The following is a 72,089-nucleotide window of genomic DNA, read 5'->3' as shown; positions in this document are numbered from 1 at the left end:
TAAGGAAAATAACAAACGCTAACTAAACGCGAACACCGCACTCATTCGCAACAGTGCACGCGTTTATGCGCGGTCTCCGCGTGATAAGCACAACAGAGACAAGCACGCCTAACTAACCACCGACAGACAAACATGAAACAGAGGACGCGAGCGCTTGCTTAACGGTTACCTCACCGAGCCTCCAGCAAGCGGTCGTAGCAGACAAGACAGATACACGAAAACAGGAATAAGCGAGAGACAGGATCCACAGCACTAGCGCAAGAGGCTAGTGCGATCCAGGAAGACAGAACAAAAGGATCCACAGCACTAGCGCAAGGCGAGTGCGATCCAAGTACAGCAAGAGAGTAGCAGACCAGAAGGATCCACAGCACTAGCGCAAGGCGAGTGCGATCCTGGCAAGACAGATCAGATGAGATAGCTGCTCCAGCTATACTCCAAGAACAAAGATCAGAACGACTTCCTGTCGACCACCGCTGGGACAGAACAATCGCAACAGACAAACAAAACAGATATGCAATCCTAACTGTAATAGGGAACCTGCCTAGTGCAGTCCCAGGAATTACTCTAGACTAATCTTCAAACAATGAGCAAGGCTGACACTCAGGAGTGTAACACAGGACTAACTCTTATGACCAGCCCAGATCTGTGATATCACATGGTATATATAGAGCAAGCCTACAAAGGATGTGGCTTGTGGCCAGGCAATCTGCATGACAAACGTATGCAAATTCCTCAGCAGCAAGCTGCAAAACTGACAAAAGGTCTCTCTTCCAGAGACCTGCAGAATGCAGACCTGAACAGTGGTCAAAAGGCTGCCTGCCTGCGCAGGCAGCCGATCGGATCCTCACACACACATATAACTATGCTGTGTTCCTTTTTTTCTTTCTCTGGCTGAAAGAGTTAAATATCAGGTGTGTACGTGGCTGACTCAGTCCTGACAGGAAGTGACTACAGTGTGACCCTCACTGATAAGAAATTCCAACTATAAAACACTTTCCTAGCAGAAAATGGCTTCTGAGAGCAGGAAAGAGATAAAAAGGGGAATTTCTTATCAGTGAGGGTCACACTGTAGTCACTTCCTGTCTCAGTCAGGACTGGGACAGCCACTTACATACCTGACATTTAACTCTTTCAGGCAGAGAGGAAAAAACGGAACACAGCCTAGTTATTTGTGTGCTAGGCACTGTACATACACATTTCTATCTCATCATGTCACATCGGGTATTGTTGAATGTTTCTCTTATGTATATCAGTGAACGTTCCCCATGTTAATATGCATTCAGATGCACATTTCCCAAGTACATGTCCGCCCCTCAGACATCAGACACAGGCATGAATGTCAGTGAATTGATATCCACACATCGGTTCATGTGTTCAATGCACAATGCTAGTTTGGCTGGCTGCACTTCAGAGGCGTTAAATGAGCCCACAAAATGCAATAAAATCTATGAGAGCTCTTGTACAGCATCTGGTGCTTCCTCTCGCGATCAATTCCTGCAGAGTGCTGATGTCTGGGCCAAGCAAGAAACTCCTAATGATCTGTCTACTGTATAGAGGGGTGGATGCTGGATTCAGTGCAACAGTCCGCCTTGATGTGCTTGCAAGCTCATTGTTGGAAAAGCCTCGCTGCCATCATTAAAGGATACCCGAAGTGACATGTGACATGATGAGATAGACATGTGTATGTACAGTGCCTAGCACACTAATAACTCCTTTTTTTCTTACTCTGCCTGAAAGAGTTAAACATCAGGTATGTAAGTGGCTGACTCAGTCCTGACTCAGACAGGAAGTGACTACAGTGTGACCCTCACTGATAGGAAATTCCCCCTTTTTACCTCTTTCTTGCTCTCAGAAGCCATTTTCTGCTAGGAAAGTGTTTTATAGTTGGAATTTCTTATCAGTGAGGGCCACACTGTAGTCACTTCCTGTCTGAGTCAGGACTGAGTCAGCCACTTACATACCTGATGTTTAACTCTTTCAGGCAGAGAAAGAAAAAAAGGAGTTATCTGTGTGCTAGGCACTGTACATACCCATGTCTATCTCATCATGGCACATGTCACTTCGGGTATCCTTTAAATGCAAAGAAATGTGCCAACAGAATGCCATCAAATGCCCAGTGCTGTAGATTATTATTATTTTTTTTTTTAATTTGCAATAATACAGTTTATGTAGAAATACAACTAAAGGTGGACATACATCAGGTGACTTGGCAGCCAATCGACCATCCAATTTGATTATGATAAGCAAATCAGGTGAAAATCGATGCCGCCAAATGCATGCCCGATCGACGACGCAACCAATTTAGGCCGCAATTGGTTGCATTAATCGGTTGGACGTGCTGCAAGATGTCAGGCTGTCGTGGTCGGTCGGGTGAGTGGTGGGAATGGCGAGCGCTATCGGGACAAGTGACAAATGTGAGGAAACCCTCAACGCTGTCCTCTTAATGCTCATTGTGCTCCCTGGTGCCCAGTACACTGTACATTACCTGTCCGTGGCCACCGTTATCTCTGGGTGCTGTCGGACTGCGCAGCCGTCGGCCATTTTACCTGTGGATTGAGAGCCCTACCTGGGCGGTGGGGTCGGGAGCCAACCGGGGGTCTGGCACAGAGCGGGGGACCCGGCAGAAGCAAACGAAGGGCACGGATAGCGTCCTCCCTGGATACAGAATAAACGCAGGTACTGAACTTTTTCTACAAATTTCACCTCGTAAGTCCTTTAAGCTTGTGCTTACACAGCGCAGCGAGCTGCTATGGCACAGCTCACAGCTCTGATTCACAGCTGCTGATAAGACACTCAGATCTAGCTAAACAAGCACTGCTATGGCACAGCTCATGCACAGCTCACAGCTCTGATTCACAGCTGCTGATAAGACAGATCTAACTAAACAAGCAGAGCACAGCCCAGTTAATTTATTCAGCAACCATATGTGAAATAATGACTTTTCTTTATGTGATGTGCAAGAGTTTGGTTACACTTTAATCACAAAATGACGCTGTAAGTAACACTGATATACTTTATGTCATATCAGTTTTCATTAAGTGAAAAGTTAATTAAAAAACTATATTTTTTTTTACCAAACACAGTAAATAATTATAATTTACCTATAAATTTTAGTTTAGCATTGTCTCATGGTTTTCATAGACAATATTAACCATTTATGCCGCGGTGACGTGAGCCTCACGTTCGCAGCGGCAGCTGCTAGAGCCGCAGGGACGCGCTAGTCATGTCCCTGCAGCTTGGGGGGCTGTGCGGGCGATCGTGCGGGCAAGTGCCCGCGATTGCGCTGCTACCGGGAGCAGGGCGAGATTGGCTGTTGGGGACAATCCGTACGTTACCGCCGAGAATAAAAACTGTTTTTGTTCAAAAACCCACCGCAATTTCCGTCGCTTTCCGCCGCTCGATCCTTAAATTGATGAATGGGAACAATGTTCCCATTCATAATCTCCCCGCTGCCACTGTGATCGCAGGCTTCCTATGGAAGCCTTACGTCACTTCCCTAGTTACAATGTAGCAATACATTGTATCCTATGTACCGTACTTGTAGTCCAAATAGTAAAATACACCTACTGACTTTAGGGGGGGGGGGGGGGGAAATAATATCTATGTAAAGAGGGCGTATAATTAAATAATGGGCTAAAAATTAGTGATGGATGTAAAACTGAAAAAATGCACCTTTATTTCCAAATAAAATATTGTCACCATACATTATACTAGGGATATAATTTTAATGTTGCAATAACCGGGACAAATGGCCAAATAAAATGTGTGGATTTTAATTATGCCAGCATTAATTATTTTAAAACTATAATGGCTGAAAACTGAGAAATAATGCATTTTTTCATTTGTTTTTCTTATTATTCCCATTATAATGCATTTAGAACAGGGGTCTCAAACTCGCGGCCCGCGGGCCATTTGCGGCCCTCGATACAATATTTTGTGGCCCTCGCCGGCAAAAGCTTCCTTATAGTTCACTTCAGTGCTCCCAAGTAATCCGCCGCATCCCCGCCGCTAAACGAGGGCTGCAGAGCCCCCAAATCACCCAGGGGGCAATCCGCCGGCATTTCCTGGAAGGGGCAGAGCTTTCAGCTTCAGCTCTGCCCCACCTGACGTCAATTGCTGCACGGAACGCCACCTCTCCCCGCCCCTCTCTGTGAAGGAAGAGTGAGAGGGGCAGGCAGAGGCAGCGATGCGCCACGATTGATGTCAGGAGGGGCAGAGCTGAAGCTGAAAGCTCTGCCCCTTCCAGGAAATGCCAGCGGATTGCCCCTTGGGTGATTTGGGGGCTCTGCAGCCTTCGTTTTGCAGCGGGGACACAGCGGATTACTTGTAATGGGAGCACTGAAGCGAACTATAAGGTAAATAGGCAAAATAGTTTGCTTCAGTGTGAATTTGATTTTGAAATAAAACTCAATGCAAGGGACCGTTGGGGGGGGGGGAGAGCTGCTGATTGTGAAATCCCTTATGCGGCCCAGCCTCATCCTGACTTTGCCTCCTGCGGCCCCCAGGTAAATTGAGTTTGAGACCCCTGATTTAGAATAAAATAATTCTTAGCATAATGTACCACCCAAAGAAAGACTAACTGGTGATGGAAAAACAAGGTATAGATCATTTAGTTGTGATAAGCAGTGATAAAGTTATTGGGGAAGGAATGGGAGGAGCGTTGAAATGAGAAAATTCCTCTCGTCCATTAGGTGAAAAATACCCGCAGGATGAAATAGTTAAATCTTACTTTCCATAGATCCGCTGCAATGTGTCCCTAAAAATGGCATAATAACGCTCTTGGTGACTATAGCTAAATATGCTGTAAAAGTAAGAAGGAGTGGGAATGTTTATGTGATTAAGTCTGTGTTTAACAAGTGCACTTGGCGAATGCACAGGGGAGCAAGCTCTTCTATCACGCAGATTGTGTCACCTTCTGGGGCTGCGAGGGGATTGGAAAAAAGAGCATCTAAGCACACTGCTAAAAGACACATCACGGTGTGCATTACAGAGAAACTACAGCAAAGTCCCTGATATCCAGAACTCAGGCAAGTCTCAACTAACCGGCATGCCTGATGGATAACAGGGACTTTGTTTTCGGCAGGTATTGAGGCTTTTAAAATACTTACCGAGCCTCCAGTGAAGTCTAGCAGTCTTCCTGCAGCACCTAGCCGGTTCTTAGTGGCTTCCGGCATCCGTGCACGCAAGTCACAGGCGTGTCACCTGATTCAATGCAGGTCAGGTGACATGCCGGCTTGCATGCACGGGAGAACCCAGAGAGCTACTAAAAGCATGCTAGGTGCTGCAGGAAGCCTGCTAGACGTCGGAGGAGGCTCGGGAAGTATTTAGCAAGGAGCACATTTATCAGGCGATCCCTGCTGCTGCCGGATAACGGGAACTCTGCTGTATACTGTCTTTAATATTCTCTATTATTATTTAAACTGTCCCATGTTAAAAATAGAGGCTTTATCAAGTAAATCTGGAATATCACCTGTAATTATTTCAAATGCATCACTTGTGTCCAGCAGGTGGTGGTCTAATTAATCTGGCGTCATACAGGAAAGCTAATTCACATCAATACCCAGAGGCGTATCTAGAGGGGTGCAGGTATGGCTCATGCCATGGGCGCTGCAGAACCATGGGCGTTATGGCTGTCCCCCCTCTCTCGTGCACCACTACTATACTGAGGGATTCCGCTTCAGTGTCCTCCCCAGGCATTTTTAGCCGGTTCTCCACCCGGCTAGTTTTTGTGAGCACCCGGCTGTCATCGAGTCACCTCCTCCTATGCTGTAAGCATAGTTGCTCACAGAAACACTGTCCCTGCATTCTCTTATCTTGGCCCACCAGGCTTCTATTTAGTGCCATCCGGCTTTAATTTAATGCCACCCGGCTACAATTTCATGCCACCCAGCTGGGAAAAAAATTCTGGGGAAAACACTGCGCTTCTTACTTATAGTTGGGGTTATAGTGAGTTAAAAATCTATACTGGGGGAGCTACTTATATGGAGGGGGGGCTCGTCTAAATACCTATGCTAGGACAGGGGCACCTCTGGCTGGAAACAGTAAATTCGGGCGCCTGAGGCTAGTGGACAAATCGGGCGCCGCCATTCACTTCTATAATAAATATCGTTTAATGGGCGCCCGGTAGGAAAAAAGGGCGCCGGAGAAAACTAACGTTTTAAAAGCGGCGCCCGGAGACTTAATGTTTTATTACTGTTTCTCATGATTACACATTATTTAATGATTTATACATGTTTAAATATTATTTTTAAACGAAAACCAGTACAATATTTTTCCCAAACATTATTTTTAAACGAAAAACATTACTTTTTTTTTTTTACATTATTTTTAAACGAAAAAAATTACAGGGGGGGTCTTAGGTTTAGGCACCAACAGGGGGGTCTTAGGTTTAGGCACCAACAGGGGGGTCTTAGGTTTAGGCACCAACAGGGGGGTCTTAGGTTTAGGCACCAACAGGGGGGTCTTAGGTTTAGGCACCAACAGGGGGGTCTTAGGTTTAGGCACCAACAGGGGGTCTTAGGTTTAGGCACCAACAGGGGGGTCTTAGGTTTAGGCACCAACAGGGGGGTCTTAGGTTTAGGCACCAACAGGGGGGTCTTAGGTTTAGGCACCAACAGGGGGGTCTTAGGTTTAGGCACCAACAGGGGGGGTCTTAGGTTTAGGCATCAACAGGGGGGTCTAGGGGTTAGGGGTAGGTACAGGGAGGGTTACTTAGTAATTTTTTTTTAAACGTTATTATGCGTTTCATTATTTAAACGAAAGATTAACGTTTTTACAATTGCCGATTTAATACACATTATTTAATGATTTATAACGTTTAAAAACATTACTTTTAAACGAAATACATTTTTAAACGTAATCCATGTTTATCGTTAAAAACCCGGCGCCCTTTTTTCCCATCGCCCCTTTTTAACGTACGCCCTCTGGCTACCTATACGGGGGTGGACACAACTCTGGATATCCATACTGGAGGAAAACCTCCAGTATGGATATGGGGCGCAATTTCAGTGTTTGCCATAGGTGCCATATTGCCCAGATACGCCCCTGTCAATACCATACTCAGGGACATAGATACAAGTTGCCAGCCCCCCTTAGCAAAACCCTGCCGAATCCCATTGTGATACACATGTGACATGTATGTACTGCATGGACTATATGTATTGTATGTATGGATTAGATTGCTGTTTACATCCCATCTGATCTATAAAGTTACATTTGAGCCCTTGGAGTTACCCTCGAGCTGGAGTTAACTTCAGGTCAGAATAACATGTCTTGGTACATTGCAGATCCACCTTTATCTTGTCCTAACCGGTTTTATCTGGGTTTTGAAGGCCGAAATAATTGCCTGTGTCCACGCTCGGCTGTGTTGTACTGTGCAGAAGTGGATATCATAGCTATGTACTGTGATCACGCGCCTACAACAGTGACCGTATATGCGCTTGCATGTGTTATGGTTTAGGGAGTATAATTGGGTTGGGAAAACGCCTGGACTCCGGGACTTTTGCTGAGACCAACAGACGTGATGGATTGTGTCGCCAGGTGTTTTCCCGTACGGAGGATTGACGGAGTCCCCTCTTCCTTGGGTGATATTGCTACAACACTTGGTAAAGAAAGGTTGATGCATGTTTACTAATAATTACTAACCCTTAAACTATGATTCTGCAAGCCTAGATAATTATTATAACAGGATTGTAGCTCAATAAATATTATTATTGAACCTTTCCTTATGTTTTGCTGCAATTAATTTTACCCGCTACGGTGATGAGTGATGTTAGAGGGTTTGAAAACCCTTCCCGTGAGGCAAAATACCCAGCAAGGCCTTTGTGCTCGGATCCACTGTTCCCCCTTTTCCAAGATCCCAGTACGGTAGTCTTTGTGCACATCCCCCTCCCCACTGACATAACCACCCCCACCCCAAGAAATAACAGAACAGCAGCAGTGACACTTTACCTACTTTTAGTGGCAGAACAGGTCCTTGCTCCTCTCTTTGTCATCTTATTTTTCCAGGTTAAGTTAGCCCAGTTTGTCCAATCTTTCTTCGACATTCCATCCCTCTAATTAATTTAGATGCCTGTCTTTGTATCTGTTGCATGTAGACGGTCAATGTCCTTCCTATAGTGTGGTGCCCAAAACTGTATCCCAGTCCTCCAGATGCAGCCTCCCTAGTGATTTATACAGAGGGAGTAGTATACTCGCATCTCAAAATTGTATTTCCCATTTTATGCATCACCAAATTTTATTTGCTTTAGCTGCTGCCTAATACTGAAAAGCTTCTTCCCACTTGAACTACCCTAATACCCTAAAGGTGGCCATTCACTGGTCAATTTTTTTGTACTCAATATCCAGCAATTCGATCATTGATTCTGCTAGGAATCAATGCCACAAACCATAGATTTTTGGGAGAAATCAACTGATTTGGTTAATCACGGCAGATTGAAGATTTAGCAGGGAGGGAGCGCATTGCTAGAGGCATTCAATTTTGCGTCGAGCAACATACACAGCAAAGCTTACTCTCACCTATCCACCGGCTTGCCTCATCCAATGTCTTCTCTCCCCTGCCGGGTTCTCCTCCCTGTCTCTGCTCCCCTGGGACGCCTGTCTTATGTCACAGACACTAGAGGCCAAACACTAGAGGCCTCTTGCTGCAGCACCCCTAGGGTAACTGGAGGAGAGCCACGGGGAGAAGTGCCCAAAAGAAGACACACCCCAGTGGACAGGTGAGTGTAAGCCTCTCTGCTCCTACACTCTGCAAGGCCCGGGAGGGGGACTAATGGGAGACCTGAGGATCCGGCAGATTTTCTGTGTACAGTGTGTGGAGGGATTTGATCAGATAGATCCCTCTCGGATCAGATAATGATCTAAGAGGATCTATCTGTTGGTCACACTGATCAATGTATGGCCACATTAACACTAACCTAATCCCCTGTACTGGCCTCATCTCCCCTGCCTCACACTAGCCTTAAAGAGACACTGAAGCGAAAAAAAATATATGATACAGTGAATTGGTTGTGTACTATGAATAATTACTAGAAGATTAGCTGCAAAGAAAATATTCTCAAACTTTTTATTTTCAGGTATATAGCGTTTTTTCTAACATTGCATCATTCTATAATATGTGCAGATTACACAACACTCAGCATTCAAAATGAGTCTTTCAGAGCAGTCTGTGAAGTAATGACCTCTTCTCTAGCAGAGGAAAAGTAAATAGTCCAGGAACAGTTGAGATAATAAAAGTCAGATAACAGCCCTCTCCACAACTAACTTAGTCGGAGAGCTTAATGGCTTGTTTGCATAGAGATAACAACTGGAGTTTCTCAACTCTTCCTGTACTGGAAACAATTACACTGATGTATCTGATCTTAATGTTTTATTTCTTATCTGTACTACACATACAAATCATAATATCATCATTTTTTTTTCGCTTCAGTGTCTCTTTAAAGAGAATCTGTACTGTCCTGGGCTCCTCTTTGCCATTTCTGCAGCTCCCCGACGTGATCCTGGCTTTATATCGACAGTTTTAGGCAGTGTTTACAAACAAAAAACATGGCCGTTAACCAGGAAGTGATGTTTGTGTATATATATATATATATATATCATGTTACAGTATACTACAAGTTTTTATTACATAGTGAACTCCAGTCAGGGATTCTTAGTTTCTCAGCATGGGAAGCTCCCTCCCCCTCAGACAAGCTGAAATTGAGAGCAGAGAGCTGTCTGTTGCTATTAAACAGAGCACACACACGACCCTGGAGGGGACATGCATAACTTCTTCCTATCACAGCAGAGGCAGTGCATTCCTCTCTGCCTTGACAAAGCTTGACAAAGAAAAGAGGATTAGATATATTAAAGAGACAGTGCAACTAGAAAAGGCTGCAGTAATGCAGACCACATTAGAACAGGGACAGGAACTTATAAGATAGAAGAAATAAGGCTGAACATTTTGTTACAGAGTCTCTTTAACCTCCTTAGCGGTAACCCCGTGCTGGACACTGGGTAAGCCGCCGGAGGGTGCCGCTCAGGCCCTGCTGGGCCGATTTTCATAATTTTTTTTTTGCTGGACGCAGCTAGCACTTTGCTAGCTGCGCCAGCACTCTGATCGCCGCCGGCCCCCGCCCGATCGCGGCTATCTGTTGCGGCGCACGGGCCCCCCCCCCGCCCAGACCCCGTGCGCTGCCTGGCCAATCAGTGCCAGGCAGCGCCGAGGGGTAGTTCGGGACTCCCAATGACGTCCCGACGTCGCTGACGTCATCCCGCCCCGTGCCATGGTGACGGGGGAAGCCCTCCAGGAAATCCCATTCTTTGAACGGGATTTCCTGATCGAAGCGGGCGGGGGGATGCCGCTGAGCAGCGGCTATCATGTAGCGAGCCCTGGGCTCGCTACATGATTTAAAAAAATAAAAAAAACTGCTGCGCTGCCCCCTGGCGGAATTTTTCATACCGCCAGGGGGGTTAAAGTGGATTTCCTAATACCTTCCAGTCGCCATCTTGTGTAAATACAAATAATGCCATATTTTATTAGTCATGATAAATATCTCATATTCTACCTAGAATCCAATGGTCATGTTACCATTTTGCTTCACTCTTCTTTTCACCTAGAACTTATTGGGAGGGGGCGTGTCCCAGACTGCCAGGATGCAGGACCTGTGCTTACAGTCTACAGGTGTATGCCGAACAGAGCTGCAGACTCCGCCATTACTGAACCCATATGACACATGTTAAAAGTATTGCCTGAGCAACGCTATCAATTAGAGGTTTAATGTAAAGTAGAAACATGTACAGGTGTTCAATAACGCGAAAGCTGACAAATAAGAAGCAATGAGGGACAGGGATTTGCAAACACAATGACCATCCCTCCAAATGAGAGACATCTGGGACATATTAAAAAGCAGCTCGGAAGTTTATCCAGCTATATTCGCTTGACGACATCTGTTTATTTTTCCCCCATTTTCATATTTTTTTAATAAAAAGCTAGGTGATAAATCCCTGGCAAAAAATTTCATTTGTCAGCTGGCAGCGGTCCCGGATAACTCGGCCCTCTCTAGCCTCTCACCGGATGATAAGAGTGGAGAATCTCACTGTGAAATCACAGTGCTTGTCCCTGACCCACATCCACAGGCAGACGTGCTGCCACCACCGCTTATGAAAGGGAGAAATATAATGACATGTTAATATGTTGTCTGCGCACAAAAGTACAGGCGGGCTCGCGCGACTGCAGTAGATGAGATTTCAGTTATCCTGGTTGGAGGTGCTTAAGAGCTTAATAGAACATGCTGTATGCAGAGATTAGTCCCAATTGTTCTGCATATGGCCAGGCGGGGTGTACGGCCAATACAATGCAAGAAAACAGATTAATATTCTGATTTAACCTTGCTGGAAGAAAAGATCAGCTCGGGATACTGTGCAATGAAAGGAAATTGCACATGAATAATGAAATCCCCGAAAACGAGAAGTTTGCAAAGCCCTCTTCTGAATTCTGGCACCCTGTGCAAACATGCAGAATCCGGAGCTGCCAGCTAAAATAAGGGAAAAAATTAGGCTGATTTACTAAGACAAAAGACTGTAAATTCCAATCTTATAGTGTACAGGGCAGCAAAGTCAGTAGTGTCTGAATCATACACCTGAAACAAGCATGCAGCTAATCTTGTCAGATTTTTGTCAGAAACACCTGATTTGCATGCAACTAGTTTTGTTTAAAGAGACTGTGTAACAAGATTTTCAGCCTTATTTCTTCTATCTTGTTCTAAAGGGAGGGGGGACACCAAGAGCCCAATAGTGTGATATCGTATAGATGATAATTAATAATGAGTAATATAACAATTTAATACTCACAAACCAGCGTTACCATTAGGCAACCACTGTGAAGGCAGGTGGGGAGATTAACCTGACCCCACTCAGGATTAAAAGTCGCTCTCTGTAGATGGGAAGAAGATGGGTACAACCCTCCACCAAGGGTGGACTTAGCAATATGTAGAAGCTTTCCAGAGGCGCCAATAGAATAAAAGTCACTTAAACGAGCTTAAAACCGATGGGGCAGTGGTGGGCCTATCCCATCCATGCAGACAAAGCAAACAAAGGAAGGACTGTGGCATCAACAGTCAAAGACAGTTTATTTATACGCCACAGTAAAAATAGGCAACGCGTTTCACGGGCTCAATCCCGCTTCATCAGGCCAATCAAAAAGGAGCATACAGCTTATCAGCATCAAAACCACACTGAGCACCTTTGAACTATACCTGTTCTAATGTGCTCTGGCTTACTGCAGCCTGACATTGTCAGCACTGACAAGATTAGCTGCATGCTTGTTTCTGGTGTTATTCAGACACTACTGCAGCCTAGTAGATCAGCAGGCCTGACAGGCAACTGGTGTGGTTTAAAAGGAAATAAATATGGCAGCCTCCATATCACTCTTACCTTGGGTTCACTAAAGTGAACAGTGACATGCATGCACAATGCACTATTCTCTAGCTGTGATTGCCTCCATTTAAAGAGAACTTGAAATGAGAGGGATATGGAGGCTGACATATTCACTTCCTTTTAAAGAGAATCTGTACTATGAAAATCTTACATAAATAAAAGTACCAGCCTGTTTGTTGTCTTCTCCTAGCCCCCTCTGTGACATTTTCGTCACTCCCCGCCGTTTTCTTGGTGATAAAATCACTGTTTTATTCATTGTTTTTGTAAACAATGAAGATGGCCACCAAACAGGAAATACATCATCAGAGCAGGTGCCTGTTTGCAGAAGCTCCATTCAAACGTGACTTGACTGCTGGAATGTTACTTCCAGTATTGCCTTAGCTGCTTGTCTGGGCTTTGAACTGATTTTTCTGCACACACAGCTGCTCACAAGGTCTCAGACAGGCTGACTGTGAGCAGAGACTTTGCATGTGACTCATACACACAGCACACACACAGAGCCTGCAGGGGGCGTGCAGGGGGCGTGCATAACTTTTCCCTATCACAGCAGAGACAGTGCATTCCTCTCTGGGTCGACAAAGCTTGACAAAGAAAAGAAGATTAGATATATTATAGAGACAGTGCGACTAGAAAAGGCTGCAGTAATCCAGAGCACATTAGAACAGGTATAGGAACTTATAGGATAGAAGAAATAAGGCTGAAAATTTTGTTACAGAGTCTCTTTAAGTTCACTGTGCTACACTGGGCCACATTATACACTTCTTTTAAGTCTCTTATAACTGCATATATGTGGTCAGCAGCCTCTTCACCAATCACTTCCTGACCAATCACTTCCTGTAGTTCGGACTCACACAGCTACACAGTGCAACCTTTTCAGAGAGCTCTGACTGTGCCTTTCCCCTCTGGCATTTGAAAGATAGGGTGAAGATGGGCCCAGCAGCAGCCCCTCCCTCACTGCCTGCCCCTTCTCAGCCACTTCCTGTAGTTTGGACTAACACAGCTACAGACTGAAACGTTTTCAGAGAGCTGTCTGTGCCTTGCCCCTTTAAAGGGGAACTCCAGTGAAAATAATGTAATGAAAAAAAAGTGCTTAATTTTTACAATAATTATTTATAAATTATTTAGTCAGTGTTTGCCCATTGTAAAACCTTTTAAATCCCTGATTTACACTCTGACATTCATCACATGGTGACATCTTTCTGCTGGCAGGTGATGTCTGTGGAAAGAGATGATGCATTTTTGGCAGTTAAAAACAGCTGTTATTTCCCATAATGCAACAAGGCTCTCACAGTGTGAAGTCAGTACCATGGTGCTGACATCACACTGTGGGAGGGGTTTCACCACAATATAAGCCATACAGCGCCCCCTGATGGTCTGTTTGTGAAAAGGAATAGATTTCTCATGGGAAAGGGAGTATCGGCTACCGATTAGGATGAAGGTCAATTGCTGGTTACGATTTCTCTTTAAAGTATGATGGGCATGATGAAGGTAAGCCAGGCAGCAGCAGCCCTGTCTGCACAGCCCGCTATGAACTTTAAAGACTGAGTTGCTTCAAGTCACATGACCAAACCTTTAAACAAGATCCTCAGCAGCCGAAGCTGTGTTTGACCCCCAGAAGATAAAATGCGGGCACTCCGCTTGCTGAGCCATCAGATGGTATATTTAAAACCAGTGCTTGAAGTTGGGTTTTAAGTGAATTTTCAACAATCTGTCTGGGATTACCGCCTAGGATCATCTGCTAATGTTTTTTCATTGTTTGTTAATGAAAGCAAAGGACATCCTTGCTAATCAGGGAGAGTTGGAAAGCCTGGTTGCTCGCAAGCGCCCTGCAGGAATTGTGGGAGAAGCGCTATACACAGCAGCTGGCGTCCTAATGCAGTCATGTGTGATGAACGCTACCATCTCACTCCTTCACTTGTGACAGATGCAGCGCGCTGAAATGGCTAACAGGAAGCCGACAAGTGCAACGACTGTGCCGCCTATGTTGAAAGTAAACCTCGCTTGGCTGTCACAACACATATGTCTATTGTCTGCTTCTTTCCTGGGATGTGTTATTTGGAAGAGGTGAAAATATGAACTGAATGTCATATTTTGGGACGCGGGAGAGATTTACGCCACTTCCCAGCAGCCATGCCAAAATACCATCCATTGATGTAACCATATCATTTTACTCTGGGCATGGCGGAATAGGATATGGCTTTTTATAATTATATGTCATTGTTCACGATGTGATTTATGGAGATCTGCCATTGAAAATTTGCTGCCCATTGAATTCCTCAAATATAAATTCTCTGCTTTTCCATTTTTCCTACACACAGCCTGGAGACATGGAGATGGGCTGTGTGATTGATTAGTAGGCGATCGCCTCCAGCCTCCATGTTGCTGAACACGGCCCTCTAGTGGTGGGTGGAAAGAAGCAAATTATTCAACAGTGGTTCACGGTAAAGCGGATCTGAGATGAAAAACTAACTATAACAAGTAACTTGTCTATATATCTTAGCTAAAGTTTAGATAGTTTACACAGCAAATCTAGCTGCAAACAGCTTCAATAGTTTCTGATCATTTATTCCTGTGATACAATGAGGGCAGCCATGTTCTGTTTGTCACATTGTCACAGGCTGAGGGCTGGAGATGCTATCAGCTTGCCTGTGTGTAAATTCAGTCCCCTCTCCTCCTCCCCTCTGCCTCTGAAATCTCTGGCTAGTAACACCTCCCCCTCCTCCTGCCCAGACTGAGCTCCCATAAGCCCTTGCTACAGTGCCAAGGCACAAAAGGAGCTGTGGGCGAGGCTTGTTTAGTTTATAGGCAATTAGAGTATTAAAACAAAACAAAAAAAAGTATTTGGCTTGAGGAATGCCCTATAAACTATATGAAAGGAACACAATTATGCAATGAGTAAGACCCCGTTCACACTTGCGTTTCTCTGCCAAACGGACCGGATGACCTGACCGGATCCGGATCCGGTCAGGTTGCATCAGGTGTACATCAGGATGCGATCCGGATCCGTTTGGCAAAAGAGAGTAGAAATAAATAAAAATGTTGGGGTCTGGGAGGTCAGCAGAAGGTGCACCTGTGGAATCAGGTCCTCCGCTGTTTAGGCCTCACCTCCACCTCCGGCATACTGCCAACAGCTCCAGCACGTTAAAAGTCACTGCTGCACCACTCCAAAATGCTTGCCCATGTGTCCCCATCCAAAATCGCCGCTACAATACGCATAGGAAGTGGGGTAGAACGTCAGGTGTTTGTAGCCAGTGTGTTCTGTGCCTTCCGTTCCCCATTGGTTTTCTATTTCCGGATGGTGCAGTCAGGCTCCGGTCCGTGTGCGTGGGCCGGATGAGCCGGACCAAAAAATAGCGCATGTTGGAAAAGTGTCCAGAGTCCGGTCCGGCTCCGTACTGTACGGAACGGACGCGTGTGAACGTCCGCATAGCCTTTGCATTGCTATGCGAAACGTATGTTCCGTTTGGACAGTATACGGTCCGGATCCGATCAGGCGGATCCGGACAGGGAACGCTAAAGTGAACCGGGCCTGAAAGTTTATCTCGGATCCACTTTAAGGAGAACGCATGACAAAGGATGTGATTTGACTAGGAGCCTTGTGTGGAAAGAAAGGCTTCTACACATAATGGATGGTTCTCAGCCAAGGAGGACGGTCGGGGCCATCTCTGCTGAGAATCTAGCTTATGTACCACAGCCTCAATGTGCCGCCAAGAGGTCCAGAGTGCCAGGTAATCTCGGCTAAATGCAGGCCAAGCCCAATGTTCCCATACTCACCCACTCACTCGAAGCCGCTGCATTGTGTGCTGTGCAACTCCCCCCCCCCCCACACACACACAACATCCACAACCTCATAGCAACAGGTTAGCAACAACATAGCTCCCAACTGTCCCTCTTTCGGAGGGACAGTCCCTCTTTGGGAGCCCTGTCCCTCTGTCCCTCTTTCCTCCTCATTTGTCTCTCTTTCAGGACTTTGCCCCTTTTTCTATGTAAATATATATATTTCTCTACTAAAACAATGTGTTTGATTGACTCTAAATGTATTCCCATTCTTTAAATTGATATATTACTAATTTTAAAATGTTAATATGAAGGAAAATGAACCAGGATAGAAAGGACCAGTGTGGTTTGAATCATAAAACAACATATTTTTCTTCTGAAATCTTTATGGTATGCGTGACTAGGTGTGTGACGGAGGCGTGATCAGGGGTGTGGCAGGGGTGTGGCTTAAGTGTCCCTTTTTCTCATCTCAAAATGTTGGGAGGTATGGCAACAAGTCTGTACAGTTGTCCACCAAGAGATTGAGTTGCTATCCCTTAGGGCAATAGTAACTATTCTCTGAGTAGTCATGTGATCATGTCTCACTGCTGCTTCCTGTTTCAGCCTCAGTAGTAAGCAGAAGTGAGACAGGATATAATGATAGCAATCAGCCAATCAGAGTATTAGGAATAGATCACATGCTTCTCTGTGCATTCTCCTTGTGGAGAATTTTCGTAAAATTATAGTTGTGGCCTGTATAGGGATGAGCTGAGCTGACACTATGGGTAGTACTAGGAGAGGACTATAGAGGACAATATAGGCGGTTATGGAGGGTAATGCATGGGTAATCTGAGGGCACTGCAGTGAGTATCGGAAGGCATTGCTGTAATGAATGGCACTATTGTCACATGAAGCAGCAGGGGGCGCTAGTGGAACAGGAAGCGAGGGGGCTCTAGGTCTAACGTCCTGTAGCCTGTGATTATGTCACTGACAAAAACTTACTAGTAAGCATGTGTGTAACAGTCACCCCTGCAACCCCAGCCATCGCAGGGGGGCCAGAGGCTTTGGGGACTCCTCCTTACTCCCCCCAACCTCAAGTGCAGCCAATTAGCAAAAAACCCTCCCTGTTCGCTCACAAAAGCCATGTGCAGGAGTGTGTGTAATTTTTTCCTGCTTCCACATGCTGCTTCATAGCAAAACACTCTCTGACGCCATTTGCTGGCTCCCAATCATGTGACCCGCATGAGATTTGGGGACCAAGGGGGCCCCATGCTATCATTTTTGCAGGGAGGGGCCCTATAAAGTCTAGTTAAGCCCCTGCTAGTAAGTTTACTTATTTTTCACCAAACTTGCCTTAACCCCCTTGGCGGTATGAAAAATACCGCCAGGGGGAAGCGCAACAGTTTTTTTTAATTTTTTTTTTTTTTTATCATGTAGCGAGCCGAGGGCTCGCTACATGATAGCCGCTGCTCAGCGGCATCCCCCCAGCCCCGCCGATCGCCTCCGGCGATAGGCGATCAGGAAATCCCGTTCAAAGAACGGGATTTCCTGGAGGGCTTCCCCCGTCGCCATGGCGACGGGGCGGGATGACGTCACCGACGTCAGCGACGTCGGGACGTCATTGGGAGACCCGATCCACCCCTCGGCGCTGCCTGGCACTGATTGGCCAGGCAGCGCTCGGGGTCTGGGGGGGGGGGCCGCGCGCCGCACCGGATAGCGGCGATCGGGCGCGCGGCGGCGGCGATCGGGGTGCTGGCGCAGCTAGCAAAGTGCTAGCTGCGTCCAGCAAAAAAAAAATTAAGCAAATCGGCCTAGCAGGGCATGAGCGGCACCCTCCGGCGGCTTACCCCGTGTCACACACGGGGTTACCGCTAAGGAGGTTAAAGAGAACCAGAGACGAAGCACCCTCATGTATTTTACCATATATATCAGTGGGAACATTAGAGAAAACCCCTACCCTGCTCTCTGTTTCATTCTTCACTGCTCAGCCTGCTTGTTATCAGCCCTGATAAAATCCCTGACTGAGCATTCAGTCTGGCTTTGCTCAGGAATCATTATAACTGAGTCATTATAGCAGAGCCAGAAGGGGGCAGGCTTGGGCTTGAAAAGACATCTGAGAACACAGACTCAGCTATAATGATTCCTGAGCAAAGCCAGATTGAATGCTCAGTCGGGGATTTTATCAGGGCTGATAACAAGCAGATTTAGCAGTGAAGAATGAAACAGAGAGCAGGGTAGGTGTTTTCTCTAATGTTCCCTATGATTTATATGGTAAAATACAGGAGGGTGCTTCGTCTCTAGTTCACTTTAAGGTACATACACACGTCCTAATTTTCTGCCTAACTTGTCGTCCGACTTGTTATTGGAACGACAAGTTGGACGTGTGTATGCGTAGTCTAGAGACTAAAAACAGCCGGTTTGCCCGATCCGATTGGCGAATCAGTTGGACCAACTGTCGTTCAAACAACTGACAGGTCCGTACGTGTGTACTAACGACTTCTAGTCATTGGTTCAACTAATAAACATTCAAACATACAGTCGTTTGATCAGTCGTTTAATCTAGACCATTGTTCTATCCAGTCCATTGTCCATTATCAAGTTGATTAAACGACATGTAAATTAGGATATCAGCCGCTTTGTTGGTCAGTGTGTACAGGACGTTTGATCGACTTCTTGTTTGCACTTCAAGTCCTTCAAACAACCAGTTTGAACGACAATCAGGAATAAAGTTGGATGTGTGTACGCACCTTTAGACTATGATAGGGGCATTAGAATATGACTTTAGTAAAGAGGAACTGTAACCAAGGATTAAACTTCATCGAAATCAGTAGCTGATAACCCCTTTCCCATGATATAGATATATGAATAGATCATCATGGGGTCTGTATGGCTGATATTGTGGTGAAATCCCTCCCACAGTGTGATGTCAGGACCTAGGTCTTTACAGTTTCCTGTCTGTGAGCCTTGTTGCATTGTGGGAAATAACAGCTGTTTCTAACTGCTAAGCAACTGGTATCTCCCTCTATGCATATGTAAATGAAATGAAAAATGATTCAGTGTGATACTTCCATCTTACCTCTTAGCCACCCATTAGAGATAAAATGAGATCCTGAGATGCTTCTACTGGGGCCTCAGGATAGGAGAAAACACAGGAGAAACATGTAATTGCATATTTACCAAGGAATGCTGAGACCCTCTTCTCTTGTCCACCAGCAGAGGGCACTGCTTGAGAGACAATTCTCCCATAGCCTCATTGAGGAACCACTCTTACCGCCCGCTACCCTGACCTGGACAGCCCATTCCAGCAATGAAAGCGTTACCTATCTCTTAGCAAGCTACAGCTGAGGCTTATAGTCCCAGAGCTGAGTGAGCCAGGCCTCCGTAACACACACACAAAGTCTTCACGCTTCGCAGTCTCCCAGGGTGGGTGTCTCTTGCTGACGTCAGCTACTTTTAATTAAGACACTTGTGGGAATAGACCAATTTACTTTCAATAAAGCAGCAGCATCCCTCAGCAGAGCACATTTCAATCCCGCGTTCCTCTCCGATAATACTTTGCTTTTGGAACTCCCTCCATCTCTCCCTCTAATCCTGTAATGTCTGGTCTCCTGTGATGCCAACTGGCAAATTATATTTTGCTTACTTAACATCCTCATTTCGCAAGATCTGACCATAATGATAGTAGCAGGTAATAGCTCAAACCACAGTCATTTTCTGCCTTTACAAGAAGTTTGACCTTGTTCGTAGATTCTGCAAAACTTTCCATGCTCTCGTCGTGCATTTACATAGTGCTGACGGTTTTCTACTGCAGGACTTTGTAGAGAACATGGAAGAATTCCTGCCACCGACTGTTCCTCAGCGGGGTGCCCAGGCTAATGTCCCCAACGCAGTCTAGGGCCAGCTTATGGGAGAGAAGCCAATTAACCTTCCATTGTTTGAGGTGTAGGAGGCAATCGGATTGGCCAGAAGATATCCATAATAGTTTACCGTTGGGATATGTACCTGGTACGCCAGTGCTGCAGGGACAGTGTTTAAAGAGAAACTCCGACCAAGAATTTAACTTTATCCCAATCAGTAGCTGATACCCCCTTTTACATGAGAAATCTATTCCTTTTCACAAACAGACCATCAGGGGGCGCTGTATGGCTGATATTGTGGTGAAACCCCTCCCAGAAAGAAATTCTGAGTACGTACTCTTGGCAGTTTCCTGTCTGTGAACTCTGTTGCATTGTGGGAATAGCTGTTTACAGGTGTTTCCAACTGCCAAAACAGCAAGCAAGAAGTACATCACCTGCCAGCAGTAAAAATGTCACCACGTGATAAATGTCAGTCTCAGAATGTAAATCAGGGATTTAAAATATTTTACAATGGGCAAACACTGACTAAATCATTTATACATAATTATTGTAAAAATGAAGCACTTTTTTATTACATTATTTTCACTGGAGTTCCTCTTTAAGCGGACCTGAACTCAGAAGTTCTTCTCTGCTGTAAAAGATAAGCAATAGCATAATAACCTTTAAAGAAGAATGTCTTTACTACAGCTGATACAAATCCTGCAATAAATCTGTAGTTTGTCTTCTTCCTGCTTTCATGGAAGCAGACATATTGTTAAAGCGGATCCGAGATGAAAAACTAACTATAGCAAGTGACTTGTCAATTTATCTTATCTAAAGTTTAGATAGTTTACACAGCATATCTAGCTGCAAGCCGCTTCAAAAGTTTATGATTATTTATTCCTGTGATACAATGAGGGCAGCTATGTTCTGTTTGTCACATTGTCACAGGCTGAGGGCTGGAGATGCTATCAGCTTGCCTGTGTGTAAATTCAGTCCCCTCTCCTCCTCCATCCTCCCCTCTGCCTCTAAAACAAAACAAAAAAAGTATTTGGCTTGAGGAATGCCCTATAAACAATATGAAAGGAACACAATTATGCAATGAGTAAAAGTTTATCTCGGATCCACTTTAACATTTTGTGTTTACAAACGAGATCAGCTGACACATGAGAGATCAATTTACAACTTGTGATTAGTCACAGATAAGAGGGAATTAGTCAGGCTAAACTCTCTAAATATATGCAGAGGGTGCATTTGTCTATGTTTTTCTTCTGTCCTGTGTAAGAGTTCAGGTCCACTGTAACTGCTGAGGAACCACGACACTTGTTTTATGATTTCATTTGATGCTGTCATTTGTGTATTTATATGCTCTAAGCCTAGCCTATAGGGATACTCACTCAGATTCAGCGGAATTGAAATCTGAATTTTCGATCGGAATTTGGAAAATGGAATTCTGTGGGGCCTAGGCACGGTAGTAGCTTTGGCTCTTCCTGATGATCCTTTTGGGAATCTAAGACGGAAGAAGGGTCAGAGAAAGTGGGAGTTGGGCCCCCTGACACCTACTGGGCCCAAGGTCCCTGCCTAGGCTGCCTTGTGGATGAACCAATGTGAAACAAGCCTCACATCTAAACTGGAAGTATAAGTATGCCTTCAGCACCAAAACTCACCTCATTTAATCACTTTGGTCTATCTGGATGGATATATCCCGCTGCTGCTGCTGCGCTGGGTGCATGATCGCGCGTGCTCCCATGCGTGCTCCCGCCGCCTTCCGTTAGCCCCAAGAACAATGAAAGGGAACATTGTTCCCATTCATTGATCTAAGTCCCCAGCAGAAAAACCGATGGCTTCTTATCAGAGGCTTCTGTCTTTCTGATAAAAAAAAAAGTTTCCCGTCCTCTATATGCTTCCTGGAAGCAAGCAGGGCACAAAAAAAAAATCTTACTGTGGCCATCTTGTGACCAAATAGTAAAACTACATCTATATACATTTTTCAGTAAAAAAAAAACCCCACATTATTACATTTAAAATTAACTGTTTACCTCCCACACCAAAAATTACCCAAATAAAATTTTTAATGAAAAAAAAATTACAATAAAAAAACAAAAAAACAAACCCAAAACATAAATAGTTACCTAAGTGTCTGAACTTTTTTAATATGCATGTGAAGATGGTATATTGCAAACATTTTTTAAATTATAAGCTTGTAAATAGTGATGGACGCAAAACTGAAAAAATGCACCTTTATTTCCAAATAAAATATTGGCGCCATACATTGTGATAGGGACATAATTTAAATGGTGTCATAACTGGGACAAATGGGCAAATTAAATACGTGGGTTTTAATTATGGTAGCATGTATTATTTTAAAGCTATAATGGCCGAAAAGTGAGAAATAATGCATTTTTTTCATTTCTTTCTTAATATTCCTGTTAAAATGGATTTAGCATAAAATAATTCTTAGCAAAATGTACCACCCAAAGAAAGCCTAAATGGTGGCAGAAAAAAACAACATATAGATCGTTTCAGTGTGATAAGTAGTGATAAAGTTATTGGCAAATGAATGGTAGGTAAAAGTTGCTCGGATGCATAAGGTGAAACAACACTGTAGGCTGAAGTGGTTAACTACCTGCCGACCACCCCACGCCAATGGACCGCCTATCGCCAATTGGCATCAAGCCCTGGGGCTCTGTTTGGCAGGAGATGCGCGCACAGGCTGCGCGCACATCTCCTGCTTAGCTCCGCCTTCAGTCTCCGAGCGGTGATCGCCGCTCGAGAGACTGTTACGGCGAAACCGCCGTCTGTTTACATGTACAGCGCTGCGATCTACAGCAGCGCTGTACTGAGGACAGCCGTGTGACACGTCTGTCCCCCTGGGGCACATGAGAGCGATTGGCTCTCATAGGCAGAAGCCTATGACAGCCGATTGCCAGGATTGGCCGGCTGGGGGGGGGGGGGGGAGGGAGGGAGTTTAAAAAAACAAGTAAATAGTGAAAAATGTTTTTAAAAAAACAACATAAATATTTATAAAAAAATAAATAAACACAGGTGGGGGGAGGGGGGAGGGCAATCAGACTCCACCAACAGAGAGCTCTGTTGGTTGGGGGAAAAGGGAAATCACTTGTGTGCTGTGTTGTGCGGCCCTGCAGCTAAGCCTTAAAGCTGCAGTGGCCATTTCAGTAAAAAAAAGGCCTGGTCTTTAGGAGGGTTTAACACTGCAATCCTCGAGAGGTTAATCAGATATATGTATTTTGTATGTCCCTTCCTGACTGTTCCTGACCCTTACAACTGCCTTATACTTGACCTTACCATGGTCCTGACAGTTTCCTGTCTGTGTATGGTTGCTAATCTTCCGGGGGGGGGGGGGCACGCTCAGCAATGGGGGAACACGAAATAGCAAGGGAAGCCTCATTAGGATCCTTAAGTTTCTTAAGGATCCTTAAGTTAAGTGAGGGATGGACAAGGGGACGCAGGACTTAGGGGAATCCCGGCATGATAGGGCAGGTTTTGCCGGGACAGGACAGGGTTAAGTGTGGCGGGGGGCGGGTCAGCGCCCGGGAGTTTTGGTCTGAAGGGGAGAGCACTGATTGGCCAGGGGCGCAGAGGATCTTGGGAACAAGACGGGAGGCGGAGCAGGCACTCGGGCGGACGGCGCGAAGGAATAGGAAGTCCCCACCCTCCCTCCCACTCTTTTAGTTATTGGGTTAAGAGTTTAGTGCAAGGTGTATAGAGTAGGAAATAGGAAAGGAAGTTATGTTATAATTGTCATTGCAGCTTGGCGGGGTGAGGTCTCCGGAGGTCAGTTTTTTGTGTGTTGTTTCGTGAGGGTTTTGCCGCGGGGCAAAACACCTAGTGTAAAAGAAAAGCTCTGCTGTTGCAGAAGAGGTGGGGGGCATTCAGCTGTCCCTGAGCCGGGAACACGTCTGGGGGCCGGATAGGCTGCTTGCCCAAAATAAGTCCTTGGTTGAAAAATAGTAGGCCTCCGGATGCCTCACCTCAATTTAGTTATAATGTTGTTCTTTATAAGAATTGTTAATTTGGTTGTTTAAATAAAGAAGGGCTGCTTTGGCCTATTTTATCCAACTAGCTAAGCAGTCCAGTGTTTTAATAGTTTGTCTATGGGAAAAATGTGACGGGAGGGGGATGTTTGAAGTATAGTCCTGGAGGCATATAAGCCTTGTCCATTATCAAGTATCTGATTTTGTGTACGCGAGCTTTAAGTGCACAGTTAAGTATATAAGAGCACTATTACTTAAAGGCTAAATAAGGCTCTGTTAATATTGTATTGTACATGCATTATTGATTTTACTTCACTTTTATGTGCAGTATAAGCCGTTACTCTGTGCCTATACTGACAGTAAACAATCTACAGTGAGTGCTGATTTCTGATTGCAGTATATGCTTCTCCAATGTTTTATAAGTACTCCCACTCCCTCTCCCTCCAGTTGTAAATTGTCCCTCTCCATTCCTCTGCGGCCCTGGGTAGATCTTATAATGATTTCAGCAAACACTGATTACTGGAGTTTGAACTCGTGTGAGCAGAGTCGGGACAAGGTCCTCCAGCACCCAAGGCTGAGACACCAAAGTGCGCCCCTCCATCCCTCCCACCCCAGCCGTCACACACTGATTGCTATTAGACTAAGAGGCGCCACAGGGCCCACAACCTCCCAAACACCTTAATATGTAGTTATCTGGCTTGCAGCCACTGTCATGTATCCCCTTTTCTTATTTCTTTCTGCTTCATACACAATTAGGAATGACAGCTGAATGAATTGTGCGCCCCCTCCTTCACTGCGCCCTGAGGCTGGAGCCTCTCCAGCCTATGCCTCGGCCCGGCCCTGCGTGTGAGTAAACCATAGGGGTAGCTAGCGTGTATTCTTTCAAGCAGAATCTCTTCTCTCAGCTCCCATATAGTTATCCATCCAGCCTTTGGCCCAAAGTAATGTCACCTGCATACAGAGCACAGTTCTGCATGAAGTAAGGGCTAGGTCACACTATCCCTGTGTGATGTGAGGTGCAGCTTAGATTCCCTTCACTATAATGAATGACAAGCAAGTTTGCTTTCTGGAGAATTGCATGCCGCAATGTGTTGGCAGTACTGCAGCACAAAAGAGAGGTCAAAATAGCCCCATTTAAAACAACACAAATACTGTGAACAGATCCTTTGTAGTAGCAGCACTGTCTCCGATTGTTCAGAGGGAACTGGCCTTGTAAGGAAAAATATTCTTTGGTACCTATCAGTGTAGCTGTCACGATCAGTAACTCAGATAACCTCCAGGGGCGTAATGATAGACCCTGCAAGGGATGCCTCCGCAGGGGGGCCTAGAAGCCACAGGGGGCCCGTGGGGGGAAGGTTTGAGAGACTGACAGGGCACAGAGAGAAAAAAACTTATTCTGCTCTCCACCATTGTTATATTGACTGCATGTGTCCACCACACAGATAAGGACTCATACACACTCTAGAATTTGTACACTGTCCCTGCTTCCTACGGTTCGTAAAAAACATCTGTCTCTCACTACTGCAAATATCTGATGACTGCATGTACAACCTAACAAAGAACAGAGTCACATTTTGAAAAAAAAGTTGTAGACTTTCCCTTTTTCACTCTGAAAGGAATCCTACATTCTTATCACACAGGCTAATGACCTTATGGCCTCTAATTACTTTTACAACACAGCAGAGTGGAGACTGATGTCTAAAGCCTCATCTACACGCGTAGATGAGACGGCGATGTGGCTTATCAATTGAGCCGTTGATGCGGCTCGATTGATAAGATCCGTCAGGACAGATCTCCCCACCGCCGATTCCCTGCTCGTTCCCCGCGAGGGAAGAATGAAGATAAGCGGTGCGGCGCGGGGACGAGCGGGTATCGAATCCGGCGCACGCACGGCGAGCGGGGACGCGGAAGAGGTGATCCGGCGGCTAATCGAGCCGCCGGATCGCCACCTCCTCTACGCGTGTAGATGAGGCTTTACTGTTGCTGCTTCATTGAGAGCTTGTTGTCTCATAGATCCCGTAATATCCCTGTAAGATCCCATAATAAGAGTATCAATAAGTGACATTCTGTATGTTTTGCCAAAGTTACAGTGAATACTATATGTTATGTTCAGCATGTCATTGTTGTTCCTCCATATAGCATGTGCTCTCATGTAGTAAATAATACGGCTGTGTGTGTGTGTATGTACTGGGAGCAGAGCTGCGACGAGGGACTTGCCGGGCTGCAAGGGGCTGGAGGAAGCCCCGGGTAAGTAGATCTGGGGGTAGCATAGATTGCCTGACGTTTCCTTTAAGTCTAAGTGTTTTTATCTGCATGGGGAAAACACATTGGCCCTCAGTTTTCCTGTGCAGAAAGCGAGCGGGGTGGGGGGCCCCATCCAAAGTTTTGCAGGGTGGCCCAGTGATGTCTAGTTACGCCCCTGATAACCTCCCTCCATTATTTGCTTTGCAGACAGAAGTCTCTCCTGAGAGTGAAAGACGGGAGAGGATGGTGGTTAAGAAAAACTGTTCATGTCCTGATTTCTGATTTCTGATTCCTATTTTCACTGGATGCTAGCAACACAAGAAGAAAAACAGCAAAAAAATAAATAAAATGCAGCAATTGGGACAAAAATTGGAATCACATGTGAAATCGCATCAAAATCAGAAATCGGAATTGCATGTAGTGTAGATGTAGAAGAGCCCTGCAGGACTTTTTTTTATTCGCATCAAAAATGGGGATCGCGAGTAAAATCACATTAAATAGGAAATTGAAGAATGCTAGCTCACAAGGTCAGATATTTCACGAAATGGGATATTTGGGCACCGGAGGCACCAGAGAAGCTTGGGTGCCCCATAGGTGCCCATGGTAATTGCAGCTACAAAGGGAAACTTGCCATAGGTACCGCTATACAATCTGCGGCTACAAATAGCAGGCATTAAGACTCCAGGGCCAGAATTTCCCTTTATAGCTGCAAATGACATGGGCGCTTATAGAGTGCGCAAATTTCATGCCACCTAATATTATACATATACAGCAGCGAACTCTGCAGGGATATCGGCAAGTTTGCAGCTGTGGGGGAACGGTTAGGGTTAGGGTTGGGTGCTGGGTCAGTTAGGGAAAGGCATTGGTGGGGGTCAGTTAGGGAAAGGCATTGGTAGTCAGAGCAGGATCGTCCACTAGGCAACCTAGGCAAGTGCCTGGGGTCCAGTGGGTGTCAAGGGGCGCAGGTGTCACCTTTTTTACCCCTTTCTTACTCCAGATTACCAAAATTATCATTAGAGGGAGTCAAAGCTTATTTCCTTGCCTATTGCCTCATTTCATCTTAACCCATCTCTTCCAGCAGTAGAATATTGTTAATGTTACCGATACTCTACTAGTGGCTATTTCCTGCGCCCATTTTCCTAGGCACCCTTTTTCCATGTACACAGTCTTTTATCCCTATCAGAAAAGGATTAGATGAAATGGGGCCAAGGCAAGATGGCAGATTTTGCCCACTGCTGATGATCACCTGGCTGTTTAGTAAGATTTGGTGGTAGGTTAGCATCCACCAGGCTCCTAGATTCTCCCCAGGCCCTAGGCAGCTGCCTAGGATTGCCTTGTGGATGATCCGGCTCTGCTCCCTATGCATTGTTGTGTTTTCTCTATAGCTTATTGTGAGACAATTATAAACATTCCTATTTAAAGAGGATCCGAGATAAACTTTTACTCATTGCGTAATTGTGTTCCTTTCCTATAGTTTATAGGGCATTCCTCGAGCCAAATACTTTGTTTGTTTTGTTTTAATACTCTAATTCCCTATAAACTAAACAAGCCTCGCCCACAGTTTTTTAGAGTGCCTCGGCACTGTAGCAAGGGCTTATGGGAGCTCAGTCTGGGCAGGAGGAGGAGGAGGAGGTTACTAGCCAGAGATTTCAGAGACAGAGGGGAGGAAGGAGGAGGAGAGGGGAGTGAAGTTTTCACAGGCTGAGGGCTGTATTTACAAACAGAACATGGCTGCCCTCATTGTATCACAGGAAGAAATAATCATATTCCGTTGAAGCTGTTTGCAGCTAGATTTGCTGTGTAAACTATCTAAACTATAGATAAGATATATAGACAAGTTACTTGTTATAGTTAGTTTTTCATCTTGGATCCGCTTTAATGGATACCCGAAGTGACATGTGACATGATGAGATAGTTATGTGTATGTACAGTGCCTAGCACACACATAACTATGCTGTGTTCCTTTTTTTCTTTCTCTGCCTGAAAGAGTTAAATATCAGGTATGTAAGTGGCTGACTCAGTCCTGACTCAGACAGGAAGTGACTACAGTGTGACCCTCACTGATAAGAAATTTCAACTATAAAACACTTTCCTAGCAGAAAATGGCTTCTGAGAGCAGGAAAGAGATAAAAGGGGTCAATAGTTCATAGAATTTAGCTCTGGCATACTTCAATGAATGTGTCATTGAGCAAAAACAATAAAACAGTTAAAACTTAAAAAGTAGATTTAAACATAAAATAAAACTGTGAAATATCTTAAAAAGTCATTTTTAGGAGAAGGAAGGTAGATACAATAGTTTATTTCATTAGTTTATTTTCACTTCGGGTGTCCTTTAATGTCATGCCTATTTTGTGCTTGTATTGCCTCTAGCATGCACCAAACACGTCACATAACAAATCTACTTCCTGCCGTGCCGTCCAAAGTTCACTGACTTCCTCTGACAGTTTCTATAAAACTTTGACTCCGTATGCAGGCAGGAGAAATGATCCATATTTTAAGGTTTATTAAAGCAAACTTATATTCATGGTTATAGTTCCTGTAAAAGTACTATGAATAAGTAATGCTAATGAAACTGAAAAATTGCAATATACTAGTCAAGTAGGTATTAATCATGCATTGAATTTCTAGTACTATGACATTAACAATGTTTTATTAGTTTTACTGAGGTCAGGGATTTGGAGCAGTTGATTTGCATGCGCGGCGCTGCCGTTGCCGGAGATGAAGATGTCAGAAGTAACATGCTTGCTGAAGTTATAAATATAGCGTTTAATTCCCATCTATGCGTACAAGCGCGTCTGTATGAGCGCGGTACCCGCAGCTACTGAGAGGTGTTGACAGGGGAGGACATCTGTTTAGAAATAAAAGAGCTCTGTGATAAATTAAAATATATAGTTTCCCTTCGTTTCCTCTCCATCCTGCATGAGTAAGGTATATTTAAAAAAAAATGTAAATTTTATTGCCTGAAGTCCAAAATCACCATGACATTTGGCGCAAATCCACTAAGCATTACCGAGTTCAGCAGGGTCGCCATCACGTAAAGATTGGCCAGTGCTCCAATTTAATCACACACTCTCCGTCCCCTCCTTAAATTCTAATGTAGAGAGGGGCCACAGATAGTTGCACCCCAAGCCTGAGGCGTAGCTAGGGTTTTGAGCGCCCGAGGACAAAGACAGTTTTTGCGCCCCGCTGTGGGGCGTAGCCACACATCAGAATGTGGTTATGGGTGCAGTCAAAAAGTTATTTAGATAGCTATATGTGCCCCCTTAACCCATTCAGATAGCCAGATGCGCCCCCTTTAAATAGCCAAATGTGTGCCCCTTTAGTTAGCCAGATGTGCCCCCCTTCACCCTATTTAGTTAGCCAGATGTGCCCCCTTTAGATAGTCTTATTCTTCTGCTGACGCTTCTGCAGAGGGAGGAAGAGAAGCAGGGAAACTTCGGGCAGCCAGTGAGCCACCTCTCACGCACGTGGGGGTGCAGTGACTGTGCTGAGCACCCTCACAGTGCTGCGCCCAGGGACATATGTCCCTCCTAGCCCACCCATAGCTACTCCTCTGCCCCAAGCTTGCCCCCCACCCCGCAGCGCTGCCCTTTTTACTTCCACAGAAGACAGATCGGATTTCATCCCTACTACAGTTTCCCAGCATCTTCACTTCCAGCAGGCAAATATTTTATTATGTCTTTTCATGAGTCAATACTGAAGATATGGCACTTTGATATAATGTAAAGTAGCCATTGTACAGCTTCAGTAACTCACAGCCATTATTATATTACCACTGGTAACAACAGCGAGTGCCGCCCCTAGGTGGAGCATGTAAACATTGTGCCCAAAGTGTCAATATTTTGTGTGCCCATCACCATTTTCCAGCACTGCCTTAAAGGGACTCCGAGCACCTCTCATGGGCATGCCTTTAAGCCAGACGACTTCCAACAAAGTCGTGCTATGACCCCTCTGGAGGAGCCTCTTGCAATGGCCATGCGTGTCACTTCCTCTTCCTGCTTCATTCAGTGATGCACTTCTCTAACAGAGAAGACAGGGGTGACCCGGAAGTTATAACATAGCCAAGATGGCAGCTGCGATATTTAAATTGAAATCGAATGAAAACTATTTGGTATAGAATGGCGATTCAGGCATCAAATAAAAGAGGAGATCATGAGCTACAGAAAGGTGCGAATCTTTCAGTAATTTGCAGAGTCTTAAAGGCATACCCATGACAGGTGCTCGGAGTCCCTTTAACTCTCTTGGGCATGCAGTTTTCTAGAACTTCACAGATTGCCGCTGGAATCGTCTTCCATTCTTCCATGCCGAAGCTGGTGGATGTTAGAGACCTTGTGCTCTTCCGCCTTCCATTTGAGGATCCCCCACAGGTGCTCAATAGGGTTTAGGTCTGGAGACAGCAACTTTACCCTCAATACCTTTAGCAAGGAAGTGGTCATCTTGGAGGTGTTTCTGGGGTCATTATCATGTTGGAATCCTGCCCTGCGGCCCAGTTTCTGAAGGCAGGTAATCATGCTCTGCTTCAGTATGTCACAGTGCCTGTTGAATTTCATGGTTTCCACAATGAACTGTAGGCACCTTGTACTGGCACCACTCATGGAACCATGACACTCCCACCACCATGCTTGACTGTAGAAAAGACACACTTTACCCTTCTCACCTCGTTGCTGCCATACACATTTGACACCATAGTTACATAGTTATTTGAGTTAAAAAAAGACATACGTCCATCGAGTTCAACCAGAAAACGAAGTACAACACCAGCCTGCTCCCTCACACATCTCTGTTGATCCAGAGGAAGGCGAAAAACCCTTACAAGGCATGGTCCAATTAGCCCCAAACAGGGACGGATCTAGGGGGGGGCAAGCGGGTCTCTTGCCCCAGGCGCAGTTTGTTGAACTCTTAAAAAGGCGGCAAAATGAATGGCAGTTTAGGCGCCTAAACCTGACCTTGCCCCAGGCGCAACTTGGTCTTGATCCGTCCCTGGCCCCAAAAGGGAAAAAAATTCCTTCCCGACTCCAGATGGCAATGAGATAAAATCCCTGGATCAACATCACTGGGCATTACATAGCAATTGTAGCCATGGATGTCTTTCAATGCAAGGAAAGCATCTAAGCCTCCTTGAAATGCAGATATAGAATTTGCCATAACGACTTCCTGTGGCAATGCATTCCACATCTTATTCACTCTTATTGTAAACAACCCTTTCCTAAATAAATGGCTGAAAGATTTTTCCTCCATGCGCAGAGCATGTCCTCTAGTCCTTTGAGAAGGCCTAGGGACAAAAAGCTCATCCGCCAAGCTATTATATTGCCCTCTGATGTATTTATACATGTTAATTAGATGAGTTTCCGCGTCGAATGCATCCGTCGATATGCGTCGATTCGATTATTTCCGAGCATTTCCGAACGAATTTCGATGATTTTTAGGTCGATTGCCATGTAAAGTATGGCAAATCGACCTAACGATCCATCGAAGCTTGAATCGGACATGTCGGAAATAATCAAATCGACGCGTATCGACGGACGCATCGAACGCGGAAACGCATGGTGTGTATCCAGCATAAGGCATCTTTTCTCTAGACTAAATAAACCCAGTTTATCTAACCTTTCTTGGTAAGCGAGACCTTCCATCCCACATATCAATTTTGTTGCTCGTCTCTGCACCTGCTCTAAAACTGCAATATCTTTCCTGTAATGTGGTGCCCAGAACTGAATTCCATATTCCAGATGTGGCCTTACTAGAGAGTTAAACAGGGGCAATATTATGCTAGCATCTCCAGTTTTTATTTCCCTTTTAATGCATCCCAAAATGTTATTAGCTTTAGCTACAGCGGCTTGGCATTGAATACGATTATTAACTTGTTGTCGATGAGTACTCCTTCACCAAGTTTGATCCATCTGAACCAAATAAAATTATTTTGGTCTCATCAGACCATCAGCAAACTGTTTTCGGGCTTTGGTCTTGGCCTTCGTGCTGCAGCTCAGGGTGTCTGCAATCTTCTTATAGCCTAGGCCATTTTTATGTAGAGCAACAATTCGTTTTTTAGATCCTCAGAGAGTTCTCTGCCATGAAGTGACATGTTGAACTTCTAGTAACCAGTATGACAGAGTGTGAGAGAGATAACACCCAATTTAACACAACTGCTCTCCATTCACACCTGAGACAATGTAACACTAACGAGTGACATGACCCTGGGGAGGGAATATGTCTAATTGGGCAGAATCTTGACATTCTTCAGAATCTTTGACATTCAATATACATCAACAACAGTATCCACTCCTGGACTGCGTCCTCCGTAACCCCCCGCAAGCCTCAGCTTAGCCACAATCCATCCCATACTAGGCACTGACCATAAAGGTAGCCATACACTGGTCGATTTGCCATCAGATTCGACCAACTGACAGATCCCTATCTGATCGAAACTGATCAGAGAGGGATCGTATGGCTACCTTTACTGCAAACAGATTGTGAACCGATTTCAGCCTGAAACCGATCACAATCTGTTGTGGTGGTGCTGCCGCCCCCCCCCCCCCCCCCCCCCGCATACATTACCTGCTCCGCTGGTGCGACTGCCCCCGGTCACCGCTCTTCTTCTCCGTCTCCGCTCTGGTCTGCTCTGGTCTCCGGCATGCTTCCCTTCTTCCTGTCTGGGGGAAGTTTAAACAGTAGAGCGCCCTCTACTGTTTAAACTTCCGGCCGGGACAGGAAGAAGGGAAGCATGCCGGAGACCAGACCAGAGCGGAGACGGAGAAGAGCGGAGACCCGGGAGTCGCGCCGGCGGAGCAGGTAATGTATGCGGCTCTATTGCGTCGGTCGTCGGGCACTCGAATGCCGCTAGCGATGCGCTCTTTACCCGCGGGCGATCGGCGGTTATTTTCCGCACGGCGCGATCGACGGGATCGGACGGAATGGATCGAAATTCGGCGTGTAGCGTGAACGATTGGCAGCAGATTCGATCCCAGTGATCGAATCTGCTGTCGAAGCGGGCGCAAATCGGGCCAGTGTATGGCCACCTTTAGCGGTCAGAACCTTTGAACCAGATAAAACACTCAAGCATGCACAGTTGGTTCTTGGACCCACTCTGCCCACACTCCTAGCAGCTTCCTGATTGCGGCACGTGCGCTCATGCTGTGATAGTGCTTAGAGTGACCAGAGAGGGGCCTGTTGTTAAGCAACAAGGTAGGAACAAGTTAGCAATCACCACTGCTGCCCTTGAGATATTTCATGTATTATAGCAACAAGAAAACATTTCATACACTGGCTCCTCGAACAGCTCAGTGGAATGTGGAGATCCTTATTATTTTTTATTTATAAAACGCTGTCATCTTCCGTGGTGAAAGACAAGGGTGTAACAAATACACACATAAAACATGCATTAGGCACACATATGAAATAGTAAGTACATGTTTTCTGGAAAATGTACATTATAAACAAGAAACAAGGGGAGTTACCTGCCCTTACCATCTTCCTATTAGAGAGATAGTGGAAACAGTATGAAAGGCAACAAATAAACTGTGACTCAGGAGCTTGAGAACTAGGTGAAAGAAGGGGCTGAAGGAAGAAGTCTCTAGGTAGCATTACAAGTTTAAGATCCTCTGTGCCCCCATGGCGGCAGAACGCCACCTGGGCTGCAGCTCGGATTTCCGGGTCCCGGTGAGCCGCTGACGTCACTGGAGTGCAGGGTGGCGCTCAGCTCTCATTGGACAGGTGGAGGACGCACTCTCAGTACGCGGTCCGCCGATGTAAACAGTAGCCACATGTGTGTTTGCATGTCAGCTAATCAGCTGACATGCTGGGCTGTTATTGATTAATTTCAATTCTGCTTTTGTTCTGATTGGTTAGTTCTTATAGTTAAGCTTGGTGAGCGCCCCCAGTAATCGCCCGTGATAGCATTAGCTGTGACGTGTTGCTGGGTATGTGCTCTCTTCCTAATTGATTCCTGTTGCCGACTGTTGCCTTGTATCCTGACCACGCTAACCTCTGATTGATTCCTGTTGCTGATTACTGCCTGATACCTGGACTATGCTTGCTAGCTGCCTGGATTGACCTCTGCTTGGACACAGACTTGCATGAATGCTGCCTGGACTGACCTCGGCTTACCTTGACTACGCTATCTCTGGAAAGTATATCTGGACTGTCTGGAGCACCTGTCTCTGCAGTCATCTGACTCATTCGTCTGGATTCCCTCATCCTCTAGGCCTCAGGTGACTATATATATAAACACTTGTTAATACTGTGTCCATTACATTGCTAAGTTACCAGGTTCTGTTGGTGGATTACTATCTGTCAGTCTGTATGCTACATCTACCTGCAGAGTGTACTGTAGTATTGTATTAGGCAGGAGCTTTCGCAGGTGTTACAGGCTGGGCTAAAGGTCAGTCATATGGGCATACAGCCTGACCTATGGTCATTGACCAGATTAGCCTGACAACAAGCCTGTCTGAATAGGTGAGTTTAGGGTTCATTTGAGGCCAGTTTTACACCTGGCTGTTGTGGTGCGATGCTCCGCCTCCATCGCATTGCACCGCAAAAAACGTAATGCTTACGACCCTGCGGCAACAGGGTCATATGCATAGTGCCATGCCCCTCTCACGCCTTCTGCCGCCAATCCTTGCCCCTTGACTTACTTCCTGCTGAACAGGAAGTACATCACTAGGATTCCCGTATTCACACCATTCCTCGCATATGCGCCGCACCGCCGCCCACAAATTTAAAATCCCTCAGGAAAAAGTCACCCAATTCTGTACAGATGTGTCATTAGCCTGCAGGCTGTGCGTATGGAAGGGGGGGGGGGGCGTGTGGCACACAACGCAGTGGCTTGGAGCAAAAGAGCTGAGTAGGGTGAACAATTTGACTGGCGGTTGCCAAGGTGAAGCAAGTGGTTTTGGTGCAGGCGCTCACCGCCGCAACGAAACCAAGCACTCCATAGCAGCAATGTTCTGCTGTATGGGGCGCGGAAGAGTAATTCGGGGCTCCGGGCAGGAATACGTAGATACGTACGCTGCTAAGGTGTTGGGAGACGCTAAAGATCTGGCATTCAAGATCTGTAGGCGACTCCAGGCAGCCGTTGTACACGCGCTAGATGAATTCTAGATTCTCAGGCAAGATGGTGCTTAAAGAGGAACTTCAGCCTAAACAAACATACTGTCATTAGGTTACATTAGTTATGTTAATTAAAATAGATAGGTAATATAATCTCTTACCTACCCTGTTTTAAAAGAACAGGCAAATGTTTGTGATTTCATGGGGGCAGCCATCTTTTTCATGGGGGCAGCCATCTTTTTGGTTGAAATGAGGTGACGGAGCATGAGACACAGTTCCAACTGTCCTGTGTCCTGATCACCACTCCCAGTTGCATGCACTAGGCTTCAAATCTCAAATTCAAAATGTAAAAAAAAAAATGTGCTCCAAAACAGCAGATTGAGAACAACAACATCAGAAAACCCAGCATGCTTTGCACAGCATCAGGGGGAAAATGCCCTGGCAGTTTTCTTTTGTGCAGCTAAAAATGAGGCTTGGGAAAGAAAATCTAAGTTCTGATGCTGTAAAACTGTTAAAGAAACACCAGGCCTTTTCAGTGCTGCTCAGTAGATTTTTAGTCTGGAGGTTCACTTTAACTAAAGGAATAAGTGGGAACAGAGGAGAGTTGAGGGGTAATGGGTTTGTTGAAGTACATTTATAGCTGTAAAGTCCTCTGCGCTCTCACAGCAATACTATGCTTCACCAGGGTACTTCAGTGAACCATACCAAGATGCTGGTATAAATCTTTTAAGTCTTCATAAAACGTCAATAAAAACACAATAAAACTTCATAGCTCAACAAGATGGGATAAGAGGGCTGGTGAGCACTAGGATATAATAAATAAGCAGGGTACGTGCATTAAGTTTTGTGGACATTTTTTATCAAAGGATATAATGCTGGAAGAAAATTATATACTGGCTAATTGTGTTTTATTGCGATTTTAACAATTGTGCAGGATATGATAACGGTGGTTAGAAGGACAGTCCCGATGAGTCATGTAGGAGGGAAGGTCACTGTGGACATAGGGAAGAAATGGTGGCTGGTGTACTGGCAACGCTAGCCCCTGATGAGTCTAGTCAATGACGAAACGCGTAGGGCGGAGCCAGTATGCCTGACATTATTACGCAGTGGAGGCAGCGGTGGTACACGAAGGGGAGTCTGAAATGCGCTGGGATTTCGGAGTGCGGGACACCGCCTGGGAGCCATTGTAACGCTGATGAGGGTCCTAGGAATACCGTTATGATAAACCTTTACCTTCCTGGAGGTTGTAAGTGGATTGATGGCGCGAGAAGTGTGTCTGTGAGCCAAATATGATACATGTGTTGCGCTATGAAGTTATATTGTGTTTTTATTGAAGTTTTATAAAGAATTAAAAGATTTATACCAGCATCTTTGTATGGTGCACTGAAGTACCCTGGTGAAGCATAGTATTGAGCGAGAGATCCTCCTGAAAAACGAGGTGGTTTCAATCCGGTGAGCGTCTCTGATTACAGGTGATGATATCACGAGTGAAAGCACTTGGTTCACACTGCACAGATTTGAAGTATGTTGTTTGCTGAAACAGGATTACGTGGTGTGCAGTCTGTTTTTATTTACAGGTTGAATTTAATGGTGTGAGAGCACAGTGGACTTTACAACTATAAATCTATTGGATGGGACATTCCACAGCAAACTCATAGATCTCTCTATGAAAGAAACTATCGGTGATTTTCAAGGACTGTAGTTGTATAAGAGGTGGCACAGCCTGGTGTATTGTATACATTTTGTTTAAAGAGAAACTCCGACCAAGAATTGAACTTTATCCCAATCAGTAGCTGATACCCCCTTTCCCATGAGAAATCTATTCCTTTTCACAAACAGACCATCAGGGGGCGCTGTATGGCTGATATTGTGGTGAAACCCCTCCCACAAGAAACTGAGGACCGTGGTACTCCTGGCAGTTTTCTGTCTGTGAATCCTGTTACATTGTGGGAAATAGCTGTTTACAGCTGTCTACAACTGCCAAAAAAGCATGCAGCAGCTACATCACCTGCCAGCAGTAAAAATGTCACCATGTAATAAATGTCAGAATGTAAATCAGGGATTTAAAAGATTTTGCGATGGGCAAACACTGACTGAATCATTTATACATAATTATTGTAAAAATGAAGCACTTTTTTATTACATTATTTTCACTGGAGTTCCTCTTTAAGTACAATTTTATTGTTGTCTTAGATTGCCATAGTAGTCCACCAGGCGATGTCACAGGCAGCCTGGAGTTACTCCTTAGATAAGCACTCTAGTTTGGAAACAGATAATTTACCTTTAATTCAGCATTTTTCCTCCTGTGTTATTTGGCTCTTGCATTGAACTGCAGTTCACACAGCCTCGCCAGTTTCTCTGTAACATTTCCAGAGTCATCAATCATCTCGTTTCCTTGCCTTGAAATGTCAATCCTTTTACAGATTTTTGTGGTATCTGCAGAAAAAAAAGTTGTAGGTTTTTAACAGCCAGGAATCTTGGGAAGTGAGGCGCTCGCATCAATTCTGAGCTGTAGGCATTCTGAACACTTTAGTATGGAAAGTACCCCAGGGGGTGTCATTTTACTAACCAGGGTAATGGCGGGTCAGTCTGTAGCAGCAGTCAGAGTCAGTGGTCTTGGTTTACTAAAGGTGGAGACAATTCTGATACAAGTTTTATTTTTAATACTTTGTAGTATGCAAATATATATAAAAAAATATATATATATATATATATATATATATATATATATAAATATATATATATATATATATATATATATATATATATATATATATATATATATATATAGTGTGTGTGTGCGTGTGTTACAGATCCTTTACTACCTGGGAAGATATGTTCTGGGGGTCTTGCGTCCCCCCTGCACAGCTAGGCGGAGCTACGAACAGCCAATCAGATTTCACCCATTCACGTCAGTGGGAAAAATTAGAACCCTTGCCATTCTCACAGTAATAAAGCCAGAGTCCCCAAACTTGGCACAATTGGTCATTTGGTGACCGAGATGAAAAATTCAGGGGAAATGGGCGGAGCATAAAACGGCCAATGAAGTTTCAGCCATTCATTTTAAATGGGAAAAATGTAAACTGCAGCCATTCTTACACTTTTAATCGCAGGGGTCTTAAACTTAGCACAGTTGGACGCTGGGTGACTGGGAATAATATTCAGGGACGTGAGTGGAGCCTTGAACAGCCAGTCAAAATTCACTTATTGATTTTCAAGGGAATATTTAAATTGCTGTCATTCTTACGCTCTTACTGGCAGAGGCCTCAAACCTGCTACAGTTGATCATTGGCGGTTCAAGTTCTGAAAAGGGGACTGAGCCACAAACAGCCAATCACATTTGTTTGATTGATTTTAATGGGAAAATTTCCACTGCTTCCATTCTCACATTATTGATGCCAAGGACCCCAAAGCTCACAAACTTGGACATTGACTGACTGTGTGTCAGGGTTAGAAAAAGTGGGCGGAGCCAACAATAACCAAATAAATACCTGAAGAATGCCGGGCCTTCAGCTAGTTAGTCCTATAAAACTGCCCATAGATGCAAAGATGGTTTAAAATGAAATTGGGCTCTAGGCAAGTTAGTAGTATTGGCCCCCTCCCTTTATAGTCCTTTTGGTAATCTGAAACAGGAAATAGGTCAGAGAAGGTGGCAGTTGGGCTGCCCCCATACACCCACTAGGCTCCATGGTCCTGCCTAGGTTGCCTTTTGGATGATCCTGGAGTGCTAACAGGTGTGGATGGGCAGCAGAAGGGTGGTTTTCTACTGGCAACTGGAGGTGAGAAAACAGCAGAGAGTATTCCAAATCTGAGGGCATAATAGTGTGTCTACTAGTATTCCCTGATCAGCATACTGATCGTGGAATATCGATCAGGGGTGGCATTGGGCCATTCTCAACCCATCTACGGCCAGCTTAACCCTTCAGCAGTGTTTGCAGGGTATTACCCGCTAGCAGCAGGCATACATTTAGCTAGTAATATTAGCCATTCCCAGGTGTCATGTATTTTTGTAAAGTATAAGTGTCTTAAAGCGGAATGAAGACTAGCATTTCTTCTTTGGTCAAAAAGATTATTTACAGCATATTATATACTACCACCATCCACAATTTTTTTTACTAGAACAGCATTCAAAGGGTTAACACCGGACTTACAAGTTCCCTGCCGGGAGAAAGCTGGACGCATCTGAACTAGAGATAATGTTATCTTGTGTTTACTTAAAGGATACCCGAAGTGACATGATGAGATAGACATGTGTATGTACAGTACCTAGCACACAAATAACTATGCTGAGTCCTGACAGGAAGTGACTACAGGGTGACCCTCACTGATAAGAATTTCCCTTTTTTTTATCTCGTTCTTGCTCTCAGAAGCCATTTTCTGCTAGGAAAATGTTTTATAGTTGGAATTTCTTATCAGTGAGGGTCACACTGTAGTCACTGTCTGAGTCAGGACTGAGTCAGCCACTTACATACCTGATAGTTAACTCTCTCAGACAGAGAAAGAAAAAAAGGAACACAGCACAGTTATTAGTGTGCTAGGCACTGTACATACCCATGTCTATCTCATCATGTCACATGTCACTTCGGGTATCCTTTACATAGTTACATAGTGTTACATAGTTATTTTGGTTGAAAAAAGACATACGTCCATCGAGTTCAACCAGTACAAAGTACAACACCAGCCTGCTCCCTCACATACCCCTGTTGATCCAGAGGAAGGCGAAAAAAACCCCACAAGGCATGGTCCAATTAGCCCCAAAAGGGAAAAATTCCTTTCTGACTCCAGATGGCAATCAGATAAAATTCCTGGATCAACATCATTAGGCATAACCTAGTAATTGTAGCCATGGATGTCTTTCAACGCAAGGAAAGCATCTAAGCCCCCTTTAAATGCAGGTATAGAGTTTGCCATAACGACTTCCTGTGGCAATGCATTCCACATCTTAATCACTCTTACTGTAATGAAACCTTTCCTAAATAAATGGCTAAAACGTTTTTCCTCCATGCGCAGATCATGTCCTCTAGTCCTTTGAGAAGGCCTAGGGACAAAAAGCTCATCCGCCAAGCTATTATATTGCCCTCTGATGTATTTATACATGTTAATTAGATCCCCTCTAAGGCGTCTTTTCTCTAGACTAAATAAACCCAGTTTATCTAACCTTTCTTGGTAAGCGAGACCTTCCATCCCACGTATCAATTTTGTAGCTCGTCTCTGCACCTGCTCTAAAACTGCAATATCTTTTTTGTAATGTGGTGCCCAGAACTGAATTCCATATTCCAGATATGGCCTTACTAGAGAGTTAAACAGGGGCAATATTATGCTAGCATCTCGAGTTTTTATTTCCCTTTTAATGCATCCCAAAATTTTGTTCGCTTTAGCTGCAGCGGCTTGGCATTGAGTACGATTATTTAACTTGTTGTCGATGAGTACTCCTAAGTCCTTCTACAAGTTTGATGTCCCCAACTGTATCCCATTTATTTTGTATGGTGCTAGACCATTGGTACGACCAAAATGCATGACTTTACATTTGTCAACATTGAACTTCATCTGCCATGTATGTGCCCATATAGCCATCCTATCCAGATCCTGTTGCAATATGACACTATCTTCCTGAGAGTTGATGATTCTGCACAATTTTGTATCATCTGCAAAAATAGCAACATTGCTCACTACTGCATCTACTAGGTCATTAATAAATAAATTGAAGAGCACTGGACCCAGTACAGACCCCTGTGGGACCCCACTGCTAACAGTCTCCCATTTTGAGTACGATCCATTGACCACAACACTTTGTTTTCTGTCCATTAGCCAGTTCCCTATCCATGAACACAGACTCTTACCCAGTCCTTGCATCCTCAACTTTTGCACCAGACTTCTGTGGGGAACAGTGTCGAAGGCCTATGCAAAGTCCAAGTGCATCACATCTACAGCATTCCCAATATCCATATTAGCATTCACTACTAGTGTTGGGCGAACACCTAGATGTTCGGGTTCGCGAACGTTCGCCGAACATCGCCGCGATGTTCGGGTGTTCGTGCCGAACTCCGAACATAATGGAAGTCAATGGGGACCCGAACTTTCATGCTTTGTAAAGCTTCCTTACATGCTACATACCCCAAATTAGCAGGGTATGTGCACCTTGGGAGTGGGTACAAGAGGAAAAAAAATATTTGAAAAAGAGCTTATAGTTTTTGAGAAAATTGATTGTAAAGTTTCAAAGGAAAAACTGTCTTTTAAATGTGGAAAATGTCATGTTTCTTTGCACAGGTAACATGCTTTTTTTCGCCATGCAGTCATAAATGTAATACAGAGAAGAGGTTCCAGGAAAAGGGACCGGTAACGCTAACCCAGCACCAGCAGCAGCAGACGTGATGGAACAGGAGGAGGCGCAGGAGGAGAAGGCCACGCTTTGTGAGACACAACAACCCAGGCCTTGCATGAGGACAAGAAGCGTGCGGATAGCATGCTTTGTACCGCCATGCAGTCATAAATGTAATAAAGATAAGTGGTTCAATAAACAGGGACCACGCGGCAACGCTAACCCAGCAGCAGCAGACGTGATGGAACAGGAGGAGGCGCAGGAGGAGAAGGCCACGCTTTGTGAGACACAACAACCCAGGCCTTGCATGAGGACAAGAAGCGTGCGGATAGCATGCTTTGTACCGCCATGCAGTCATAAATGTAATAAAGATAAGTGGTTCAATAAACAGGGACCACGCGGCAACGCTAACCCAGCAGCAGCAGACGTGATGGAACAGGAGGAGGCGCAGGAGGAGAAGGCCACGCTTTGTGAGACACAACAACCCAGGCCTTGCATGAGGACAAAAAGCGTGCGGATATAGCAGCAATGCTTTTTGCCGCCATGTAGTCATAAATGTAATACAGATGAGAGGTTCAATAAACAGGGACCGGAAACGCTACACCATCCCAGATGTTCATTGGTCATGTTACTTGTTTGGGGTCCTGGAGTGTTGCATAGTCATTTCCAATCCAGGATTGATTCATTTTAATTTGAGTCAGACGGTCTGCATTTTCTGTGGAGAGGCGGATACGCCGATCTGTGACGATGCCTCCGGCAGCACTGAAACAGCGTTCCGACATAACGCTGGCTGCCGGGCAAGCCAGCACCTCTATTGCGTACATTGCCAGTTCGTGCCAGGTGTCTAGCTTCGATACCCAATAGTTGAAGGGTGCAAATGGATTGTTCGACACAGCTACGTCATCTGACATGTAGTCCTTGACCATCCTCTCCAGGCGATCGGTGTTGGAGGTGGATCTGCACGCTTGCTGTTCAGTGGGCTGCTGCTGCATGGGTGTCAGAAAATTTTCCCACTCCAAGGACACTGCCGATACCATTCCCTTTTGGGCACTAGTTGCGGCTTGCGTTGTTTGCTGCCCTCCTGGTCGTCCTGGGTTTGCGGAAGTCAGTCTGTCGGCGTACAACTGGCTAGAGGAGGGGGAGGATGTCAATCTCCTCTCTAAAGTCTCCACAAGGGCCTGCTGGTATTCTTCCATTTTGACCTGTCTGACTCTTTCTTCAAGCAGTTTTGGAACATTGTGTTTGTACCGTGGATCCAGAAGGGTATAAACCCAGTAATTGGTGTTGTCCAAAATGCGCACAATGCGTGGGTCACGTTCAATGCAGTCTAGCATGAATTGAGCCATGTGTGCCAGAGTCCTACCAGAATCCTCATCATCCTCTTGTGAGCGTTGTGATAGTTGTTGTGATGCATCATAGTCGTCACCTTCCTCCTGGTCTGCTTCTGCTGACCATTCGCGCTGAATTGTGGAAGTCCAACGTGCACCGCTCTGGCCCTCGTCAGTGGTGGCATGAAATTCCTGCTCCAATTCCAGCTGTTCCTCCTCCTCTTCTTCGTCATAGCTGCTGGGGCCAGCGTTCCCTGAGGCGGATGGCCTGATGTTGGTACCATCACGCTGATCGTTTTCTACTTCAGATTCCCCCAGTTGCATCATGACAGCTGTTTCCTTGATTTTCAACATTGACCTCTTCAGTAAACACAGCAGTGGTATGGTAATGCTGACTGAAGAGTTGTCACTGCTCACAAGCAACGTGGATTGCTCAAAATTTTGGAGGACTTGGCAGAGGTCCAACATGTTGGCCCAATCGGATCCACAGAAGCTTGGCAGCTGTCCGGATGCGCCTCGGTACTGCACCGTCATGTACTAAACCACTGCACTCTTCTGCTCACAAAAACGGGCTAGCATGTGCAGCGTAGAATTCCAGCGCGTAGGGACATCACACAGCAAGCGATAGTGGGGGAGATTGAAGCGCTCCTGCATCTTGGCGAGTGCCCCCGAAGCAGTACTGGAATTTCTACAATGTTTGGCCACTCGACGCACCTTCAACAGAAGATCGGCCACGCCTGGGTATGTCCTCAGGAACCGCTGAACTACTAGGTTCATCACGTGCGCCAGGCAAGGGATGTGTGTCAGCTTAGCCAACCTTAAAGCGCGAATGAGATTACTCCCATTATCACACACAACCATGCCCGGTTTCAGGTCCAGCGGTGCCAGCCACAACTCCGTCTGTTCCTTTATTCCCTTCCAAATTTCCTCCCCTGTGTGCTGCTTATCCCCAAGGCAGATCAGCTTCAGCAACGCTTGCTGACGCATGCCAACAGCTGTGCTGCACTGCTTCCACGATCCTACTGCTGCTGGGTTAGCGTTTCCGGATGAGGTACAGCTTTGAGATGCGTTGGAGGAGAAGGAGTCAGAGAGGTAGGTGCTGCTGTTGTTATCCAGTGGGAGGGACGGCGGTGCAGCTGTTTGTGGCGTGGGCAACACCCGCGCCGTAGCAGGTGAGGAATCGCTGCCAGGCTCCACAAGGTTCACCCAGTGCGCGGTAAGGGAGATGTATCGACCCTGGCCGAACGCACTCGTCCAGGTGTCAGTGGTGAGGTGAACCTTGCAGGCAACGGCATTCTTCAAGCTTCGGGTTATTTTGCTGACCACGTGCTCATGCAACTCAGGCACTGCAGAGCGTGCAAAGTGGTAGCGGCTGGGAACCACGTAACGTGGGATGGCCACTGACATCATGCCCTTGAAGCTGTTTGTCTCCACCACTCGATATGGCAGCATTTCGCAGGCCAGAAGCTTGGCTATGTTGGCTGTTACTGCCACGGCCCGGGGGTCATTTGCTGGCAATTTCCTCTTGCGCTCAAACATCTCCGACACAGACAACTGAACCGTAGCGCTGCACACGGAAGGGCTGTTGGTTGTTGTGTTTGATGAAGACTGGGAGACCTCAAGAGCACTACTCCGGAAAGTGACAGTGTCAGCGTCGTCTGATGTTTGTGAATGTTGTGAACCATGCAATGGCTGGGCTACTGCTGCTGCTGAGGCGGGTCTGGTGGTGAGTCTGGTGAACCCAAGGGAGGCAGTGTTGCTGGTACCCTGTCCTGCCGCGTTTGCCCACAGAGTGGGATGTTTGGATAGCATGTGGCGGCTCATGCGGCTCATGCTGGTGGTTGTTAATACTTTTCCCCCTGCTCAGGCGGGTCTTGCACACCTTGCAAATCGCCATGGTAACATCCTCAGTGCAGTCTTCAAAGAAAGCCCAGACTTTGGAGCACCTGCCTTGCTGGCGATTTCTGTTTGCGCCTCTTATGCCTCTCACTTGAACTTCCACGCTTGTGGTGCCTGAAATTGCGCGCCGCCTACCTTGTGGCACAAGGCGAACTCGTGCAGCAGTGGGTTCTTCAACAGACTCATCTGTGCTGCTGCTACGACGGCGATGTTCTCGTTCACAAACAAAATCTGGGTCTCTGTCCACATTGTCCATACCCTCCTCTTCCATCTCCTGAAACTCGTCATATGTCATTGTGGGCCACCGCCGTGGAGTAGAGCTCCCCAGAACAACCTCTGCGCAGCTCACTCCAACGTCGTCTTCCAGATCTTGTCGGCCGACCTCCTGCAATTGCAACCCCTCCTGCCCAACTTGCTCTGGGATTTGGGTTTCCGAGTCCTCCTCGGACTCGCCTTGTATTTCAGTGCGCGGTGCATTTCCCACAGTTAATGGTTGTGAATCCGGGCACAACATTTCTGGCTGTTCCTCCATTGACCTTTGAAAGGTGGAAGTTTGTTGGGCTGGGAATAGCTCCTGCGAATACCCCATTGTGTCCTGAGGTAATTCATCGGACTGGTTATCTGGCAGTTGTGTGCGTGGTGTCGCCGCCAGTTGTGTCAGCTTTGTGCCCACTGGCTCCTTGTAACTGGCTGAGGACTCGGACCTCGTGCGTGATGTGCTGGTGCTGCTTAACCCACTGCTGGACGCTTGAGAGGTCATCCAAGTAATTATCTGGTCCTGTTCTTTTGGATTTGTGAGGGTTGTTGTCCTGGACAACATGGGCGGTATTGAGTGGGTTTTCTTGGGTGCTCCCCTGTGGCCTGTACGTGAACCGTCAGGGGAAACACCTTTTCCCTTGCCCCTCCCTCTTTCACCGGATTTCTTCCTCATTTCACTTATCCTTACAGTACACGCTGACTGGCAGCAGTACAGTGGCAGTACAGAAATGCTATACAGTACCACTATTCCCAGCAGCGACACAGAGCACAATGCTATACAGTGGCGGGTGAGTGGTGTACCACTATTCCCAGCAGCGACACAGAGCACAATGCTATACAGTGGCGGGTGAGCGGTGTACCACTATTCCCAGCAGCGACACAGAGCACAATGCTATACAGTGGCGGGTGAGCGGTGTACTACTATTCCCAGCAGACACAGAGTGGCAGTAAACAGAATGCTATATAGTGTGGCTGAGCGAGGTACACAGAGTGGCAGTAAACAGAATGCTATATAGTGTGGCTGAGCGAGCGGTGTACTACTATTCCCAGCAGACACAGAACAGTAAACAGAATGCTATATAGTGTGGCTGAGCGGTGTACCACTATTCCCAGCAGCGACACAGAGCACAATGCTATACAGTGGCGGGTGAGCGGTGTACCACTATTCCCAGCAGCGACACAGAGCACAATGCTATACAGTGGCGGGTGAGCGGTGTACCACTATTCCCAGCAGCGACACAGAGCACAATGCTATTCAGTGGCGGGTGAGCGGTGTACCACTATTCCCAGCAGCGACACAGAGCACAATGCTATACAGTGGCGGGTGAGCGGTGTACCACTATTCCCAGCAGCGACACAGAGCACAATGCTATACAGTGGCGGGTGAGCGGTGTACTACTATTCCCAGCAGACACAGAGTGGCAGTAAACAGAATGCTATATAGTGTGGCTGAGCGAGGTACACAGAGTGGCAGGAAACAGAATGCTATATAGTGTGGCTGAGCGAGCGGTGTACTACTATTCCCAGCAGACACAGAACAGTAAACAGAATGCTATATAGTGTGGCTGAGCGGTGTACCACTATTCCCAGCAGCGACACAGAGCACAATGCTATACAGTGGCGGGTGAGCGGTGTACCACTATTCCCAGCAGCGACACAGAGCACAATGCTATACAGTGGCGGGTGAGCGGTGTACCACTATTCCCAGCAGCGACACAGAGCACAATGCTATACAGTGGCGGGTGAGTGGTGTACTACTATTCCCAGAAGACACAGAGTGGCAGTAAACAGAATGCTATATAGTGTGGCTGAGCGAGGTACACAGAGTGGCAGTAAACAGAATGCTATATAGTGTGGCTGAGCGAGCCGTGTACTACTATTCCCAGCAGACACAGAACAGTAAACAGAATGCTATATAGTGTGGCTGAGCGGTGTACCACTATTCCCAGCAGCGACACACAGCACAATGCTATACAGTGGCAGGTGAGCGGTGTACTACTATTCCCAGCAGCGACACAGAGCACAATGCTATACAGTGGCGGGTGAGCGGTGTACCACTATTCCCAGCAGCGACACAGAGCACAATGCTATACAGTGGCGGGTGAGCGGTGTACCACTATTCCCAGCAGCGACACAGAGCACAATGCTATACAGTGGCGGGTGAGCGGTGTACTACTATTCCCAGAAGACACAGAGTGGCAGTAAACAGAATGCTATATAGTGTGGCTGAGCGAGGTACACAGAGTGGCAGTAAACAGAATGCTATATAGTGTGGCTGAGCGAGCCGTGTACTACTATTCCCAGCAGACACAGAACAGTAAACAGAATGCTATATAGTGTGGCTGAGCGGTGTACCACTATTCCCAGCAGCGACACAGAGCACAATGCTATACAGTGGTGGGTGAGCGGTGTACCACTATTCCCAGCAGCGACACAGAGCACAATGCTATACAGTGGCGGGTGAGCGGTGTACCACTATTCCCAGCAGCGACACAGAGCACAATGCTATACAGTGGCGGGTGAGCGGTGTACTACTATTCCCAGCAGACACAGAGTGGCAGTAAACAGAATGCTATATAGTGTGGCTGAGCGAGCGGTGTACTACTATTCCCAGCAGACACAGAACAGTAAACAGAATGCTATATAGTGTGGCTGAGCGAGGTACACAGAGTGGCAGTAAACAGAATGCTATATAGTGTGGCTGAGCGAGCGGTGTACTACTATTCCCAGCAGACACAGAACAGTAAACAGAATGCTATATAGTGTGGCTGAGCGAGGTACACAGAGTGGCAGTAAACAGAATGCTATATAGTGTGGCTGAGCGAGCAGTGTACTACTATTCCCAGCAGACACAGAACAGTAAACAGAATGCTATATAGTGTGGCTGAGCGAGCGGTGTACTACTATTCCCAGCAGACACAGAACAGTAAACAGAATGCTATATAGTGTGGCTGAGCGAGGTACACAGAGTGGCAGTAAACAGAATGCTATATAGTGTGGCTGAGCGAGCGGTGTACTACTATTCCCAGCAGACACAGAACAGTAAACAGAATGCTATATAGTGTGGCTGAGCGAGGTACACAGAGTGGCAGTAAACAAAATGCTGAGCGAGCGGTGTACTACTATTCCCAGCAGCGACACAATGACTGGGGGGACCCTGGCTAGCGTAGCTGGAGCGCGAACTACCCTGCCTGCCTACCCAAAGCTAAACCCACAGACAAATGGCTGAAATATGACGTGGTTCGGGTATTTATTTACCCGAACCACGTGACAGTTCGGCCAATCAGAGCGCGTTCGGGTCCGAACCACGTGACCCGTTCGGCCAATCACAGCGCTAGCCGAACGTTCGGGGAACGTTCGGCCATGCGCTCTTAGTTCGGCCATGTGGCCGAACGGTTTGGCCGAACACCATCAGGTGTTCGGCCGAACTCGAACATCACCCGAACAGGGTGATGTTCTGCAGAACCCGAACAGTGGCGAACACTGTTCGCCCAACACTATTCACTACCTCATAAAAGCTGAGCATATTAGTCAAACAGGACCTGTCTTTAGTAAACCCATATTGATGCTGAGAAATAAGATTATTTTCTACTATGAAGTCATGTATAGTATCTCTTAGTAACCCCTCAAATAGTTTGCATACAACTGATGTTAAGCTTACAGGTCTATAATTTCCTGGATCAGATTTTTTGCCCTTCTTAAATAATGGGAAAACCTGGGCTGTACGCCAATCCACTGGGACTCTGCCAGTTGCAAGAGAGTCACAAAAGATAAGATAAAGGGGCTTAGCTATAACTGAACTTAATTCCCTTAGGACCCGTGGATGCATGCCATCCGGGCCATTTGCCTTGTCTATTTTTTAATTTATTTAGTCTTGCCTTTACTTCTTCCTGCGTTAAGTATTTAATATTACAGTTAGAAGATTGAGACTCTTCTGCCTCTGTAATTTGCAACAGTGCTGTTTCCTTTGTGAAGACAGAAGCAAAGAAAGCATTTAATAACTCTGCCTTACCTTGGTCATCCACCATTGAGTTCCCACCCTCATCCTTTAGGAGTCCTATACAGTCAACCTTTCTTTTTTTAGAGTTGATGTACTTGTAAAACTTTTTTGGGTTAGATTTGATATCCCTAGCGATTTGATTTTCAGCTTCGATCTTTGCCAGCCCAATTTCTTTTTTACAATTTTTATTGCACTCCTTGTATCAAGTGAGCAATGTGACACATTCTCTGACTGTGCAGAAGCTCCTGGACACAGACAGACATTAAGAAAGTATTTCTGCTTAAATTAAAAGATGAATAAAGCTGCTATTAATAAAATGCAAAGTCAGCTCTCAGACCAATAAAAGTGTACTTTGGAAACTTGTAATTTCTAAATGAATAATAATACTAATGCACAAAAGCAAATATGATAACCCTATGGCATGTAAAAAGTAGGAAAACATGTTTTTATTGAACATTATGTCAGGGTTTTATACTGCTTTAAATTGTAAAGTGCAAATGAGGGTTTAACTTGATATTATACAGTATTTATATTTAACTTGATAGCTTTTCTCTTATACAGCACTGCAACTTCTAATCATTTTTAATAATGAAATGTAAAGAATGTTTTAAGTAGTAGTTATGCTGCTATATAAATGATGTGCCATTTGATGTCACTGTTTCATTTTATTACATCAGTGTTAATTTTTAACATCAGTGCTTTAATACATAGACACAGCAAAGTAATACACATGCTGAAAAGGCCCGCGTTCACAACTGTAACAATTGTGCAAGCATGAAATTCTATTCATCTCAATGGAAGGAAGCAAATAATGATATCAGTGGTAATTAACGATAATAAGCCTAGGTTTATGTAATCAAATGCTTAACTGTGGGGAGTGATTAATGTTCATGTTCACGTGTAATTATACTTAAATGGTTACCCCACTTTAGTACAAAAATCGATATAACATAGATCATCACTATATGAGTCATTTCATAAATGAATGCAATTAAATATCATCTTTCAAACTCAGTCTGCAGCTGCAGTAATACATTTTTTTTGTAAAACTCCTTGAAACCATGGCAATGGTATACAGTTTGTTGTGAGATACCCAGAATTCTCTGCTCTTTTTGTGTCTCATTGGTTCATAAGTCTTCCCAAAGCAGGAAGTGAAATGTGTATCTTCCCACCTTTCAGCTTGGTTGTGTTTGCCACCGGAAGGTAACCTACACATGCATGAGGTTCCTGGTGTGTGCTCAGAATGAATACTCACTTCCATCTCAGTAACGGCTGACACACTGCAAGGCAATGTTCTCAGTGAAGCATATGCAGAGCTTTATAGGAGCAATACGGAAACAAAGTAAACACTTTAGATATGTGCATTATAGCTGGTAAATAAAACTGGTAATCCTATATAATAAAACCCATAGTGTCCCTGCGTCATCCTCCTCCTGTCCCTGGTTTTGCGCTACTGCGCATGTGTTGGGACAGGAGGAGGGCGGGGACAGGGGGGTGGATGGCTGTTGGTGCAGGAGGCAGGCGTGAGGCGGGCATGCAGCAGGTGTGCGGGAGCGTGTGGTAGCAGTGCACGCATGCGCACTAACATGCGGAACAGACCTAGAACCCGTTTTCAAATGGGCTTAGGTCCCCTAGTACATCCTATATCATAAAACTCCTGTGTCTCTGTGTGTGTGTCCGTGCTTCCAGACTTGACAGTTTCCTGTCTGAGAACCTCATTGCATTGTGGGAAATAACAGCTTTTTCCAACTGCCAAGTAAGCAACATCTCCCTGTGTGCACATACTTCGGACAGCAGTGGGGGATGGGTGAGCGGGACGCGTCGGTACGCGCGTTGCCGGCTTTTAGCGGTCTTGGACTAGCGCCCGTTTTTTAACGGGCGGGCCTTTTTACTAGTAACAAATAATTCATAAGGATTTTTTTTAATTTAAATTAGGGAAAGTGGAAATCACTGTTGTGAAAAAATGTAAAATGTAAAATACATGTGTACACATACTTACAAGATCTACATTTCTCTCAAATTAATATGCACTGTGATTTACTTTTCTCCTCTGTTACTTTCACTTACAGTAGGCAGTAAAAATTTGACAGATCGGACGTTTTGGACTAGTCTATCAACTCATGGGGGATTCTCAGCGTCTCTTTTATTCTTTACAGAAGCAATCACAAGGAAGGATCTATACAAAGACGTTGTTTAGCCTGCCTAATCATTTGCACACAACTTTTGGGTGCTGGAGTGAGCAACTTTCATTTAGTAAGGGCTTCTAAAAATTAAGAAAACACTGAGAATCCCCCTTGGGCAGATGGACTAGTCCAAAACCTTTCAGATCTGATGAGTTTTTAATCTGGAAGAAATTTACTTCTTATATGTATATGTACACATGTATTTTACAATTTTAACATCCTATCTATGCAATCCATGTAATAATTGTGAAGGGCGAAGACGAATACGATTGCCTGGTTAAGCTCAGTGAAGGATCACACCTAAGTGCACAATGGCTTTAGGATAGAAAACTTAAATGACAATAAATAGGATTTTCCTGTTATGTTTAAAAGCTAAAAATCTAAATCTAAAGTTTTCATTCCCTCAGTTGAATGATTACAGTTTTCAATGTATTACAGCTCCCATCTTGAATGATTGACTTTTTTTAACCACTTCACCTCGAAGGGTTTTTCACCTTAAAAAAACAGAGCAATTTTCACCTGTCAGCGCTCCTTCCATTCATTCATTATAACCTTATTACTACTTATCACAACGAAACAATCTATATCTTGTTTTTTTCGCCACCAATTAGGCTTTCTTTGGGGGGTACTTTTTGCTAAGAATTATTTTATTCTAACTGCATTTTAACGGGAATAATAAGAAAAAATTTAAAAAATATATTATTTCTCAGTTTCCGGCCATTGTAGTTTTAAAATAATACATGCTACCTTCTATAAAACCCACACATTTTATTTGCCCATTTGTCCCGGGTTATTGCAACATTTAAAATTTTTCCGCAGTACAATGTATGGCGCCAATATTTTATTTGGAAATAAAGGTGCATTTTTTCAGTTTTACATCCATCCCTAATTAAAAACCCATCATTTATAAAGTAACAGTAATATACCCTCTTTACATACATATTAAAAAAAAGTTCAGTCTCTAAGGTAACTATTTATGTATATGTTTTAGTTGTACAAAAAAAAAAATTTTTTTTAAACTTTTTTTTGGGGTAGTTAATGGGGAGTGTGGGAGGTCAGGGGTTAATTTTAAATGTAAAAAGAAGCTAATACATCCTTTATTGAAGAAAAAAAATGTAGATGTAATTTTACTATTTGGCCACAAGATGTCCTCGTAGCTGACTTCCGTAAGCGTAGTATTAGTACACAAACAGGAAGCACTGCGTGGACGGGTTTTGTGAATGATGGCGTCATTTTCACAAAGGGACTTAGATCAATGAATGGGAACCGTGTTCATATTCATTGATCTAGCGGCTAACGATCGGCGGCAGTAACAGGCGCAGGTGGGGGGGGTTAGAGCGGGAACGCGCGGCGGGGAGAGACGTTGTGGCATTTTGCAGTGACGTGGTTACTCGTCCCGGGGGAGGGGAAGTGGTTAATCAAATAACTTCACTCTGAACTGTCTCTTTACCATGCAAAAGTTTTTACTGCCGGTAATTAGTGGTGAGTGTAGTCTGACTGCAGAGAGACTGTCATCGACATCGATAGCCTCAGATTTTTAATCCTTACAGTGAGATAAAAAAAAATAAAGAAAAGGCCTAGTTCTATGTAGGATTGAACCTGTACATAGACAAGTCACAAAGTAGTATGAAACTTGGCATTACCTTTTTGCTCTAAAAGATTATTTACAGCATGAAATCTGCTACCTCAAAAAAAATTGTAGCAGAACAGCATTCAAACAGTTAAACACAGTACTTTGTTCTTCAGTGGAAAGCTCCTTGCTTCAGTGAGCAGCTTACGGCCACATCCAAGGAGATGCTAACATTATCTTTTGTTTACATTCCTTTGTTAACTATATATAGTAAACAGCCAGCAGCGTGCTGAGTCTGAACTCCACTGAGCTGAGAAGCAGAGAGAGGTGAGGAATGATCACTACATAGATTTCAATATATAAATACAGCAGCTATGCAATAAAATGCAACGGCCGCTTTCAGAGCAGATAAACTGTACTTTGGGATTTTGTAATTTGTAAACAGACAACATTATTTGTCCACAAAAGCAAATATGATAACTGTATGGGTAACAAAGAGTAGGAAAACACATTTTTATTGAATGTTATATCAGAGTTTTATCCCAGTTTCGGCCTCATTCACACCTAAAACGTGCAGTTTTTTATTCCCCCTCCCGGCGCTCCCCTGTGCGTTGTGTGTTTGGTAAAAGTGCTTTTCTAAGCGCTTTTCCAAAGGAGTTTTGTAATTCACTCCCTGACGCAAGTCAGGAAGTGAACTCTTTGACCCGGAAATGAATAAATAAAATGTATTCATTCTAAAAAAACGCAAACGCAATCGTCGCATAATACAGTTTTGTGAGCGTTTAGCGCTCTTTCTATACCTTTCATTATATCAAAAACGCTCCAAAATGGTCCAGGCACCGCTTTGCTGAACGCACAGCGCATGAACCGCGCTGATATGAATCTTTTCATAGAGATTAATTGCACAAGCGTTTTGTAGGCGATTTTAAAAATCGCCTGTGCTAGAAAGAAGGCCGAAAACGCCCCTAGTGTGAATGAGCCCTTAAAGAGACAGTGGGCCTGATGCAATTGTCAGGCTCGCCAGCGTTGAACGCTGGTGAGTCCGATGATCAGGCGACAATAAAGTCGCCTGATGCAATTGCATTTCGCCCAGCAAGTTCCTTACACCCTATCCTATTGCACTTTGCATGCCTCCGGGAAGCGATGCTTCCCGGCAGACATGAGCGTTAGCTTAGACCTGCAAAAAGCAGGTCTAAACATAGTACCGCACGTCATCGCCGCTGCATCTGGGGGTCTCCTTTAATAAGGAGACCCCCAGAGCTCCCCGCCGGCCGCTGCTAGTCTCTGCAACCCCCCACGTAGCTGCAAAGATAATTGTAAGCAATTTTCTTACCTCCGCTGGTGGCCGCCGCAAGTCCCCGCTGTGTAATTACAGTGTATGAGTTACTGTAATTACACTCGCTAATAACAGAGTCCCGGCAAAGCATCTTTGAATCAGCCGCCGGGGCTTCCCATTGGTTCACAGCCTGAGCCATTTTCATTGGTCCAGACTGTGAACCAATGGGGCGCCCCGGCAGCTGATTCAAAGATGCTTTGCCGGGACTCTGTTATTAGCGAGTGTAATTACAGTAACTCATACACTGTAATTACACAGCGGGGACTTGCGGCGAGATGCGGTGGCCGGCGGGTGTAAAGCGGCGGGAGGGAAATTGCTTACAATTATCTTTTCAGCTACATGGGGGGTTGCAGAGACGAGCGGCGGCCGGCGGGGAGCTCTGGGGGTCTCCTTATTAAAGGAGACCCCCAGATGCAGCGGCGGAAAATGGCGGCGATGGTCGGCGTGTTTGCGCATGTGTGGGGAGCGAGGCGTGGTGCTGATGGACAGCACCACAGGGTAAACCTCACTCCCCATCACCCAGTAATAGGGAGCATCGCTCAGGCTTTTGCCTGAGTAATACTCCCTAACGATCGGCCATCGCACGAGTGAAACTGGCAATAGGATTTGCCGGTAATCCTCGTGCGATGGCAAGGTGATAAGTAGCTCGCATCTGCAAGCTACTTATCACCTGGAATAGCATCAGGCCCATTGAAGCGAAAAAAAAAATAATTATGATATGATTTGTATGTGTAGTACAGCTAAGAAATAAAACATTAAGATCAGAGACAAAAGTCTAATTGTTTCCAGTACAGGAAGAGTTAAGAAACTCTAGTTGTTATCTCTATGCAAAAAAAGCCATTAAGCTCTATGACTTTCAAAGTCGCAGAGAGGGCTGTCTTCTGAAGTTTATTATCTCAACTGTCAGTGAAGAATTTTCTTTTTCTCTGCCAGAGGACAGGTCAATAGTTCACAAGACTGCTCTGAAAAAAAATCATTTAGAATGCTGAGTAGATGTTAAACTGCAAATATTAGAGAATCATGCAATGTTATAAAACACACTATATACCTGAAAATAAAAATATGAGAATATTTTCTTTGCTACTAATCTTCTAGTAATTATCTGTACTGCACAACCAATTAATTATATCATTTCTTTTTTTTCGCTTCAGTGTCTCTTTTAGGCCCCGTTCACACTTGCGGTTCTCTGCCAAACGGACCGGATGACCTGACCGGATCCGGACCGGATCCGGATCGGAACCGTACGGTTCTGATCCGGATCCGATCCGGATCCGGTCAGTTTGCATCAGGTGTTCATCAGGATGCGATCCGGATCCGTTTGGCAAAAGATAGTAGAAATAGAATAAAAATGTTGGGGTCTGGGAGGTCAGCAGAAGGTGGACCTGTGGAATCAGGCCCTCCGCTGTTTAGCACTCACCTCCACCTCCGACATACTGCCAACATCTCCAGCACGTTTAAAGTCACTGCTGCTCCACTCCAAAATGCTTGCCCATGTGTCCCCATCCAAAATCGCCGCTACAATACGCATAGGAAGTGGGGTAAACATCCGGATTTTATAGCCAGTGTGTTGTGCGCTCTCCGGTTCTCATTGGTTTGTATTGGCCGGATGGTGCAGTCCGGCTCCGCTCCGGATACGTCTGCCGGAGGAGCCAGACCAAAAAATAGCGCATGTTGGGTCTTATGCCGGAGTCCGGATCCGGTCCGGATCTGGTCCGGACGAAACGGATGCATGTGAACGGACGCATAGACTTTCATTGCTATGCCGTGCGTCCGTTCCGTCCGTTCCGCATGCAGTCCGGCTCCGGCACGGCGATTCCGGACGGCGACCGCTAATGTGAACCGGGCCTAAGGTATATGTTATGTGAAGGTTAGTTCTGTTTTCTACTGTGATTTATATGCAAATTTTAATAACTGGTCACTCACTGATCTGTTGAAAAAATATTCATGCCCTGCTTACAAGATGGCTAGTATAATCTTATAATCTGGTAATCTGCTGTCATGTCAAGAACAATGGTTTATTCCACAGACTGGCTTTTGAATTTGCCTGAAAATGACTGAGACCCTTTATTGGATACACCCCCCCAACCCCCAACCTAATTTTCCCATATCAAACACCTGACACAGTCCCCAAACTTTAATCCCATCAGTGGCAGAGCACCAGCTTTGCAAGAAAAAAAATAAAAAACATCAGCAACGTCTACAAAGAGCTTCGGAAATCTAAAATCCTCTACTGAACTAGAAACAGATTTTTTTGATTACCTTTCTACCACCCCGGCCTCCGGAGAAGAGGAAAAAAAGGGAGAGATCAGTTTATAGCTCGGAATAAATAAAAACATCAAAATCTCTGTGCTGTTTCTTTTCAACGTTTACAACATGGAAAAACTAATTAAATAGGATTTTGTGTCTCCCTTGTCCCTCCCTACCGGCTGGGGATGCTTTAATTAGCACTGGTTGAAGCTGTGCCTATTTTTCTGGAGAGATGGATGTAATTATAAGAATCTTTCTTGCTCTCTCTAAACTACCATTTTAATAACTGTTCAGCTTCTAATTATGCTTCTAGCTTTAGCGAATTGAAAAGGCAGAAGGAGGGGTAAAAAAAGGAGAAAAAAGGAGAGAGAATTGCAGAAGCAAAATAATTAGAAGGTGGGGATGACGTGGAATATTAACGAGCACCGTTGAAAGGGCCAGTCCCACTTAACGAGGGGAGGGGTAAAAATCGATTTTCTTCAATGGTTTTCAGAGATAATTGGCAACAGGATTAATGAACTGTGAGCGGATCGCTTGTGTGTGTCCTGTGAAAAAAAAAATGAAAAAAAAGGGTATTTTATCCATCAAAGGCGAAGTGGCGAATCTCTCAGATCAGTTGCTAAGTGTCCTTGTTCCCGGCTGAACGGCGGCGCGCCAGCAGCCTCTGGGTGGCTAAAAACGGGGGGAAGGAGAGGGGGTCTTTGCTGTTTATTAGATTCAAACAATGCTATAAATATAAGCTGGAGTGTGCTACACGTAAATAATATATCATTACTATCATGATATGGCCTTATTAGGCGTGGAGATGCATTTTTTTTATGTTTAGGCTGCTTACACACCAAGACGTTACAGGCGCACGTTAGTGCGCCTGTAACGCTCCCCCAACGCACAGCAATGTAACACAAGTGGGCTGTTCACACAGCCCACGTTGCGTTACATGTAATGCTGCACGTTCGGTGCAAAGTGCAGCATGCTACGGCGTTGGAGCGGCTATAGCCGCGTTAGACTGTTTGCACATGCGCAGTGGGGGGCGGAGAGGAGGCGGGGAGAGCCAGCTACAGTAGCCGCGCACATGGCTACTTAATATTCACTGCACTGGCGGCAGCTGATTGGCCGGCGGGACCACGTGATGCGGAGTGTCTCGCTCTGCATCACGTGGTCCCGCTGGCCAATCAGCGCCACTCTGGGAGACATTATAGGAATCAAGCAGCCGAACGCGGCTTACTCTACCGTCGGCTTTTGCAGCACCATACGTTGTGTTAGGTGCACGTTATGCGACCTTAACGTGGCACCTAACACAACGTCTTGGTGTGCAAGAAGCCTTAATCTGACACAGTGGAGACTTTTTTTTTTGAATGTATCAAAAAAACTGTATTTTTTAAAGGACAACTGAAGAGAGAGGTATATGGAGGCTGCCATGTTTATTTCCTTTTAAGCAATACCAGTTGCCTGGCAGCCCTGCTGATCCTCTGCCTCTAATACTATCAGCCATAGCCCCTGTACAAGCATGCAGCAGATCAGGTGTTTCAGACTTTAAAGTCAGATCTGACAAGACTAGCTGCGTGCCTGTTTCTGGTGTTATTCAGATACTACTGCAGAGAAATAGACCAGCAGGGCTGCCAGGCAACTGGTATTGATTAAAAGGAAATAAATATGGCAGCCTCTGTATACCTCTTACTTCAGTTCCCCTTTAAGATCACATGCAAATTTATAATTAAAGCAAACCTGTAAGCATAAAAGGAGTAAAAAATCAGATATTTACCTTGGTAGTGGGAAGCACTGGGGTCCTCAAACTTTTTAAGTCAAGGGCCGGGTCAACATATTTTAGGCTGCTGGGGGGCCGGAGTAAACATAAAATGATGTACAAAAACATTACATTGAACCTAGGTAGTGTAAACAGCGCCTGAAACACAATAACCCACAGCAAAGCAATCAGTGTTCAAAATACATATTGTACTTTCGAAGGTCCCCCCAAAACAACCCCCTTTCCCCAGTAATTGCAAGGACTGCAAATTATCCACCCCTACACACGCACATGCGCACACTGTTTTTATATTACTAACCACCCAGCCTCCCCCACCACCACTACCACCACCACCACTACTACCACCACTGTTTTAGCGCACCAGACAGTGAAGCATACCCAGTTGTCAACCTGCCATATAATTGGACAGCAGTGCCACCTAATGTGGAATTGGATTGGAAGCCAGCGAATTACTGCTGCATCTTTAAAGGGGACCCAAACCAAACATTTTTTTAATTTCAAATATTTAGTAGCACCACTCTGACACATCCAAAGATAAATAAACACTCCTTCAAGCCTATGAGCATTTCACTGCATGCTTTTCACCCTTCTCTTTTCATAGCTAGGGTTATACAGGTGGCAGCCATCAGCAATTCCTCCTTTGCCGGACACCACCTACTCCACCAGTCTGCCGGATTCTGTCCCGGCAATATGAAAGGAAGGGAGGGGTTCCTCCAATACATGTAAATGATTTTATATTGGTCATCATGCAGCTGAAAAAAGGCTGCTATTTATTAGTATAATTTAGAAAATAGATTTTATTTCTGCAATTTTGTATTTTTTATTTGGGTCCACTTTAAAGAGAGTCTGAAGCGAGAATAGATCTCGCTTCAGACCTCATAGCTAGCAGGGGCATGCGTGCCCCTGCTAAAACGCCGCTATAGCGCGGCTTAACGGGGGTCCCTGTCCCCCCAAACCCCCTCCGAGCAGCGGGGGAGCGCTTCCTGGTTGGGGCAGGGCTAACCGCCGCAGCCCTGCCCCATGCGCGTCTGTCAGACGCGTACCTCCGCCTCTCCCCCGCCCCTCTCAGTCTTCCTTCACTGAGAGGGGCGGGGGAGAGGCGGCGATGCGCGTCTGATAGACGCGACTGGAGGCAGGGCTGCAGCCGTTAGCCCTGCCTCCAGGAAGATCAGCTCCAGCGACCTTTTTCCGACCCAGGTTTGCGGGGGGTGGGTTGGGGGTGAAGGGACCCCCGTTAAGCCGCGGGATAGCGGCGTTTTAGCAGGGGCACACGTGCCCCTGCTATATATAAGACCTGAAGCGAGATTTAGTCTCGCTTCAGTGTCTCTTTAAGTAATACATTTTGTGTGTGGATGGAGGGCCGGTAAAAGAGCCTCAGGGGGCCGCATTCGGCCCGCGGGCCTTACTTTGAGGACAACTGCTTTAAAGGATACTCGAAGTGACATGTGACTTGATGAGATAGACATGGGTATGTACAGTGCCTAGCACACTAATAACTATGCTGTGTTACTTTTTTTTCTTTCTTTGGCTGAAAGAGTTAAATACCAGGTATGTAAGTGGCTGACTTAGTCCTGACTCAGACAGGAAGTGACTACAGTGTGACCCTCACTGATAAGAAATTCCAACTATAAAGCACTTTCCTAGCAGAAAATGGCTTCTGAGAGCAAAAAAGAGATAACAAGGGAAATTTCTTATTAGTGAGAGTCACACTGTAGTCACTTCCTGTCAGAGTCAGGACTGAGTCAGCCACTTACATACCTGATATTTAACTCTTTCAAGCAGAGAAAGAAAAAAAAGGAACACAGCATATTCCTCAAGCACAATACTTTTTTTGTTTTGTTTTAATACTCTAATTCCCTATAAACTAAACAAACCTCACCCACAGCTTTTTCAGAGTGCCTTGGCACTGTAGCAAGGGCTTATGGGAGCTCAGTCTGGGCAGGAGGAGGAAGTTACTAGCAAGAGATTTCAGAGGCTGAGGGGAGGAGATGCTATCAGCTTGCCTGTGTGTAATGTGACAAACAAAACATGGCTGCTGTCATTGTATCACAGAAATAAATAATCATAAACTTTTGAAGCTGTTTGCAGCTAGATTTGCTGTGTATACTATCTAAACTTTAGAGAAGATATATAGACAAGTTACTTGTTACAGTTAGTTTTTCATCTCGGATCCGCTTTAACTGAGGTAAGTACCCATTTAAGGCACTTTTTTTCACTTAGGCTTCCTTTAAATAGAACCTGATATGAAAATGGAGGCTGCCATATTTATTTCCCTTTTAGCAATACCAGTCGCCTGGCAGCCCTGATGATCCTCTGCCTCTATTACTTTTAGCCAAAGACCCTGAACAAGCATGCAGCAGATCATTATTGTCACATCTGGCAAGTTTAGCTGCATGCTTCTTTCTGGTGTGATTCAGACACAACTGCAGCCAAATAGACCAGCAGGGCTGCCAGGCAACTGGTATTGTTCCCTTTAAAAGGTACCTGAAGTGACATGCAACTTGATGAGATAAATGTGTCCATAGCTCCCAACTGTCCCTCTTTTGGAGGGACAGTCCCTCTTTGGGAATCCTGTCCCTCTTTCTCCCTCATTTGTCCCTCTTTCCGGGCTGATGTATGGATCTATGCAAATATATGTAATTTATCTACTGAAAACGTGTTTAATTGACTCTAAACTTTATTCCCATGCTTTAAATTGATATAGTTCTTATTTCCAAATGTTAATATGAAGGAAAATGTACCAGAATAGAAAGGGACAGTGTGGTTTTAATTGCAAAACAACATATTTTCTTATGAAATCTTTATGGTCTGCTGACTAGGGGTGTTGTATGGGGTGTGATTAGGGGTGTGGCAGAGGCAGGGCTTAAAGCAGAACTGTAGATACATTTCAAACACACTGTTTCACTTACCTGGGGCTTCTGCAAGCCCCCAGCAGCCATCCTGTCCCGCGCCGGTCCTCCACGAGCCACCATTCTCCCGCCGCTAGCTACTTTTGGTTTTGCCGCCGGGCCACTGCATCTGCACGGCTCTGGCCATGCGTATCCTTCCTTCCTTGCATTCCCCTCTCCAATAGCGCTATTTCAGAGGGGAACGTGAAGAAAGGATATGCTTGGCAGGGCTGCGCTGGCCTCGACTTACAAGTCAAGGAACGGAGCTGGCGGCGGGAAAACAGAGGCTCGTGGAGGACCGGCGTGGGACAGGACGGCTGCTGGGGGCTTGCAGAAGCCCCAGGTAAGTGAAACAGTGCGTTTGAAACGTATCCACAGTTTTAAGTGTCCCTCTTTAAGTGTCCCTCTTTCTTATTTCAAAAAGTTGGGAGGTATGTGTGTATGTGCTGTCCCACTCCTTTGCACAACCAGGTGGTTTTCTCACTGTTAACTGTAATATGTGTTTCCCATTAGGATTGAGCTCAATAGCTCAGGTACAACATATTGTACTGTCACTATGGAGAGGGTAGGAGGGACAATAGAGTAGCGCACAAAAGAGCGGCTTCTGGTGGGCGGAGTAACCATGAGAAAAATGTGCTTACTTATTGGTGTCATATAGGTTAGGCAGCGGGGTGGAGTAGTTAAGGTTAGGCAGCGGGGGCGGCACATTACTATTTCCTGTACAGGTTGGTAACATGTGGTGGGAAATGTGGATTGTTTTCTCTGATACTACTATACCCTTTCCAGAGCTAAATATTAAAGGGACACTTAAGTAAAAAAAAAAAAATGAGTTTTACTCACCTAGGGCTTCCAATAGCCCCCTGCAGCTGACTGGTGCCCTCGCCGTCTCCCTCCGATCCTCCTGGCTCCGCCGGCAGCCACTTCCTGTTTGGGTGACAGGTGCTGACAGGCTGGGAACGCGAGTGATTCTTCGCGTTCCTGGCCACAATAGCGCCATCTATGCTGCTATAGCATATATCATATACCATATAGCAGCATAGAGGGTGCTAATGTGTCTGGGAACGCGAAGAATCACTCGCGTCCCCAGCCTGTCAGCTCCTGTCTCCGAAACAGGAAGTGGCTGCCGGCGGGGCCAGGAGGATCGGAGGGAGACGGCGAGGGCACCGGACAGCTGCAGGGGGTTATTGGAAGCCCTAGGTGAGTAAAACTCTTTTTTTTTGTTTGACTTAAGTGTCCCTTTAAGGATGATCAATGATATGCAAACATTTCTGAGTTTATGCAAATTTATGTAATTTTTTATGCAAATCTATGCAGCTTTTAAATGGACCAATCAAGTCCAACCCAGGGTTTTTATTGGTCCAATTTTGAGCTGCATACATTTGCGTATAAATGTACATACATTTGCATAAACTCAAAAATATTTGCATATCATTGAATGATCATCCCTACTAAATATCACTACTTCACATATTGTCAATGCACTTTGCACATTTCTCTGCTAGTTTGCCCTGTAAGCTGCCTCTCTAGTTCAACAGGTTGTCACATGGATTGTTAATTGCTCGTTATATAGAAATTAAGCACAGGTTTTTAGTTTTATTAATTTGTAGCACTTTGCCCCTTAATTACATTCCTACCTGCTTGACAAGGCGGACATTGTATCAATCTTATAAATTATTTAATTTTATTATTATTATTTAAAGTATACTGTCTTGTCACTTAGCTACACTTAGCCTCACAGGGGCTCACAATCTAATCCCTACCATTGTCCTATGTCTATGTATGTATTGTAGTTTAGGGCCAATTTTAGGGAGAAGCCAATTAACTTATCTGCATACAAACTTCTTGCCTGGCTGGGATCTGAACTGGGGACTGAGCGCTACAAGGCGAGAGAGCAAACCACTACGCCACCGTGCTGCATTGCACATTATCTTCTATTTTGTACTAAGAAACTCGGGTTTCATCCTGGTGGGTCCCGGATGAGAGCCATCTAGGTGTATTCATATTATCTCATTACACCATTCCACATCTACACCTTTTATCAGCTACTATTGGTTATATCCTGTATGGTCAGGGGATGTATTGTATGCATTTTTATCAGTTTTTTAATGGTGGCCACCAATGATCCAATCTTTTTTGTCCAATCTTACCAAATCTATGTAGCAGAAGGGTAAACTGAGTGAATATATTGAATGGATACTTTTGACAGTCCCTTATATTACAAAGAAAGATTGGACAAAAAAGATTGGATCATTAGTGGCACTGATGATACAATTTGGCGAAGACCGTTTAGGAACAATTATCCATATGAACAATTGGAAATTATAGTTTGGGACCACTAATGGACAAAAATCTGCTCACCCCAAAAACAGTCCAGATTGGGAGACCTTGTGTTCCATTAGTTGTAATGCAACAAATGGATCCATTTTTTGGGGGTTTTTTTGCACAAGTAGAAGAGGACCCTATTTTTAACAACAGGATCTGCTGCCTGCGTTTCGAAGAGGTGCAGAAAATGTACCAAATGCAGAGCTAGATCATCAACAAGGCAACCCTCAGCAGTTGCGTATGGCCTAGAAAAAGTCCAGGGGTCTAGTGAAAGCAACCCCCCAGCCACCACCACCAAATCTTACTAAAAAACAGGTGACCAGGGGGAGGAGCTGTTGACCTCAGACTGGGGTGATGATTGATCTTTCAGCAGGACTATGACCCTAAGCACACAGCCAAGATATCAAAGGAGTGCCTTCAGGACAACTCTGTGAATGTCCTTGCAGGGCCGGCCCGCTCATGAGGCGGGGTGAAACTTTTGCCTCAGGCGGCAAATTTCCAGGGGCGGCACCCGCCCGTCCGTGGGTGCGGGGGGCCGGCCGCCAAGCTGGAGGGGTAGCTGGCAGGACGGGGGTATTGGGCCTAGCGGCGGGGAGGGGGGTCGGACCCCCCCCTCCCTCGCCTGGGTCCCCCGATCTGCGCTCCCCTCCAGCCTTAAATAGAAGCAGCCGCTACTCGTAAGAGGCACGGGCGGGGAGGACTCACCTCTTCCTCGTTCCAGCGTGCGCTCCACTGACATCACTTCCTGCAACGCTGCAGGAAGTGACGTCAGTGGAGCGCACGCTGGGAAGAGGTGAGTCCTCCCCGTCCATGCCTCTTACAAATAGCGGCTGCTTCTATTTAAGGCTGGAGGGGAGCGCAGATCGGGGGACCCAGGCGAGGGAGGGGGCGGGGTCCGACCCCCCTCCCCGCCGCTAGGCCCAATACCCCCGTCCTGCCAGCTACCCCCTCCAGCTCGGTGGCCCCCCCACGGGGGGGTGGGGGGGGGCGGTTCAGCGGTGGCAATTTTTTCAAAATTTTCACCGTGATGTTGCGCTCAGTCCTCACTTTCCTTGATAGGCTGCTGACTATGCACAGAGACAAGTCCCAGTCACGTAAACAATCACACTATAGCCGCGCCAATATTCTGTATCACCGTTTGTGATCCAAGGAATTCCTAAAAACAGAAACACAGCAGACCAGACCTTCTCATAGTGAGTATCGTCTCATCAGTGACACCCTTGTGCAATCGCACACACTGCGTGAGGCATGGCATGGATGCTTTGTGATATGCAGTACTGACAAGAAACCTTCTGGTGAGCAGGGAAGGAAAGGGGGGGCGTGTGATCCCCATCTACCCTGGTGATAGTAATTTTTTCAAAATTTGCCTAAGGCGGCAAAAAGTCTAGGGCCGGCCCTGTGTCCTTGAGTGGCCCAGCAAGAATCTTGACTTGAATCTTATTGAACATCTCTGGGCACCAACGTTTCCCATCCTACCTGATAGAGCTTGAGAGGTGCTACAAAGAGGAATGGGGGAAACTGGCTAAGGATAGGTGTGTCCAGCTTGTGGCATCATATTCAAAAATACTTCAGGCTGTAATTGCTGTCAAAGTATTGAGCAAAGGCTGTGAACACTTATGTACATGTGATTTCTCTGTTTTTTTTTATTTTCAATACATTTGCCAGAACCTCAAGTACATTTTTTCATGTTGTCATTATTGGGTGTTAGAATTCTGAAGAAAAAAATGAATTTAATCCATTTTGGAATAAGACTGTAGCATAACAAAATGTGGAAAAAGTGATGTGCTGTGAATACTGTTCGGATGCACTGTATCTCTCTTTAAATAACTTAACTCGTGATTTATCTCTCCTTAACTGCCTTAACTCAAGGTTTATCTTTCCTTTTTTGACTTAAGTCATGATACATCTCTCCTTATCTATTTATCTCATGTATTCTCTCTCCATATTTGTTTATCTCATGTATTAGCTCTCCTTACAGTGGAAGCACGGTGGCATAGTGGATAGCGCTTTCGCCATGGTTCGAAACCCAGCCAAGGCACTATCTGCATGGAGTTTAGATTATTTTCACTTGGGGGTGTGGCCTCTGTTCCGGGGCGGAGTTTAGGGCACCAGTTTAGGGTGCCTACAGGCCTTTGAGTTGTAAATCAAGCCCTGGCCAACAACAGTTCATTTTTCTTTTTTACATTCAACTCATCTTACCTTGCTACTCACTTGTTCTTATTTTTTATGTATCAACTTTTTAAAATCATTTTAAACTGACATCCTAATTTTTTTAATAGTTTTTGCTCAATTGTGTTTTTTTGTTTTTGTTTTTACGGATTTGATTGTAAATTGTAATTGTGGGTTGGAGGCAGAAGAAAGGTCCGTACACACGCCGGACTTTAGGCAACGACGGGTGGATCGCTCAGAAACAGCCGTATCAGTCTGACGACAGAGCGTACACACGCCGGACTGTCGCTGGCACGCCCACCCAGCGGGAGGCAACGACGGACCCGTCGTTGCCTAAAGTCCGGCGTGTGTACGGACCTGTAAGCAGAGAAAAGAGGAAGACGAGGAGTCCATCTACCAACAGTATGCAGGACCACTTCTGTAGCTGTCAATTGAGGCAGCATGAGAAGAAAACCAAGCACACATGCAGAAGTGTAAAGGTAAGGGAGCAGAATTGCATTGCAAGTCACACCACAATGAAATCTATCACTTCAAATAAAGTTATTGCACTTACACTTTAATCTCTGAGGGACTCTGGTGGGGGGATCTCTGTGCTTGAGCCCATAGGTGGGTGCAGCTGGTTGAATTTGCAAATTACTGGAACGTGACCACGGGGAAGAAGTAGTAAAGGATCAGCTCATTAAAAAACAAAAATCAAGATTGACGGCTGTACATTTTATGAAAATGCAATGGGCTCATCACTATTATGGCATGACATCATTGCTACTGACTAACACCGTCATCGATATTCAAATCATTTAGACTGCTAAAGAGGTTGAATCTCATTAACTGTTCCTTTAAGGGGGTTAGCCCAGAGGTGTAACTACAGGGGGCATAGGGGGGCCTAACTCTGTGGGAGGCCCAACTACTTACCTTCCCTTACTCTGATACAGAAGTACATCCTCCGGATAATATGTTGTTGTGGCCAAATTTGTTATGGATGAAGAATCATTGTGGCCATACTTGCTGTACTGTATAACCCCGATCACTGTGAGGGTGACCACTGGGGAAGGGGAAACAGGTGTGAATGCTGGGGATAGGGGGGGCATCAAAGCAGGGCCAGCACTGCCATTGAGGTAAGGGGGCAAGCGCCCCGCCCACTCCAGGCCCCCTGCGCCGCTGTACCACGCAGGTGTTCTCCTGCTGACTGCTTCCTCTGGCACCCACGTTCCGTAGCTGAGCTGCCTTGTAATAACTCCCCTGTCTTGGTGGCTGCTCCGTCTTTAGCCATGCTGCCTGTGTCTTCTGTATGACCATCATATGGTATTTACACATAACATGTGCCAGATGGAGAAGACAGATTGCAATGGAGCAGCCACCAGGACAGGTGAGTTATTACAAGGTAGCTCCACTACGGAACATGCAGGGGCCATGGGGAACAGTCAAAGGGAGAACACCTGGGGCTTCCGGTGGAGTGGAATCACCTGGGGCTGACTTTACTTGGGTGGGGATGGGGGGGTAGCTTACACCAGCCTTGCATCAAAATTGTACTGGGAGACCCCATGCTTTGTAGATACTTTACACCCCTAGGATGACCAGTCACAACTATCTATTTGTTTTAACGAGGGGCAGGAATATTCTTTGCTTCTCATATCAGTCAGGTGAGTGTTTAAAGGAACAACACCAATTAGGAAGGGACAATGAATAGTGGATGGTATGGATCACAAAAAACCCAAAACAAACAATTAATGAAAAACTGTATAAATTTTATTATTAATAGAAAAACCTATAAAATAGTTATTCATAAAAACCACCGAGATAACTATTCCTGATCACTAAACCCGCAGTCACTGCCTCAACTAGCCCCTCAAATCACTAGACCGGTCATCCACTCAGTCAAGCACACCAAACATATACACACATAGAAAAGATAGAAGACCGAGAGCCCAATATAGTGTAATATGTTTAAGTAAGATTGGAGGTATAAATGACTTGTAAGAATTATACTTACAAACCAGGGTTGCCAAGATAGCAACCACTGTAAAGGCAGGTGGGGAGAACAAGCCTGTCCCCACTCAGGAGTAAAACGTCGCTCTCTGCGGCTAGAGAATTTTTAGGGTGGGTCACCCTTCCACCAAGGGTGGACTTCTGAATGCTTGCAGGTGTACAGAGGCGCCGGGAGTATAAAAATGGCTAAAATGTTTAAAATGTTTAGGTTGCGGTGGTGGACCGGCTAACCACAAACTGACAACAAGGCTGTTGATTTTTCAAAAATAAATATACATAATTTATTCGATTGCTCCCAATAAAGTCGCAACGCGTTTCACGGGCAAAGAGACCCGCTTCTTCAGGCAATAAAGACAGGAGCAACAACACAGCGTCTGGTCTGGTTGATGCTTGGCACCTCTGTTCACATGCCAAGCATCAACCAGACCAGACGCTGTGTTGTTGCTCCTGTCTTTATTGCCTGAAGAAGCGGGTCTCTTTGCCCGTGAAACGCGTTGCGACTTTATTGGGAGCAATCGAATAAATTATGTATATTTATTTTTGAAAAATCAACAGCCTTGTTGTCAGTTTGTGGTTAGCCGGTCCACCACCGCAACCTAAACATTTTAAACATTTTAGCCATTTTTATACTCCCGGCGCCTCTGTACACCTGCAAGCATATACACACATAGGTTTAGACAAGGCCTTGTCCGTATCACCCTCCTGAGTCAACTCGTGGGAGCTGTTGTATATAGCACTTTTGTCCAAGAGCTTGTGTGGTTACAAATCCAAGCAATGGGTTGATATAGTTCCACACTGCCCAGTAAGATCAAGCAGAAGGTGCGTGAGCTAAATGCGGTATAAAGCCATGCAAAGCAGTAATGCAGACTTCCCTCAGAGTTCCAGCATACTCATATTCCAAGCAGCAGTGTGGCAGAAGCAGCATCAGCCAAATAAGCAAGCATGCACGCAGAGCATAAGGGCCAATCCTGGCTTGCACAGATATGCACCACCTGTATGTGCAATTGCAATCACAATGTTCCGACTAGGATACTGTGAGCCGGCCATGGGAACACATTGTTGACAACGTCAATGCTGTAATCTTATACTGAATTTGCTCACCCGCAAGCCCTCGCACTGTTGGCGGTGTTCAGCCAGACGTGGATGAGAAGCAGGTCAGGAGGTCCCCAAGTCCGTTTAAGAGATCCGGGGGTCATGCAGTGGGGCTGGAGGCACAGGAGCTCTGGTGCTGCGGGGGTGATCAGGCGGCTTGGCAGACAAGCGGTGACGCCACTGGTAGCCTCTACATGTTTCACGAGCGTCTACTCGTTTCCTCAGGAGGCGTGTTTAAAGGAATACCGAAGTAAAAAAACGGGAGGAAACTGAGGCCATACATAGGTGTTGGCACATTTGCAAGGTGTCATTACTCTCCCGAGAGACTTCCTCTGCTTGTAAATCAGTCCAGTATAGGCCACGACTAGAGTAAGCCAGTGACCTTTGAACCGGATCTAGTTATGCTGCGTGTGGGCAGTCTCTCAGTGCCACTGCTGACTGTACTCCCTTGGTATTCCTTTAAGCATCACATGACTCCAAAACGACCAATCAGTGGCTAGCAGGAAAAAGAAAGACACAACTGCACATCACGGTCCATTACAAATTGTGTGGAAGAAGTCACCAAGATCTACAAAGTGAGTGAAAATGAATCTTACTCTCAGAGCCGCCAAGAGACTAAAAAACAGTGGGTGACTCTATATCTAGTGTGTCCCTCGCCCCTCCCCTTTAGATTGTAAGCTTTTGGCAGGGTACCCACCCCAACCCCTTCCAGTGTATCCTTTTTGATCTTGCGACCTCACCAATGACACCCTTCCCATGTACTATCTCGGACTCGAATTGCTGGGTAAAATCAATGAACCAACAAGTGAAGTATGACTTTTGGATAGACAGATCTTAAAAGAAAAAAAACCAAAAACTTATTTTTATAATTCTGTTAAAAGCAGAGCAAGATCACCCACAAGGTAACCTAAGTAGGTGCTTGGGGCCTAGTGGCTGTCAGGGGCCCAACTGCCATCACTGACCCCTTTTCCATCTCAGATGACCAAAAGGACCATTAGGGGAGTAGGCCAAAGCTACTAGCCTAGGGCCCATTTCATCTTAACCCAGCTTTGGTTAAATGAAATCTACATAACAAGTGTACATCTAAAATTACTACTCTTCATATATCTGCCAGGGTAGTGGTAGGTCTAGAGTGGCACACCTTATCACTATAGGATTGGGTACCAGTACCCCAAAGAGGCCCAAAAAAGATTAGCACCAGTGAATATGCAGTGGGATGCGAAAGTTTGGGCAACCTTGTTAATTTTCATGATTTTCCTGTATAAATCGTTGGTTGTTACGATAAAAAATGTCAGTTGAATATATCATATGGGAGACACACACAGTGATATTTGAGAAGTGAAATGAGGTTTATTGGATTTACAGAAAGTGCACAATAATTGTTTAAACAAAATTAGGCAGATGCAAACATTTGGGCAGCACAAAAAAAGAAATGAAATCAATATTTTGTAGATCCTCCTTTTGCAGAAATTACAGCCTCTAAACGCTTCCTGTAGGTTCCAATGAGAGTCTGGATTCTGGATGAAGGTATTTTGGACCATTCCTCTTAACAAAACATCTCTAGTCCATTCAGGTTTGATGGCTTCCGAGCATGGACAGCTCTCTTTAACTCACGCCACAGATTTTCAATGATTTTCAGGTCTGGGGACTGAGATGGCCATTCCAGAACGTTGTACTTGTTCCTCTGCATGAATGCCTAAGTGGATTTTGACAAGATTCCCAGTCCCTGCACTGGCCACACAGCCCTACAGCATGATGGAACCACCACCATATTTTACTGTTGGTAGCAGGTTTTTTTCTTGGAATGCTGTGTTGTTTTTCCTCCATGCATAACGCCCCTTGTTATGCCCAAATAACTAAATTTTAGTTTCATTAGTCCACAGCACCTTATTCCAAAATGAAGCTGGCTTGTCCAAATGTGCTTTAGCATACCGCAAGCGGCTCTGTTTGTGCTGTGGGAGGAGAAAAGGCTTCCTCTGCATCACTCTCGCATACAGCATCTCCTTGTGTAAAGTGCGCCGAATGGTTGAACAATGCACAGTGACTCCATCTGCAGCAAGATGATGTTGTAGGTCTTTGGTGCTGGTCTGTGGGTTGACTGTTTTCACCATTTGTCACTTCCGTCTGTCCGAGATTTTTCTTGATCTGCCACTCGAGCCTTAACTTGAACTGAGCCTGTGGCCTTCCATTTCCTCAATATGTTCCAAACTGTGGAAACAGACAGCTGAAATCTCTGAGACAGCTTTCTGTATCCTTCCACTAATCCATGGCGGTGAACAATCTTTGTCTTCAGGTCATTTGAGAGTTTTTTTGAGACCCCCATGTTGCTACTCTTCAGAGGATATTAAAAGAGGAGGGAAACTTACAATTGACCCCCTTAAATACTCTTTCGCATAATTGGATTCACCTGTGTATGTAGGTCAGGGGTCACTGAGCTTACCAAGCCAATTTGAGTTCCAATAATTAGTTCTAAAGGTTTCGGAATCAAAAAATGACAAATTTATGCACCTGACTAATTTTTTTAAAACAATTATTGCGCACTTTCTGTAAATTCAATAAACTTAATTTCACTTCTCAAATATCACTGTGTGTGTCTCCTACATGATATATTTAACTGACATTTTTTATGGTAACAACCAACGATTTATACAGGAAAATCATGACGATTAACAAGGTTGGCCAAAATTTCATCAATCATTTTATTAGATAATGCATATATAGATACAGTATATTTTCTGCACTATTTGATGAAGGGGAACCACTGTGGCCCCAAATCACTTGTCAATTATTGTGTTGACTTTGCCATGAAGAATAAAACACTTTACCATTTAGCATTACTAAATAGTGTGCAACCCGACCTCGGACATATCAGCCGGACAGAGCTGTGTCTTATTTCCATGCAGTTCCAGGGTTTGAAAGTGACATCCTCAGAACTTGCTCCTGGTTTCCAAACCGGTTACATTTTTCATCAGTTCCCCTATTTTTACATAGCAAATGCAATTCCAACTCTGTATTAATGCTCACTAGGCCTTTTAAGTTCACATTTATTGAAAAACTTAATTTAAATGCAGAAAGATTATTTATATTCCAATTTAATCAGCGTTTCATTCTGTGATCTGAAGCTCCATGTGGTCCTCTGAGATGAAATAAAGGGGGATAAGCATAAATACTCTGGATTAGCAGAAATGTCTCCGTGGATATATTATTTTAAAATATTGGCATCTACAGTATGTGTCATGGAATTACCATACGTGGATGCTTGGAACGCAGGCGGAAGGCTTACGACCTTGTCTTTAGTGCCCTCCCTACCTCTTAAGTCTCCCGGGATTTAGGTGGTAAATCCTGGAATGGCCAGTAGAGGGATGTTTAACATCACACATTGTGCCACCAACTGTCCTGAGCATATGTATCCAAGACCCCTGACCCTTACCCAACCCAAC

The sequence above is a fragment of the Hyperolius riggenbachi genome, chromosome 12 (assembly GCF_040937935.1).
Source record: "Hyperolius riggenbachi isolate aHypRig1 chromosome 12, aHypRig1.pri, whole genome shotgun sequence".
NCBI lineage: Eukaryota > Metazoa > Chordata > Amphibia > Anura > Hyperoliidae > Hyperolius > Hyperolius riggenbachi.
This window is presented reverse-complemented; position numbering follows the sequence as displayed.